Raw genomic sequence first — 70,409 nt, 5'->3', positions numbered from 1 at the left:
ATCAAACTTGGAGACGGAATTAAGTGAGAAAAAGCTCGATTTACAGAAATTAGTTGAGCAAATTCGTCCCTGGTTGCCAACTATGGAGATTTTTGCGACTATTGCCGTCGATATGCGTCATCTGAAACTAAATAGCTCCCAATTGCTATCAATGCTAGAAGATCGTTATCAAGAACAGAAATCTAAAGCCAAATTGGAAGTAAAAGAGCGTTTAGGTCAAATGCTAGAATACACTTCGCGTAACTATATGAAAATGGTTCAACAGTGGACACAAAAAGGCATCATAAATGATACGAAACAAGAGTTCTTCATTGAGGATTTGAATCCTGCAGCGGACAATTGTTGGGATTCATATTGGAAAACACGTTATTATCTACACACGAATCGTTTGCCCAATTTCTTATTACAACAGGCTGAAATCATTTTATTGGCTGGCAAATATTTCAATATACTTCGGCAATGCAATGTGATTATAACACCGATGAATGCTTTACTCACTTATTCACCCAAGGATATGACCCATCTTGAAATAATACGCAACAGCTATGAACTGCCGGCCAAGAAGCTAAAGGATTATCTCTTTAAGGATCACCAAATGGTAATGCATTTGCGTAACCTTCGTAACTTTTGTCTATTGCGAGAAAAAAAGATTTGCCAACGATTTAATGGAAAACAGTCGGCAGTATATGAAAAATAAAGTCTACCAATTGAAATCAAATAAAATGGATGGATTTCTGGAAAAAATTCTAGAATTTTTAGACGATGATTTCGGCGTACTTTTTGAAATGCAGCTAAAGGAAGTGGATGTAATGACACAGTTAAAGGGAATAGAGCCTTTAAATAGTGGCAATGAAAATTTCGCCAGTGATACTTTAGATATTCACAATTCAAATGGCTATGAAACATTGGCCCTGCACTATGAAGTCAATTGGCCAGTTAGCCTGGTCATAAATTCACAGCGTTTGGAGCAGGTGCAAATATTGCATAGAGTAATATTCTTTTTGCTTCATGTGAAAAGCGAATTGGAAGCGAAGAAGCCCATTGCAAATAGTCGCTCACATCGTTTGCGTGAACGTATGGTGAAGATCATTCTCAGTGTCGAACAATATATGACCATGGATATTATTGAGCCTCAATGGACAGAACTTATTACGACTGTGACTCGAGCATCAAATATTGACGAAGTGCTCTCAGCATTTAAGCATACCTTGGATCAGTGTGTCCAATTGTGTCTTTTTGCCGGAATTGTTTATGTGCGGTCCATTTTCACTTTAGGTAGCATTTGTCTCAACTACTGTGACTCGTTATCAATCGAAACGGACTCCCTAGAATTCAATCGCTGTGTGGCCGAATATGAGGAAAATTTTGAAAGTATGTTATCCAGCATTTTGGGTTTAGTTCGTGAATTCTCCAAGACAGTCGTCAAAAGTGGTAGGGCTAATGAAAAAGTTCCAGAGTCAAGCAGACAGCTGTTGCTTCGTCTTGAGAGCATTGACAAGGATTTGGAAGCAAAGAGTTTTTGTTGACTTGTAATGTTATGTATAATTTAAATTATTTTTTGTGTAATCGAGTAAAAACGGTTCAATAAATGCATTTACCAACAATAAGCCCGTTTCGGCCAATAATTCGCCGTTTTGCACATTTCAACACTTATGACAGGACTATCTAATGTCCTTGTTCAATTTTATTGAATGCAATGAATTGTTACGTACACCGTTTGTTTTAATCAAGGAATATTTCACAGAACAATAATTAATTTTATAAAAGTGAATAAAATGATGACTAATGCTTTTCTCTATAATGGACACTGAGAACGACTGAAAAAGCCAGCGTATGCCAATGCTAAATTTGCGCAAAATATAGTCTACAGCTTGTTAAAATGCCATTTATCTATAATATTTCTAGATTTCGTAAGACCAAATATGGTTCAGTCTTCAATGCTAGAGCAGCCAAATATTTCTCGATTTCATGAAACAAAGTTGTGCAACACCATAAACTGGTTTACGGATGCTTATCTAGATTAAAGCTTACAGGATTGAATATTACCAGCAAATAGTAGGATCATATGAAGGCCTAGAGCTCATCTATGTACATATCTTGATCAGACAAAGATGTACTCGGCGTTGATTAATGAAATAATTAAGAAACTTCCTTGCTAGAGTTCAATCTATTTTGCAAAGAAATCAACATTAATTAAATTCTTCTTAATTTCTCTAAGGTTTTGTCTCTCTGAAAAATTCAAAAGATTATATCCGATATGTCCTGCTTTGTATGAACTCTGCTATTATAAAAGAAAGGTAATTGTTTTAAATGTTATTCTATTTTTAAAATAAAATCTCCCTCAATCTTCTAAGCTTTTCTTGCCGAAAATTAAGATTTCTGGTTTTTTGAATCCATTTACATCCACATTTTCAGTTTTTATGGATTCGAAAATGTTTCATTTCACACGAACCAACTATTCAAAAGGATATGTTGTGCAATTTTTCACTCATTTCTAGAAAGAACTTCGTAAAAAATTAATTTCCATTTCGTCAGCTTAACGATTATAAGCATTTTTGATGCATGCCCAACATTCAATATCTTATTCGTCTTTTTTTTTGTCTACTTCTGTGTGTTTCTTTAGCACTTTGCTTGTCAAACTCCCGATTTGGGCCAATCAATGGCGTTACGCATAAGTCGCTGCGCCGTAACGGCAACAAGTACAAAAATATTCCACCTTGCTATTCATTGCATCTCCTCCAACCCAAACCATAAGATACATTTTTTCGAAATTGCTGCCATATCGTCTCGTCGCGTCGCGTAACATCATTTGGGGAAACATCTGCAGAAAAAGACGCCGTTGTGTCTCGCCACCTGATCTACCCCAAAGGAAAAAACACCACCCACCACCCTTTTAGAGTCTCTCTTTGAGGAGCTGATGCCGCGTCTCGCCTTTATCAAGAGTTTAACAGGCATCCACAAGCTTCGCTCCTTTTTGGCTGAAAGCTGCTTTATATGCACACGGCGTATTCATCAAAGTGGTTTTTATATTACGTGATATTTTTTTGGTGCCTTCTTGCTTCACTTTTCCGTTCATTTCGGTTTTCTTTTTTTTGGTGCCAAACAACAAAATTTTGTTGACAATATTTTTACAAACTTTCTTTTGAGTGGGTGTGGCTGAGAAATGTGTTTTTGTGTGTTTTTTGTGTACTCCTTAACAAATTCATAAATATTCAAAACACATTTAAAATTTTCTTTCCTTTTTTTTTTTTTTTTTTTTTTGCTGCATAATTAGGTTTTAATCATTATAAAACAAGCAAGAAATGAAATGGGGAAAATGCTTTCGAAAATTTTTCATAAGTCTGTCAATCAGGAAAATCAAGTTACGAAATACATTGAGACTTGGGTGATCAATTTTGACAAATGAGATGGTAAATTAATGAATCCGTATGCCAGGCAAAAAAAATGCTGTCGATCTAGCTTTAATTCAGGATTTTTCGTTCTTTATTTTCCTTTGTATTGTCTCACAATCAGCTTTGGGCAACTTTTAATTTAGTGTAGAAGTTAACTTTCGACTTAAAAAACGTTTCCATTTAAGTTTTGTTTCGACTTCGTTTCCTATCGAATCTTTTTTCAGACACACGATGAGGAATATGTCTATCTATCTATTAATCCAGCTGATTAACTTCATGCAGCTTTAGTTAATCTTTTTTGTTTCAAACATTCATATACCATCTGTATATAGAGGACAATTAGTCTAGAATACTGACATGTTTTGTAACAAAAAGTGTCAAAATCTGTATTCAACACATCTAATCACTGAATTAACAGTCTCTTTATAGCAGTTTTTTTTTGTCTACAAATTGAAGATGGTATGTATATGTTTCCTCTGTTAACTAAATTTTCCAATAGATTGGCTGCAATGGAATCGACTGAATATATGGAATGAGAATAACGAGTAAACTGACCTAGGACCTCACACACTTAGAACTTATGAACTTATTTAAACGTTTGAATAATATGAAGTTCAATAATAAAAGAATATCATGGAATTTTTCGAAGTATTAAATGTTGTACAAAAGTATTTTCAATAATGAGTACTCGTTTATTCCTTCCTGGGTACTTACTCTAAGTAGAACATTTCCATTCATTCAAATATGTTACTGACATGCGTACTCTTTTCTTTTTCATTACGGATATTTTCTATCTACAATCTGTCCTTCCATTAACAATTGGCAGATACCATAATGTCGACAATTAAAAGTGTATTATATAACAAATAGTAAAAGACTAATTATACTTAGAGGAAAGGTTGGCAGTAAGACAGTGGGGTAGGGGACTGTGTATTAGTCCATACTCGCTAACTGGTCAGGTCAGGTCAGATCTTTTGCTAAATTGCTGTTATATCTTACTGATTCTGATGCCTCTGAAGGCGTTCTAGAGGTCCTATTTAAGTCGGCAGATTTCACTGACCAAGTGATAGAAAATATAATAATATTTTTTGACCATACCTCACATAAAAACCAATAAACAGATCTGAGTAAATTTCAGATCTCAATTTTCATTTGCTATAAAAAGAAATATAGAAATATAAAAATTGCTAAAATCTGGAAAGCACAACCAAACTAAGCAAATTCACCGACGCAGCCCGACCGACTGTCAAGCGCAAGGGCTTGCAGGTTGGCTTATCATCTGCTCCACGTGTCAGCAGACCTAGCCAAAAGGTTTCGCTATGTATCAACCTTTAAATTGACTTTCATTTCAGTTGCAGCTTTGAGGTCTTCGTCGTCGTCGTCGTCGTTGCAACACAGAGCCAACAAACTGAGGTGCAGACGCGACATGTCATTCGCTTCCCGGCGATTGTTTTTTTTTTTTTTCTTCCTGGATTGAAATTGGAGATTGCGATTGGTATTGCACTAGAGCTTGTCGGCTTGGCGGAAATTTGACTACGCCACGATATGCGGCCAGACAATTTAATACCCGCCCAAAAATACCCGACCAAGCAGTCGCCCAAATGTGGTTGGCAGCCTGCGGTGCGAAAGCAAAGAAAATGTCATCGTCATCGTCATGTGTAGTGCGGTTGAAAAAAAAATGGTATCCCCATGATTTTCTGCGGGTAAAGCAACCTAAAGATCCCAAAATCGGAGTTTTTAAAGACTGGTTTCAACAACAAAACTAAGAACAAAACAAGTTTGCTCAGAGTGCTTAATTCATAGTATGAAATCTCTTATTCCAAAACAAAACAGAGTTTTGCCAATAAATTAAATTAATATTGATCTTAATTCTATAATTGGTAAAACTCATAGTGTGTCCTTTTCATTGGTGGCTATTTCCAGTTTAACTTAATACGGGTACTTTAAATTGAATTAAAACCGCATTCAATCATTATAAAAAGCTAAATAGAATCTTTAGTGACAATTTTATTCTAAATTATTAATTGATCATGACGAATAATGAATATAAATAATTAAATTTTGTCAATATATTTCTGAGCTGTTAGATGTTTTCTAACTTAAAAAGAATCTCTTTTAAGTTCTATATTCATAGGTCTTTACTTGTTTCAGAACATGAATTATTTTGTTTAAGTTTATTTGGTTTTATTCACAGGTTTGAGTTCCCTTTAATGTTAGGAAAACAACAAAAACATAAGTACATACATACATACATCGTCTATATTGGGAAAATGATTTCTCTATGAGAAGATTCGTTTCAATTCATCTATGACAGAGGCCACACATTCTCGTATGCATATTCTTCATCTTTTTTTTTCTGCTTCATTCAGTCATTCATCCATTCATATTTCATAGTGAAACAAACCGTGCATTTTGTAAATTAATAACGCACGCAACTAAATTAATTTAAAATCATATTTATAGCATTTTAGTTAATTAAATGCGCAAAAATGTGCGAGTTGTCTTCATTCCCATCGCCATGAGTTTGTCTCCCGACTCATGAGGAGAGCCTCCTAGGTGAAAGTGTCAACTGCATGAGTGTGGTTGCTTTCCTCTTTGCTGTGTGTTGTTTGTTGTTGTTGTTGCTGTGTGTCTGTCGCACACCTCTTTTTTGCCATTCGCCTGCTTGCCGCGACATTTATGAACTTTATGAAGTCTGCTCCATAAATCATCTCACACACTCGCACAACATTTGGGCAGGGATAAGGTTCTGCTTAGGCGAATTTAATGAAAAAAGGAAAATAGAAAACAAACAAAAATGCGAAAACCACGATACGGGGACACTCTTTTTTCGTAATTCAACATGAAACGGAAGAAATAATATAGAGAAAGATATTAGATTGTTCCCCGTTACAGAAAACTTCACCAATACTTTAAATCCTATTTAACTAGTCAGTCTTTTCATTTTGTTTAGATTTTCACATAAAACGTAATGTTGTACACAAAAGTTTTCAGAGCCTCGAAAACTCTGAGAAGAAACGATTATGGTTTGAAATTAGGAAGAACTATTCCCACTTCAGATGGTTGAAAAGAGATTAAAAAGTTTATTATGTTTCTTTAATAATCCAAAATTCGAATAACCCTTTCATCTGTTTTCACCAATTTGTTTCAAAAACAGTTTTTGACTCTTTGCTCAAATTTTGAATGAATTCAATTATGAGTACTAACTTTAAGACTCTATTTCTAATGTAAATAATAAATTATCCCTTATAAAGTCAATGTGTTTCGCCCATTTAATCTATCATAATGGACGATCAAAGCCAAATCATGTAAACTCACATGGTTTTAAATTTCTGGATTAATCAATACAAATGTCTCTCTGCAGTGCTGTTACCCTTTATGGGATTAGAGTACACCTACAATGTATTCCACCTTTTCCAAGATCTCGTGCGTTTTTGGCATAAGTTGTCTGCACGAAAGCGAAAGATGAAATCATGTGGTCTACAGAGGGACGAAAAGTAGAAGGAGTAAAGGTGGCATCATATACTAAGGTGAATGAATGTGAGTGAGTGGTTGGTTGCAACATGTGTGCCACTTCTGCCGCATGGCGCATTGCTACACAACCAACGACTGTTCTTTGTTTGTTTAAATATTTTCTTCCCTGCCATATTTTGTTTTCAGGTTACTTGTTTTATTTTCTCCAAGAATAAGAGGGTGAGAGAAAGTTTTGTTTATTATTTTGCGCTTATTTCTAATTTTTTGCGCATTAACTTTGCTTTTCGGTTGTTTTTTTATTATATTTATTTATTTTTTTGTGTGTTTCCCGAGATTTATACAACAATATTTTCAGAGGCAGCAAGTTAATGTGGCGCATTATAGAGTTTCGCATGGATTATGCAAAGTTATGCGGACCTACGTTCCCCGTTTTGGCCCCCTGGCATGGGCAGGGCGAAGGGGAAGCCAATAAAGTGCAGAGCCAAGCAACAGTAGCAAAAGCATCACATATAAAACAATTTGCCTACAAAGGGCCGCAATTTAAAATTGTTTATAAAACACATGAGCATAAAACTTGCATGATGGCCAAAGACGTAGATGTGGATGAGGATGCGGATGCGGATGCCAATGAGGTTGTGAGGATGCTAAAAACAGTGGCCAGGCCACAATAGCTCCCAAAGGTCGGCATTAAATTCTGTTGCTGCTGCTACTATTCGGCTGGCCTACATAAGCCAGCAGGCCCAGAGAGATGGCGTTGGGGCGATTCAATGTGAGGGATGGGGGTGGGGGTCGGTGGGATTGTCCTAACTACACCATGGGGACAGCAATTGATGATAGTCTAAGGCTAAAGCCAAAGCGAATGGCTCCAGGATATAAAAGGACTTAGTCGCATGTTAACGCAACGCCTACGCAGATCCATAACAACCTAACAGAAGATGAAGCTGGAGCAACTACCCTCAAATGCAATGCAGCCCGAAGGTGGGAGGGCAATGCGACTTATGCCTCCCCAAAGTCATCCCGTACTGTTCTCCCGGCTTTCATTATGAAGTCATAAACGCACATGCAGCAGCAGCAGCAGGACCAAAAAATTGGGTAGACCCGAAAGCCCCCCTCAATACCAGCTTCACTTCCTGCCCACTTCCATCCCTAAGGCTTGATTCTTGTTGTTTTTTTAGCACATGTAAAAATGCTTGGGAGCTGAAAGAAAAATTAAACAACGAGATGTGGACAATTTTCGGGCACAGCCTCGAGCTTAAATTGTTATTACCAAAAGCGAGGCGGGGTTGGCTTCTTCTCCCCCCCATTCCGTGCTCTGTCTGCTCTGTTTATGAGTTGTAAAGCCGTAGTCAGACAATAGCCTAGTCCTGCAGCAACAACACATGAGAATGCTAAGCCCGAGGACATATTACCAGAAAGAGAGTCTGGTCTAGTTTGCCATTTTAAACAGCAAACTGTAGCCTAGGAAAGCCAAACCGTCAATGGTCTGTGGGTAGCTTCTTATGCCTGGCTGCATTTCGTATTTATGTTCGCTTTTTTTCCTTCGTCTTTTTTTTACTGCTCCTCCTAATATGTGCGAGGATTTTCTATAGACCTGAGAAGGGGAAGGAAAATGGGATTGGGAGGTCCTAGCCGGCATTCGCCTAGGTGAATTGTAAATTGTGCAAATTTGTTTAGCTTAACAACACAATGGTTAAAATTGGGGGCGGGGCCGAGAAGAGGACAAAGGTAGCAGTATTTAATTTTAGATTTAAAGTAAAATTTGTTGGAATTTGTGAAGCAGAATTTTTGTTGATAACCTAGTTAAAATAAATCGTTGAAAAATCTGCAACGAAAAACGAGGACTTTAATTCTTTTCTAATATATACATATAACGTAATTGATCACAATATAGACAAGAAATAACCAAGTACTTGACTTTATTACGATTATTTGGTTTAAGGTACTTCGTAGTCTATCTTCTACTACTGAAAATTTCTTTAGAATACGTAAATATCAAAACAAAACTCAGAAAGAAGTTTTCCGCAAGAGGCGTATCTATACTTTAGTTAGAGGAGCGATCACTATAAATACAATCCAACGGCTCAAGTTTGGGCGCTCCTTACTATTATATTTCATTTTCCTGTTCTAGTTCTCATCATATCCGGGTAAACAGCTTTCGGGATGAATGGAAGATCTTCGTTTGGCAAGCACTATTTGCTAAGAATATTTGTTGCAGACGTTAATCCATGCATCTACTTATTTTTATGAACATTTCAAGAAAAAGTATTAAATTGAACAGTTTTACTTTAACTCAACGTCGGTTCTTAATTCGTCACTATCCCATATTTTCAATGGGGACAGTTTTGAGAGAATTTTAAAACAAAGCTTTTAAAATTGAAAATAAAAATACCATACTGTTGTGTTTTTTCTTATAATTATATTTTAAATTATGTCAAAATGGGCGGCAATTTGGTCATTTCGACCCAAAAACATTTATAACTGCACTTTTTCCCCTACTCTTTTTAATATTAATTCAATTTGTGTTAATATTTTATTGTCTATGAGAATTGATTGATTTGAAACAAAGATATTGGCAACTAAGCATTGACCGATCGACTTGCTTTAAAATTAAATTTTATTTAGTTGAGAAGTTCCTCAATTTAATAAATATATTTATGAACCAAATCGATTACGCATTAAATTTATTTGCACAGCTTTGCACAAGGCAAACGATTGATTAACGATAGGTTAAAATTTTGTTTACTATTTAATTAATCATGTCAAATTACAAATATTATTTACAAAATATTTACCTTTTCCTTTACTCGCATAATCAAAAGTCACGTTTCGAAATCACTTCACTTAGAAATCACGTTATTGTTCGAAATCACTCACCAAAAAAATACTTTGCAACACTCTGCAAATACAGCTACGATCGGTCACACACACACATACATATATATAACATAGTTGTACGCTCTGCTTGCGCGCTCTCTCATGCTCTCTCTTTTTCACCCACACACTTTTTTAACGACTGCAAAGACATTGGCCAAAGGAGTCTCAACTTTTTGTTTGCTTTGTAAGAAATAAAACAAAGCATATAAATTTTGTTTCAATTCTAATTATTGTGCCAACTTGAAGAAACTTGCGCTAATTAATTTCAAATCTTTTACACATTGAAACACAAAAATATGCGAAAACAAAAACCCCCACAAAAAGCTTAACAACCGAACGCCACGATAAAAGCAGAAAAACTATCGAATATGTTATCGATATTTCGCCTTGCTCCTTAATGAGTTGCGATCGATAGTTTAACCTACTTTTTTTTTGAATTGACGGTTACAGATTTAAACTTGAAAGAAATGTGAAATTACAATTACAAAATTACTCATAATTTTTAATCCCAAATTTTAATTGGCAATCAGTGTCTATCCCAAATGCCCCTTAACTGTATTTAACTACATTTTCTCATCTTTCTAAAGGGGGACAACTGAATGATAACAAGTTATTATCAGAGTTCAAAAAAGACATTATTTTAATTACAACTATCATATGCCATATCAAATTTTGTCCTTAATAATATAGTATTATGACTGGCAATCTAAACTCAAATGACTGCTACTGTATACCATAAATATCTTTATACTTTCAAGTGCGTCCTCGACCATTTTTGAAATACGATGAAACGCAATAGCTTTAGCCTCTCCTTTTACCATCTTTTTATTTTTTGATGTTGTTGTTGTTTAATGTCTTGGGGGTGTTAAACTAATTGAATGGCTTGTTCATTGTACACATCTCCATGTCCATGTCCATGGGGGCAAAATCTAGAGCCACTCACAGTGGATGGTTGCCCACCCCCATGATGGGTGAATTTACCATCATTCGATCTCAAATTTCACTTGCCTTCCAATATTACAAAAAACAGAAAAAAGGCCACGCGTCAATTAAATTGAAGTGCATGTAAAATGTATTTTAAAAGCTTGGCCAATATTGTATTACTATGAGCACAAAGAGAGATAGAGAGAGAGAGAGAGCGAGAGGGATAGTAAATGAAAGTGGAAGAGTGGTAAAAATCGCGCTAACGATAAGACTAAAGCTGGTTTACTGAACGCGTGTGCTTACCTCAGCACGTGCCTGGTAAATTTCTAGCAAAAACTTTAAGTTTCAAATATTCCTTTGCCCTCATTTTCGTCCAACAGAGTCCAGCATCACATTAGAAAAATAAGTAAGATACCAAAAAACTAAACTTGATACAATCAAGTCGTCAAGGGGATACACTCTCTTTTTCAATAACCTAGTTACATTTTATTGGTTTTAATTCAATAAATTAGTTAAGGGATTGATCGACTTTAAACCTTTATAAAATTCAGTACCTATCAATTGATTTTTATCCGTTTATTAATGAGATATCCTTGATTATTTTGCCAAGCTTTTTTTCAATATATGGACAAGAAAGGTTTTAAGTTAATTATTTTAAGATGTAAAGAAATTTTGCTTTTCTTTTATTATGTTAAAACTTTTTGCGGTTTTCTTTTATCAAAGGTCATTACAATTTGCAAAATTAATATACCTCTTTGTGTGAAAGAGTATAAAAAGAAAAATGTTCGACAGTTTACAACACATTTTTGGCATACTTCACACAATCTACTGATGAAGTCAACTGGAAAACTCGCATTGCCTTTGATGTTACGTTAGCAATTGCAATACACACATACACACACTGGGGCACACACACACACACACACACGCACAAAGGATGCCATTTGTTAAATGTCCTTTGGCGCATTTCAAAGCCCACAAAACTTCAAAGCCGGAAAATGACCTTTGTGTGTGGCTGCGGCTGGAAATAGAGAACAGAGACGAACAGAGGAAAGCAGAAGCTGCTGCTGCTCCATACAGAAAGAGGCCACTAAATAGTAATTTACTAAATTAGTTTGTTTTTCTAATTACACCACACCATCAACAGAAACTCAACCACTAACACATCATCATCATCGTCATCATCATTGACTGGGTGGTCAGGAAAGTGGGTTTTTTTTTTGAAGGTTCTCTGCCACTTGCGGCCGACCATTAAAATTTTCGTAATTACTCTAAAAGGATTTCAATTAGCGTTTGGAAACGCGTTAAGCTAAATGAAAATGTCCGCACGCAGCACACATAATAATACATAATAATAATAATAATAATCAAAGTCATAAAAAATATTAGCTTAACTAACTAAATGCGAAGAAAAAAAAAAAAACGAAGCCAATTAACATAATGCCATAAAAATGCAATTAAAAATTATAGAAAAAACGAGGAGAAAAAAAAAACGAAAAGGTAAAAGAAATGTATGAAAATTATGTAATAATGCAAAAATAATAGAGCAAAAACGTGCGGCGACAAACAACATGCAGAATAAATAATTGCCCCATATAAACAATTTCAATAAAACGTTTTTTAATTAAAATGTATGTATGTATATGTAGTTGGTGTGTGCGTGTGACATTGCCTTAGGTAAACCAATTTAAGGATACCCTGTAATCAGATATCGATTTGAAAGTATTTTCATTCATTTGGGAACATTTTAATAATAACTTGTAAATTGTGAAATTCTAGAAATTTAAGGAGAATTTTCTATCTGATTGTGAGAGGAAGCATCAATTGGTATAGATACATATATATGTATATTATAATTATGATCTAAAAAGTTAAATGTTAAATACCCAACAAAAAATGAATTCAAATTAAATGCTGCTTAGTTAATAAAAAGTTAAAAACATAATTAAATTTATTGACTTAAGACAGGGCGACATGATTTTTGCTGACGTTAACTTAGGAAGCGTTTTTAACTAATTTGTCCATCTCGTCCAGATTTTGTGAAATCTGAAGATCTGGGTTTGGAAAATAGGCAGCCAAAATTTAAAACGAATATTAAACTGTTTAAACTGATTTTAGAATATCCTGTGTAAGAAAATTAGTTCTTGTTAACTAATAAACAATTTGTGAGACGCAGCAGACACCCACAATTCTTTAAAATTTAAAAGGTAGACAATTCTTGGAATCTCTATAGCATACTTTTTGGTTCTAATTTCTCTCATTATAGAACCATATTCAAAGTGTAAGATATTATGCACTATAACAAGTTTGTAAATTTCTTTTAAATCAATCCTAATATATTAATAGGATAAAATAATAATGTTTTTAGTATAATATTATGCTTATATCATGGAATAATATATTGCAATTGAGATCATTTTGAATAATTTTAACACATTTTTTCGAAATTCTGACGTGATGGAGAAAAACTAAGTACAGGGCCGTGAGCAGAATCCTTCAATTACTATAGAAGACCTATTGAACTTAAAACACTTTTTCATGACCTCAAAAATGTCGGCCTGTGTAATTAAAGTATTATCTTTATTGATATTATTCAAAGATCTAACACCTTTACTACTTAAAGTAAATTTTTAATAAATTAACATATAAATATATTAAATAATAATATAATGGATTTCAGTAATTAAGTCCAATAACAATATACTGAGTAATGTAAGTAACTTTTCCTAATAGTTATTAAGAGAATTATCTATTTAGTTTCGTAACACTTTTATTAATTATAGTAGAGAAATTCATATATTTTTTGAATTTTTTAATGAATGTTAAAACTATATTTCCAATCCAACATACTTATAAGGGAAATTTTTTCCCCTAAAGCTATTTCTTTCTATAGAATTGTTCAATTTTGGATAAATTGTAAAGGTTATTAGATAGTGAACTATTTTAGTCTAAATTATTTAAAGTCAGATGGTGTTAACGGTATATGTTTATGTTCTTAAAACTCCGACTTTGAAGCAGTATATCACATTAATAAAAAATTACAGAAACTGTGTTCTGGAGCACTCGATTTATTCACAACATGCTTTTGAAGCATCAAATGAACACAACTTTAGAGATCATAGAGTTATTTCCTTATAAATGTGCACTATGTTCGATCTATGCTCTAGTTTCTATGTGAGACAGAGTTCCTAACAATTCAATGAGCTTGGGTGAATCTAGATAACATTTTCTTGTGAAACAGATTGCATTTTAATAAAGCATATTGGGAAAATCATTGAAATTCTTTTTAATATTCTTAATGTATAAATATATTTGACATATTTTAAAAGTAGTTACAATCGTGTAAACAGATATAAGATTTATGAATTAAAAGTACTTGCCAACTTACTTCAATCAACACAATAAAAAATAATAATATAATTACTTGACACGTGATTTATGTGTTCTCAAAAAGCCATTTTCAGAGGTACATATAACTCATTAAGTACTTCCCTTGTAAACTTAAAAATTTAAAAGGGAAGATATGTCTTTATATATTTTCTTAATATTTTTGCAATATTTTATTGTAGATGAAAACTAAAGCAGCTTCATTTAACCATTTTTGAAACTAACTTATTAAAAGTGGATCTAATATCAATCAGTTAAATGTTTATTTTAGACCGAATGAATAATAATTGTTGTATTTGAATAATATCCATTATACAACAGTCCTTAACTACCCTTTATTCCATTTTACTCTATTAGAGGGTATGAAAAATATTTAGATATTTTTATAACTCATTGCAGCAAAAAGCAAACTAAGCTGAAAAATATTTTGTTGCATTGCTGTTGACAGCCTCCGGCATATTCAAATACATACATAAATAAATAAATAAACTTTGATAATATTTACCTGAAAATGAACTAAATATTATGCATTATTAGACAGATAACTCAATAATTAATTATTATGTAACCAAATTGCAAATTGGATGAAACTAGAATGGAACGAAATGGTAGACAAGTCGAATACAAATTGCATCAATATGAAAACCTAAAACAAACAGTTCCAACTGATAGATAACATGGCCAACAATTTCACTATCTTTTAGTTTATCGGTGAAAATTTATTTGACTAATAGTATTTAAGTTATTTGTTCAATATACTCACCTGAACTTTTCAATGGGGAGAACCTTATGGAAGTGTGTCCCAGTTGATTGTTTAACACGAACTAAACAGAACTTTGAACTCATTGGATGCCTCGTGTTTGATTATTATTAATGCAACAAATAAATAAAATTAATTAATTGAAAACCTTGGCAATGAAATTAGCCATTTCATTTAGCGCAATCAGCGTGACAAATGCATTTTCTAATCAAGATGCAAAATACAAAACACTTTGCCCCTGGAAGCATATAAAAACCCATGAGCAGAGTGGAGTGAAGCATCACAACTAAAGCAAAATGAAAGCTACTTTGGCATTAACATTGCTCCTGAGTTACTTGACAGCATTTCTAGTGGTAAGTATTAAGGTAGCACTAGTCATAAAATCCATTTAAAATGTCGACTTTTATCCTTTTTAAGACTGGCGACGCACCTGATATCGGCAAGGTAACAACTGCCTGCATGAACGAGAATGGAGTGTCGGCTCAAGATTTTGCCGATTTGAAGTCTGGGGCAACCAAGCCGGAAGATGTCAAGGACAATGTTAAATGTGCCACACAGTGTATCCTTGTGAAACTCGGTTTTATGGATGCGCAGGGCAATGCTTTGACTGACAACATTAAATCGAAATTCGCAAGCTCTCCAATGGCAAGCGCTGTTAACACGGCTATGACTACATGTGGCGGAGTCAAAGGCGCCAATCCTTGTGACACGGCCTTCCAGATCTTGGCCTGCCTTCAACAGAATTCCCAGGCAATATCCAGCATGATGCACTAATAAATTTGGCCACCACAATGGTTTGACTATCATCACAGCTGTAGAAATGGAAAATATATCCTTAGATGTTTTAAAGCAGAGCTCAAGTTCGTTTTACTAATTTCTAGTTCAAGAGGTTGAACATTTTTCTAGATTAGGATAAGGAAATCAATTGGGATCATGGGCTTGTTGAGCCTCTTTTCCTAAGCGTTCCAACTCGAAGTCTTGATGTTTTCTTTTCAATTCTTTTTTCATGGTCCTGCATCATTTTCGTGATTGTGTGGAATTCGATATCCCTATAAGGTAAAAAATGTTATTGAATTTGGTCATTAAATAAAAGGTAAAGTCTAGTAAATCAATACAACTAAGAAAAACCAAGCTATAAAAAGTAGATAGAAGATTATTTTAAGCATTTCTCGGTAGATAAGTTGTCTAAGTGGCCAGATACATGCCATACTAAATAATAGGTAAATATAAATAATTGATTAGTTTTTAAATAAAAACTAATCTTGCTTTGTTCACAATTAAAACAAAACATCAAAAATATATCATTCTTGATTTACATTTTACAGAAACAGCTCCAGCCTTAGTTGTTTATGTTAATTTATCATTCGGTCTATTTATCGTTTGCTTTGAGGTGAATGTGGTTAATGAATTATGGTAAAAGTGAAGGACAATTTTTGGCGTATTTGTCGTCTAACTAATAAATTTAACATGGGATAAAACAAAACTAATGAATCAAGATATTTGATCATTTTGTCTATGTAATAACCAGTCCATTCATTTTATGACTCACATTTGAATATTAATGTGAAGAAATGACAATAGAACTTTATAACTATAGTTAATTAGTACCTTGGCAATGATGGCAATTGGTCTATTTTATTAAACCAGACAGCGTGACAAAAATATTTGCTAATCAAGATGTGAAAATGCGCTTTACCAATGAAACCGTATAAAAACACTTGTAATAAGTGCACTGAATATCAGAACTAAGCCCACAACAATACGAAATGAGAGCCACTCTAGCATTGACATTGCTCCTAAGCTACCTGGAAACTTTTTTAGTGGTAAGTGTGTTTGGTAGTTGTGAAAACATCTAATAATGACTCTTCTATCCTTCGAAAGGCAAGCGAAACACCAGATATTGCCAAGTTAACAACTAATTGTATGGCCGAGCATGGGGTAACTATTAAAGACTTTGCTGATCTAAAGTCTGGGGCCACCAAGCCAGAGGATGCAAGTGACAGTATTAAATGTGCCACACAGTGCGTGGTAGTGCAACTTGGTTTCATGGATGAGGAAAGTAATATATTAATAGACAATGTTAAGGCAAAATTCGATAGTACTCCCATGGAAAACACTGTTATGGAGGTTTTAAGTAAATGTGGCGGAATCAAAGGTGCCAATCCTTGTGACACGGCCTTCCAAATCATGAACTGCCTTCAACCAATCGCTAGTTAAGTATATAGAAAATAAATTTTTTTAGATGTTTAGTGGCAGAAATATGCAAAAAATTTATCTTAACAATTAGTTTTCACTTTCGAATCTGCGTGTAATAAATAAAAGATTGTGTAATTTGTGTTAAAAGATCTTCGAAATAACTATTATCTTTATCTCCTTAAAAACATCTTATAGAGCTATTTATCACATCAGATCAAGATTTTTGAATTTGTTTAACCGAAAGCGTTATGAAAAGCGTATTCTACCAAAAATTCTACGAATCTTTCAACAAGATGTCTTAACATGTGCTTTTGAGGATTAACTATATTTTTTTGTCTATTTGCTGTTGTTTAACAGACAGAAACTATTTACACAAGATAAAGCCACCAAATTGTATATGTCTTGGATTTCCGTAAAGTACATACAACCTTATTCGTTGAAATTAAAACTTCGAATGAAAAGTAAACTTAAATGGAGCTTAAACTCTATAATGCATTCAGAAAAGTCTTGAATATAAATGAAAAAAACAATTTGAAATATTTTAAAACACTTTTAACTTACTTTATAACCCGTGCTAGTTCATAAACTCTGAAAAATTACGTGAGCCGGCATAAACCTAAGCCTTAAAATTAGCGTTTTGATTTAAACAAAAAAGCAGCATCAATGGAATCATATAAAAAAAGCAAAAACACTTAAAGGGTGCGATTAGTGCAGTGGAGACCAGAGCCAGAGCAAAATGAGAGCTGAATTGACGTTGGTAATGCTCATCAGTTGCCTGATACAGCTCCTAGTGGTAAGTTTGAGTGCACGAACTGTAAAAGCCACTTAAAATAAATTGTCCTTTTTTTCTAAATAGGCTCAAGATGGTTTGAAAAATGAACAGACACCGATTCCATGCCTATCTGAGAGCGAAGAAGAAATTGCCTCTGTTGAGTCAGGACAGTCAGCAAAGTTAAAGGACATAAATAATGCATTGAAGTGTGGCATTCATATGATCCTTCAGGTGAAGAAAATAATAGATGAACATGGTAATCTCTTGGTCGAGAATATCAAAGAAAAATTCTTTGGTTCTGGCAGAGAAGAGAGTATTCAGAAGGGTTTATCAGCATGTGTGGGAATTGAAGGTACCGATCCCTGTGACAAGGCCTTCAATATCATACATTGCCTTGCATCCTATTCGAAAGAATTTGTGCCATTGACAAAATCGTTCTTACGCTAAAAATCTGAAACGAAAGTACAATAAATAAAGAGCTAAAAGCAAGTGATTAGAATTTCCTATTCTTGACTCAGTTTGCAAGTAACAATACGTCTACCGTTTAAGTACATGGGGTAAATGTTGTCTTTACTGGTAACTGCTAATTTGAGCTACATTTTTCAAAAACATTTGTGAAATGTGAACAATTTAATTATGTTGAACCGCTTTGGCAAAAAGCAAACAGAGAAACTCTCATAATATTATAACCGCGGGCAACAATTTCAATCGAATAGGCCAGGGCTCGGGACACATTTTACTGCTCAATTGTTGTTCTTATCGAAAGGCAAAACTAAGACGACGACGTCGACGACGAGAACGTCAAGAAAGGCGAGTCTTGTGGCCTGGTCCTTGGTTCTACGCAATGTTATATTATTATTTCCAGGAATTTTTAATTTCTTTATTGTAAAAATATTTATTGAAACCCGAAAAACGCCGAAGGCAAACGACAACAGTCAGAAAAGTTGACGTCAAGTTCTTTAGCAGCCAATAGAAGACAGCAAAAAAAAAAAAAAAGGCCAAAAGAAAAATAAAAAACCAAATTTTCTGATTACCCAAAGGGGAGTCATAGAGACGGAGTCGATATTATATTAAATACTGAAAAAAAGGATGAGGATTTTTCCTTTAAGAAAAGATGCAGCTTAAAGAAAGCCAAGTCGTTGCTGATGCAACAGCAGCCAGTGTCAGGACTTGAACTCCCATTGAATCCTTTAGCCTGGTAGCCGGTAATAGCCACTGAAACCTGGGCAAACAAATTGAATGAAATCAACTCGTTAAAAAGTAAATAACTCTGATGAATGGCTGAAGTACACACAAAAAGCAAACTCAACTTACAGGTGGGCAGGTATGTATGTATGTAGATGGGGTAGATAGGTAGATGGGTAGGTTCTGCGTCCTGCAATCCCAATTGAAAATGAAATACAAATAAAAATGCAAACAACGGTATGCCCAACCCACCAAACGCATTTGGCCACATACAAATGTTGGCTAAGCAGCAGACAGGCAGCAGTTTTAAGAGTAGAGATGGCAGGTGAAACGAAAGGCAGGATATGACGCTGACGGCGTCTGGACTTTTGCAGGCCTCAGAGAAGGAAATTAGTAGAGAAGGAGGACTAGCCATTCAAGTTCGGTGCTTTTTTTATCCCTACAAAAGAAAACTGAAATGTTGAAATGGCAAAAAGGAAATGGCCTGTAAGCAGCCGCAAGCCAGGACACGCTCCGAACTCGAATATAACCAGCAGAAAGTCCTGCGAGTCTCCTTTTTTGCCTTTCACATTCATCGATGAACTTTCAATAACAGAATCAAACAACAACAACAAAATTACAAAAAAAAAATGTTAAAGAAAAACTTTAGCTTGTCGATTCTGTTTTCTTTCAATGGCCAAGAGGCTCGTTTTTTGCTGTAGTGTGTGTGTGTGTGTAAGTTTTTTACTCTTTTTCAAGGATATGACATTGGATTGCATTGGTTACTAGCTGAAGTGCAGTGAAGTGGGTGCAAAAAAGTTTGCCAAACGGGACTGAGTTGTTATTGCAAAAGTTGCATTTTTTGTTATAGGAACTTAAGCGGTTGAAGCCCTTGAAGATCATTTTGTGTCGTAGGTTTAAGATTTTACCCAACCACCTTTAGAAAGCCCATACGAATAACCCTTTAACTGATAAACCATTGCATCTTATACAATAAATTTTTACTGCTAGCTTTTATATTATAGAAGGTAAATTCATTTACTTTAAAACTTTAAATATGATACTATTAACCGTTTTTATATTTATAACAAAAATCAATACAACTGATGACTGATAAGTTTTAACGACTTGAAAATCCTCTAACTCCCTAATCTAACAATAAGCCCCTTAAATTTTCGGACACAGATAATATTGCATATTTTTGGACTGTTTTACCCACTATAACTACTACTACAATTCACACCGTTCCAGGTGTTAAAAGCCTTGGCTGAAACTTGTTTTTTCGATCATTCCTTGGGAAGTACCAACCAGTTTTCCATCTTCACGATACGATTTTTCCTCAAAAACCTGGTTTTGGATGACGTTTCGTTTATTTCACGGAGCAGTGTTTTTCCCAACCCATTATATTTAAAAGTTTTGGATTTTTTTTAGTGCTGGTGCTTTTAAAATTGACTTTGAACCAGGGACTGTTGTGTGTTATGTGTTTTTTGATATGCGATTCCGCGAAATTTAATGGTATTTTGCAAAATACTGCAAGTGGTGCTACTTTTAGTTTTGGATATTTTTTGAGTATATCAAGAAGTTTTATAAAAATCTTTGAAAACGTTGGATATTGACAGAATTTTTTGTTTTGGCATCCATTAGTAGGAAATATTCTACGTTCAAAAACATATTCACATGTTCCTTGAACCTCAAAATAAGTCTAGGGATCCTTTGAACACATTACCTCAGCAAGTGGTGCTATTTTTAAGTTCGCAACTGTATTATGTGCTGGTATTCATCTTTGTAAGAAATCTACTTCTAGAGTTTTGACTTGTATATTTCTGATTTCTAGCAAAATTTATGACTTTTAGACTTTACTAAAAAGTATTAATTAAAGTTTATTATTTTCTAGTCGTTTATTACCCATTTAATGTATCGTGAAAATAATGAAAAATGAAAAGTACTAATCTAACTTTTGATTCGAGATATCGAAAATTTTTTATATCTAGACCAGGGTGCATTGGTAACCAAAACCCAAGAACCACAATTGTAAGCAAACAGAATGCAAATTCTCCCATTTCGTTTCCATTCCGAAAATCCAAATCGTAATCGTCATAGCTTTTCAATATCTCTAATTCAAGATATTGAGCTGCATACTTGTTAGGTGCATGCGCTGTCTCAAGAGAGTGGAATGATCAGTTTCTTTAGTCCACTTGAAAGAACACAAGTTTTATTATTATTCTTACTTTTAGTTTCCAACTTCTTTTTCTGATTTGATTAAAATATTCTCATAATTTTTTGGGGGGCCAAAAATTGTTTTTGGATATCGAAATTCGATTTTAGCATTTTCAAATAAAGATTTAAGATTTGTACAAAGAATTTTATGAGATTATTTTGCAATTTATTTTTAAATCAATAACTTCTTTCTGTGAGATAATAAAATCTTTTTTTTACAGTAGCTCATGAAATAGTGAGTGATTGATCTCCTTTTACTCAATTGGATAATAATTCGATTTCATCAATTGATCATTGTTTCTTCCTCATTAATGAGTGAGCAATTGATCTTGAGAAGCAACACAAGTCAACTTTTACCAAGATGAAAAGATTTGAATCATGGCTCTGTTTTAACTAGAACTTTGCATCCCACCCTCTTAGCTGAAGGTTTACATTGTTTGTGCATGCTTGCACAACACTGACATTTGCAAAAGCAGATTCTGATTTAGCTGCAGCTACTGAAGAGCCAAAACCACAGTTTATTAGGAAAGAGAGAGCTAAACACAGTTAGGTTTTGCTGCTGCCAATGGCAAAAGCAGGAAATATGCATAAAGCAAACCAAAAAAAAAAAAAAAAAAAAACAACAAAAATATACAAACCACATTCCACCCATTGGCAAACTGTACACAACTGTGGCAAAAGAAGTCAAAATGCCAGAGTCTGGGCCAACTGCCACCTCAGCCAAGTCAAAATCCATTCAACAACAGTTTCGCATAATTGTAAATTCAAGTGGAAATGAATGAATTTACGCTGAACTCGACAGAAAATACCAGTAAACGAATACGAATGTAGCTCTTCCTCTTGATGATGTTGCTCCAGCATCATCTCCTGCTCCTGCTCCTACCGTTACTCCCAGAGTACAGGTAACACTAACGGTAACAGACCCACCTGATGGCAAATGGCAATGGCAATGATGATAATGTTGATGCTTCTGTTGCTGCTAACGGTAACGTTTCCCCATGGCGTACAAACAATATGGCGTCAGAACTGTAGAACTCCATCCAGGAGTCGGAGACGGAGTCAGGGTTGTAGTTGGTGCTGGAGTCGCATCGCCATGGAATCACGTTGCCTGCATACATATTTCCATTCATTCATTTCAGCGTCAACGTCTGTCGGCGACTGCAAAGTTATGGAATTTATAACGGGTTGTTCCCTTTCATATATATGTATATCTAGTGTATATATATCCGACATTATTTGAATATATGTACATACATATGTATGTGTGCTGTTGTTGTTGTTGCCTTTTGCCCTTCAAGTATTTACGCCTTTATTTATTTAACATTTCAATTGCATATTTTCGCACAAAAGCGCGTGCCAAAGAGCAAGAGAATGCCACGGCAACGGCAATGGCAACGGCAATGGCAATGTCAATGGCCAGCAAGTCATCTCAAAAAAGGGTTCCCAGTTAATAGATTGGTGGCAAAATGGTTAGAGACTAGGCTATAAGAGACTTGACAAACGAAAAAAATTCTTGAAGTTTTTCACGATTTTTATAGGCAAAAAAAAAGAAAAATAAAATTATCATACGAATGCAAAATGCATTCGCATGGCCATAAAATAAAATTGTTAAATGATTTAATTTTAGTGCCCGTTGGTTATGAATTTTGAATATATTATTTTTATTTTACTAGGAATATGTAATATAACATTCCTAGTCTACAATTACAATTATAATATTTTATTTTATAAGATTTGTCGTTGAAATCGTTAAACGATTTTGTAAGTATTTGGAGTTCAAATTTTTCTAGGTACTTTGACATAATAAAATAAAAGATCTATCTTACTTCATTTTAAAAACCTTCACAAATTAAGCAATACTAACAATAAAAGAAACATTTTAATTCTTTTAAATTTTGGATGTCCTATTTATTTATTAAATATTTCTAAGCAATTGAGTCCAACTAGAAAGCCTAACTAACTTGAGCCATAAGCTGTACTTTTAAATTATAATAGACATTTAAATTAATTGTCTAGAGCCACACAAAGACATAGTATTGAACATGTTATAATTAAACTATTCAGCCTTTAAATTTGTCTTTTAAATTCCCTATTTTAATTCGTTTCTTAAATGATAAATGGAAACTTATTTCTCTATTGAAAATACTTCGTTTTCAAAGTATTATCATAAGAACGCAGATGAATTTACAATTGAGCTGAATTCATTAAAAATATTAATTACTTGTTTCCCCAACCAACAGTTACGAATTTTTGATAATGATTACTTAAAATCAGCACAAATTTTGGCTTAAGTATTTAATATTATTTAAGTATTAGCAACTTCCTTTTTTAAAGTGTTTTGTCCAGGTCGATGAAAACTCAATGCTTTCCTATAAGATTTTCGCAATATATTTCAATCTTCTTTGGAGATCATTTTCAAAACTGTTTTAAGCTCTAGTGTAGTTTTTAAATTCAAAGCTTTGGACGAAACAGAGATTTACCTGATAATAGTGCCCTAATGACAAGAAGATCGAAATATTTTTAATAACTTCAAAAGGAAAACCAAAAAAATTTTTTTCCAAAATTTCGCCAATGTGTAGTGTTAATTGATGTCATTTATTGTTTTACTCTAATCACGTTTTCTTAAAATTTTTTTTCTGAATATTTTTCTATAATGTCGATCATAAGTTTCTTTATTTTGTTGTAGCCTCTTGTCTTGTCTAATGATTAGACGAGTTTCTAATAAACAAAAAAAAACCCAATTAATAATTAAATTATCAAAAAAACATTGCTAATATTGATTTAATATAAAATGTATCGATATTCTGCATTGAAGCTTTAGGTCTTTAGCTTTTGTTGTGAGATTCTAAAACAAAGATAAAATTTAAATAAAAAAAACTTTTTCAAGTGCGAGTTAAACTTACATATATACAGTCTGATGCATCGTCTAAATGTAATTTCAGCTTTCATGCTTATGATTCATCATTATCATCATCATCAGCATCAGCGTCTTTGAGTCCGCCCACCCATAAAAAGATATTTTCGTGGCAGTTTCCGCAGGCGCCTGAAAGTATGCTATTGCCATGAAGTGAGATTCTTTTTCATTTTCCCCCGCTCAGCAGTGTTGTTAGTTGTTTGTTAGTTTCTTTTTGGTGCTGCTTTTACTGCTGCTGCTGCTGCTCCTGCTGGTGACATCAATTGTTATTGTTAGGCAAACATTGGCAAATACATTTGCCTATGCCAAAAGAAAATATCGACAAGTATGTATGTCTGCACGTCATTGAAGATAAAGTCGAATGGGAAGTGGAATGATGTCAGAGCAGGCGGCAAGATTGATGGTTTGCCTCCTAAATGATACCTGATTGAGTGGAGTATGTTTGCAGGAAGCATATTCAATATTGTCACCCAAAAAAAAAAAGAAGAAAAAAACTGAAACTCTGAGACCTGGCTTTTAAGTGTCATTTTGTGTTCTCGACACGCATATTATGGCAGGCTTGCAAAAGTTTTTTGATGTCCCAGACACGCACACAAATAAGTATAAGTATCTGTTCCTCACTCTCTCCCCCCCACAATTTCTCCTGCCAACATCCATGTGCTGATGCTGTTGACACTGAGTGAGATAAATGGTGACAAGTTTGTAGGCCAATTTGCTAACTGAAGCAAACTAACTAACATGCCCGGGCGCCACACGCGCCGCCATCGACTCTTCTGCCTCAAAATCTTCACTTGGATCGCATCGACTCCGCCTACTCACCCACGAGGCTCAATCATCCAATGAGCAACACGATCATCAATTGTGCGCACAATTAGCTCCTTAGGGTACGATATGAAATGCATTGCATTACAGTTTTTTCCCCAAACCAAACGATGGGTTAAAACCTAAATTCTTGTTGGTAAAAACATAAAACAGTTTGCAGTTATGCATTCAAAACTTTACTTGCACTTAGAATTATTGAATAAATCTAAATTATATAAATTAATTTAAAGAATAAATTGTCTCGCCGACTTTGGTATACCGTGCACCACCGATTACCTTTAAGTATTCAGTATAAATTAGAAGTTGAAACAAACAATGATAGTCCCAACTCTATTGTTTTTTTCGTTTGCGACCGTTATTGTGTCGTATTCCGAACCCGAAATTTTCGGGCCGGAACCTAGGGGTTTCGACTATTACAGCAAAATGTATTTGGGGTCCAATAATAGAAAGACCTTCTTTGCTGCCGATAGAGAGTGTAAGAGGCACGGTCTTTTATTAGTCACCATTCCAGAACAAAAGCATCAAATGCATCTGGTGAACCTTTGTTGTTCTAGTTCCAATATGAATTCCTTTATGTATTGGTGGTTCGTGTATGGCCACGAGAATTCCCCATTCTCCTTTTTTCTATTATTGGGTTGACGTTGGCGAAGGAATAACCTTACCAAGCTACAATGGTGTTGACGGACAGCATTATCGCCTCCGCAAACTATTATAACTGGTATGGTTCGCCATCTTCGGCTAAAACGGAATTGCATCCCGCTCGCATCGCATATAAATAGGAAGCTCCATCAATAATCAATTAGATACCTATGTATAATGTAAAAAAAAAGTGCCAATTAGTTAAAATAAAGGAATTTTCTTAGTTCTGTAAAGCTAATTTTGCTTGTCACGGATATTTTGTTTTTAAAACGTATCGAATTGAATCGATTTTGTACACAATTTGACAAAGTTTTCAGTTGTCGTTTCCATAACTTGCTTGTTTACGTAATACCTTAAATAAATCATTTATTTAAATTAGTTTCCCTGGCCATTTGTGAATGTCAAATGCCACGTACTTTTTTCCCTTTTTTTAAATTATGAAGGAGACCACATTTCTTTCAATGATTTTCAACACAAGATAATATGATTGATCCAAATTAAGATTTTTTGGATTAATTGGGTAAATTGATACAAGGTTGCTGATATTTGGTAGACCCATGAACCCATAGGGTGAAATGGTTTCACAAAGTCACTGTAACAGGTAAAAGGAAGATCAGCATCAATAGCCGAGTTAGAGAGTTAGATAGCTCATTAGAAGATAGAATATTCTTGCTATGTACTTTGTAAAATTTCAATTATTCGTTTGTTGTATGGTATACCGAAGTTGTCTCGTCAACTAACTAACTTACTTCATTTTAAATGCGTTTGAAATTATAGACTAAAAACAAGAATTCTTTGATTTAGTTATATAACAAATGCCAATGGTTAATGAAATGTCTACCGATTGCCCCATAGTGCAGTTTGTTGATGATGCAGCTGATGCAGCTCATTTCACAGTTGAGTTGAGCTTGCGTTTTACTAACGGTTTTTCCTCCCGCTTGGCTTCTTGACTTTGGCTTACAGCGATTGTCGTAATTTTCGCGCCATCAATTTGGAATTACTCGTAGCGCTTACGCTTAGCGAATTATATGCTTCATTTCATCGCTCGCCAATGCTGATGAAGATTGCTTTTGCTTTTGCCTAATGCTGAGAGCTGAATTTTCCTGCAACATTGGAATGCAGATCAGTTGATACCTGTAAACTGCTCTGCTCTAACCATTTTTGCATAAGTAGCGCAAATGTTATGCTGAAGCACTGCTCTTTCTAAATGATGAAGCTGAGAATGAGAATGGGGATGGGGATGATGATGATGGGAATTGCAAAGTGATGTAATTATCGATAAATGGATAGCTATTCGCCATGGGAGTTCAAGTTGCACAAGTGTTCATTTTTATTGGTATACTGTTCGTCATGAACAATTCTTGGTAAAGTTTGGTCAAACTGGAAACGAATTGACAACAATTTCGATAATATTTAAAAGGTATTTTATCTTTAATATAACCTAAACGGCCATTTAATCCAATTGACTGTAAACCTAAAGGAGTTGGTCCTATTTTATATCTCGTTCTCTCAGAAGAGCTAAGCTTACCCTGTATTCATCTGCTTCGACATTCTTGTAGTTACAAATAAAGACGTAATGAAATCTATATACAAAAAATGCGATCCTAAGTACTTATTTAAGTAAAATCTGAAACACATTGTTCCCTGTCCCTATTCATAAATTCATTTGTCGTATTTTCATGTTGATGACTTGGCATTCCTGGAAATGCTATATAGAGATCACTGTATTAATGTGGTTGAATAGAAAAGTAAAACTGGATACTTACTTCCAGCCAAAGCTAAGCCAGTTGGGTAGCAAATAGTATATAAATTTTTAATCTTAAGCTACTATTTTTATCAGTTCTGAATCCCTGGTCAAACAAACTCTAATTTTGGCTCAAGAAAAACGTTCAAATGCAAAAGATCCTGCACTTGCTACGTATTTTAGAGCTGCAATAACAGGGGGAAAAAATCATCATGCAACTCAAAGTCTTAACTTTGTTTCCTATCGATCTCTTGTTGTTTTATCAAGATAAATTACCAGTCATCCTAGTTAAGCAAACTTATCCTTAAGTTAAACCAGCCGCCAGGCAATACGCCCTTGTCTAATTCTCAGCTCAAGCCACAATTTATGATTTAGCATCGCCTAGAAAGGAAGAAGGCCAGCGACCCACGCACCCACGCACCCATCCATCCCATCCACTCGCACCATTCAGTTGCCGTGACCCCTTTGGCGCAGTGAAACATGAAATAAAAAGTTTCATACACGTCAAATGCATATACATATATACGAAGTGTAAATACCTGTTACCTGTGGGCTTTCCATAATTAGTGACTTAGTATTTATTCTTAGTTAATACTTATGCCTGGCAAAGTTTGCCTGAGCGTTTGAAAGGGCATTTTTATTCTGATTCGTGAATACATATTCCCCTTTTAATTTCTATATTATAATGGGTATAAAAAAGGGGGAAGAAAAAAAGGAAAAACTGCATTCATCTGCCCACACAGTACACAATACTCGGCACAAACATTGGATGCCTCTCGGGATCGGGATACTTGGCGCATACTTTGTGCTGCGACTACTTTTTACTTTTCTTTAACATTATTTTGCACTTTTCAATTAAAAAAGTGTGCACCCCACACACACAGGCACCAGAAGCAGGGCACAGACTCAGGCAAAGGGCAAAAGTAACCCCAAAAGCGGTTAAAACGGCACGCAGAAGATGAAGAAGAATAATAACAACAACAACAACTACAGCTGAAGCATCCCAACCGGGATGAGTTTAAAAGGGGGAGTAGAGAAAAGAATGAGTAGTAGAAGAAGAAGAAAAACACCAGCTGCCATAATTATAATTTCTTAATGCAAATAAAAACTCACAGTGCTGATTTTTCGCTTCGCAGAGAACCACAATTTAAACATTATGGCATTTTTCTTGGACTCTTTGCTCGTCCTTTCCTTTTATGGAAATAAATACACTCAAAAACGAAAGGTATATAACAAAAATTGAGTTATTATTTTCGTATTTAAGCAGAAATATAATAGGATATAGAAATGAATAGCCTTTTGCCTAGCTGGAAATGAAAGACTGTCACAATTTTTAGATCTCATAGGTCACATTATTAACTATATGACTATATTTACTTTTAAAACACTAAACTTAAGCGAAGATTAGATAACGATGTTAATTCATTAGACGAAACAGCAATTAATTGATAGAAAATATATATAAGACTATTTATTGAATAGATCTCAATGCACATAGATAAAATGCGTTACTGATCGTGTGATCTGTCAAAACCCTATATCTAATAAAAGAATTCTTCCTGCCGTTGTAATTTAAATAATTTAAGAGTATTTAATGTTCATTTTGGTGGTATTTAAAATTTGTTTCTTGTTAATTTTCTTGTTCTTGCGCAGTGTAGAATAGTTAAAATGAGAATTTTGCTGCCATTCGTGATGTTATTGATGGTACTGAAACTCTTCCTTTTCCACAGTTGCAAAAGGACCAGCATCGGCACCAGCTCCTGCACCGTCTGCTGCTGACCATTGTGGCCACTGCAGGGTTAAAAAATAAAAAGGTAAATAAAAAACCATGCATAGTTCATGAGTGAAATGAAAGGCGCCCTCTCAAACAAAGTTATGAGACTTTGGCATATAGGATGGACATATTAAAGCGCTTGTGCCTTGGCTTTCAACACTATGCGCATTAAGCTCACATGGCGTATAATTAATATTAAATGCTCTACTTAGAAATTAAATAAAAATGTGAAGCTAGTTAAACAAACTTTGTGTGGCATTTCTCTTTCTCTGGCTTTTACTTCTTTTGTGGACGATTGATGACTATGGCCGTCAAGTTTATTGCCAGCGACATACTCTCTGGTTCTCCTTTGCTCCCCCTTTATTCTTTCTCTCTCACAAATACATATGTATGTATATATTTGACTGGTCTGGTCGGGAACCATGGCCAAGTAATAAATGTGTGTTTGCCAACTTTGACTTGAGCCGAAGCTAGAGCTCAAACTGCTACTTGCGCTCCACTTCCGCTGTGCGGAAAAATGCTTTTGATTTGATTTTCACCAAATGTCAACTTGACGTCACATCGTCGACGACGTTGTCGTTGGCGTTGGCATTCTTTACAAACGGTAGTGCCGTCGGACGTCGACGTTGTCGCCGCCTTTGTTGTGCCGTTTCAACTGCATGATTTATTGTTTTGATGAAATTGCGTGTAAACAATTTAGTGGCTGGTTGGCGCCCGTCACCCAATCCACCCCGAACCAAAATCCCAAACCTAACTCTCATCTCACCGCTACACCCACCGCACGCTTTAAGTTTATGAACTTTGCAAAAAACACTTGATTTAAGGTTAAATGTAACAATATTTTATTACACCCAATGATATATAGAGACAAAGTAGATTTTAAACTAAGTTAACGGATGATGGATGAATAACTATGAACATATTCATTATACATATATGAGAACTTTCGCACAACAGTTGATTGTTTTTTTGGATAACTTTGGTTATAGAACTCCACGTCGGAGAAATCAGATGTCAAGCGAGTACAAAATTTCAATGAAGACAATCTCCAAAGAAAATTATCCACAAAAGTGTGTTTTATTCATTGACAAAAAAGGTTGGATATCAATCAAAGAACCAATCTACGACTCCTACTGATAAAATTCCTTTTGGCTGTCAAGTAGAATGTTTCTGTTGTGTTTACTTAAAATACCCTCAAATAATGGTTTAAGATTAAATATGAATAGCAAATTAAAAAAAAAATATTAATGCATATCGCATTGGCTAAATGCAATTGGGATCGTCAATAAATATGCCATAACAATAAGTAAGAGCAACTAATATCCGATTACGATGGCTAAAACCCAAAATGGAAATGTAGCGTGAAAAGCGCCAAGCCAATTCAGACAGACATACTTGAGAGGGATGGATGTTTTGTTGTATGTGTGTGTGTGTGTTTGCATGTGCTTTGCATCGTTTTACCAAACATGAAACAAATGCATAAGTAAATACCAGAAACGAGTGACTTTCAATATCCTTACAGGCTTATTGCTTACAGCAAATTTCACGCCAGCAGATAGACAGAGAAAGCGACTGACTAATAGGAAGTGAATGTTATCAGAGACAGCAAACTGTGAATAGGGTGAAAGGGGGGATCCAAGAGGAGCAAGCGAATGCATTTACACATTTGCAAACACAAACACAACAGACAGTTGCAAACATGCAACATACAAATATGCGTACAGCAAAACATACCCCAAAGCAGTTTGAGTTGCACAGCTCCAAAGCATTTCAATGCTGGTTCTGGTGCTGGTGCTGCTGCCATCCAGCTATCCACTCGACTATGGATTCACGTTCTTTGGTAAATGGGTATGGGTATATAGGATATCTTCCTTGCCATGTCTGAGTGCGTTTCCTCCAACGCATTTACGTTTATTGCATTTGTAAATTATTCACACAAGGATATTAAATGCAAATTGTGAAATAGACGACACACAGACACACAAGCAGTACGAGACGAGACGACGAGGCAACAAGAATCGAGAAAGAGTTTCACAGATTTCACAATATCCGTTGAATGCCCCCTTTGGCGAATTACTCAACTCCTCTATATGATTGTCACACATGGCAGATTCGACAATTCAGTTGCTTTTCCGATATTCGTATCAAGAATTTCATTTTATTGAATGCCATTAACCGAATAACCGACCTTTTCAACCATTGGAAACTCCATCCATATCGGACTTCGGTTGTTATCGTTTTTTTGTTTTTTGTCTTTGGTATTATGATTAACATAAACAATTATTTAGGATAAAATTCCCTCGTTTACTGTATCGCTGGTTCATCTAATCTTATGCTTAACCTATTACACTTTCTATTTAATTTATATTCAACTATTATCGTTATTGAAGTAACCCCGATCCTAAACTAAGGTCAACTGTTTACTAACAAATAAAACTACAACTACTTTCATATGCAGCAGAAAGTTACGAAAAAGTTTAATTCTTCTAACGAATTTCTACTCACACTCAGACTAAGAGAAAATCATTTGACATTGCACTTTTGTTTAGATACAACAACTACTTTTTGTATGTGACTCTGTGTGAGGATAAAGTTTGGTCAAAAGGTGCAGCGAGCGTAACATGCAAATCTAATTTGAAGTTAAAAATAACATTTTCCCTTTAGGAAAGAAACTATACAAATGGGATTTCAATTTAGACTCTGGTAGAGGGTTATTTTATGGTTTTTTTTACAAAGTAAAAGCTACGAATAAAACTATTATTTAATATTAATGTTATCTTTTACTTACGACTTATGAGAGATTATTTCAACTTACTTTGGCGACAAAAAACATACTGAAAAACTACTTACATATTGACATTTTGAGTATTAGGGCAACATGAACACGACCTTGGTGTGACCTTATAGGATATACAAAAACAAAAATCATAGTAAGATATGCAAGATAATTCAGAAGAATTGTAGTATTTAAAGACGTTGGTGTTTAAAATTATTTCAATGAAAAGACCATTGGTTTCTCAAGATTCCTATTTTAGTCCTTGACCAGAAAATATTTCCGATTCCGATAACAGTGGAGATTACGTTCGAGCCTCCATGTATATTTCTCTTCTGGAAAATATTATTGAAGATTTAAAGAAGTTATAGATGTCTTGCAATTATGTTCATTGCTTTCAAAAAATGTTAAGGATATGACATCAAACCAGAGAAACTTTTGCACCTGAGAGTCAAAGGAGAAATGAGCCACTGGCAGTACTGTTGAGAAACATAAGACAATCCAGATTTCTCTTTTTCAACCTTGCGGCGTCTGAAAACATGGCTAAGAACAACCATGCTACAGAATAGATTGGTCGACCTAGCACTGCTGAGTATTCATTATGAAGATATCATTGAACGGTTGGCAAATCTAGGAGCACACCGAATAGTTTTGTAATTTCTCTGTGAGACAGCAACTTATTTGTGTTATTTATCTCATTAATTATTCTTGGATGAATCGTAGAAATTTATCATCTACGCGTAATATAATATAGCAGAAATCAAGTTTGAAAACACTTCTATGTATACATAGATTATTTATGACATACAAAAAAAATATTAATATATATTTACACTTGGTCTAAAAAGATGTTTGTTTTCGATTTCGACACATACAAAACTGGGACTGAATGTGTATTTTACGTACTACAATTATTTACAACATTTGCAACATTTGCCTTAATTACATATATAAGAACAACTTCTATGGTTTTAAATTGCGGTCAAATAAATTATTTATTTATTCATATACAATGCAATACCAATTAATCCATCCAAAATAGACAATCAGACAGATAAACAATCAGCACCCTTTTCGATATATTTTGGACGGCCAGATTTATAATTTGAGTAATTAAATTTTTCACCATTAACGAACCAAAAAAAATAATTTTCTTGATTTACACGAATCGCATTCAGATACACACATTCTTTTCCTTTAGTTGTAAGTTGGAGAAAAATCCATAGGAGATTATGTCATCGGCGTGGCTAGGATTAAGTCTCTTGCATATAAAATCGGCATAATAGAAATCTCCTTTAACTTGGGAGAGAAGATAATATCGGCTGTAGTGGCTAAATAATCTCGGCTGTGCTCCATATATTTCCAATCCTAGCCCGTTGCATATTTAGCTTAACATGATACAGAATAACTAGCAAATGTGGTGCATTGTCGCTGACGTGAACTTGTTAACTAAAATTCGACTTGGTATACCATTTATACAAAAATCAGCATTATGAGGAAATGAAATTCTGTAGCTTTGAAAATTCTTTTTATTCGGATATACTGGCAAGCGACGAGGACAAATGTCGTAGCTTTCAGGGCAAGAAAGACAACCTAACGCTTTTTTTTGCTTTTGTCCCTCTGTTCCCCTTGTTTTTTTTTTTTTTGTTTGATTTATTTCACAATTAAAATTTAATGTAGGTACCAAAAATTAAAATTTTACCAAGTGGCACCCATTTTTAGTTTCCTTTTAATTAAAAAAAAATTACAAAAAAATTTTGGGCCGATCGGATAATGTTTAATGGGCGTGCAACTCATCTAAAGTTTTCAGTGTGATGCTGCCATATAAGCATATGTACATAGCACCATACAGATATCATGACAGAAAAATGAGCATTACACAACTAAGAAAATTCCTTTATTTTCTTTACATTTTAAGGCAACTAGGTTAATTGACACTCGCTTTAAATTATATTTAATTAATTCTACTTCCTAGTTATTGGCGTAAAAGTGATGAAGAGTAGTATATGGTAAAGAACGCCACAAAAACAAATTTAATACGAAAACTATGCCTCGATCTGAATAACGACCAGGTTCATTAGGTGCCCAATACGAATAGGTTAATCTTTCACCATTGTGAGCCCAGTAATAGAAAAACGGGGAATGGAACTTCATGGCCATACTTAAACCTCCCGTCCATAAATGCCAACTTTTTGGATCTAGAACAACAACATAATTTTCTGTACATGCAGCAAAGTTAATAAATCATACGTACATTTGTTATTTAAAAGCTTCTCAAGATGCATTTGATCCTTTTGTTCTGGAATGGTGACTAATAAAAGACCGTGCCTCTTACACTCTCTATCGGCAGCAAAGAAGGTCTTTCTATTATTGGACCCCAAATACATTTTGCTGTAATAGTCGAAACCCCTAGGTTCCGGCCCGAAATTTTCGGGTTCGGAATACGACACAATAACGGTCGTAAACGAAACAAACAATAGAGTTGGGACTATCATTGTTTGTATCAACTTCTAATTTTTACTGATTTCTTTAACCTGATCGTTGCATTTTATATTCATTTCTCTGGATAGTGGTTTAAGGAACGAATTGTATGAATAATTCGATTTTCTGGTATAGGCAATTGAAAATTTTGTCTGTAAATAATTAATTATTGAACCGTTGATAATTCTATCCTTGGAAATAATACGATTTTCGAATATAGTTGTTGTCTGCAAAAATTTATTGTTCCGTTGATAATTCTTTTAGCCCTGGAATCTTTGTGGGCGTTTTGTAAAGACGTAACTTGTACTCAACTTTGTAATTTTGCACCCATAGGGTGAGATGGTATATTAAAGTTGCCAAAATGAACATACATACATATGTAACAGGCATCTTGATCTTGAGTTTAAATAATAAAACTGATTTTCTCATAGACTAACAAAACTAAAGCCCACAAATTAGGTAAATAAAATCTCTGATTTATTTCATGAAAATTTAAAAGTACACTTGGAGAGCTTGCAGGAATCTCTGGGGCATCTTATATTAGAAGGTAAGGTTTACAAGAAAAATCGGCTGTTTAGCATAGTAGAAGAACTGAAAAGAACGCGGTGATTAAAAGTGGCGTCATGATTTTGGAACAAGCTTATAAAAGAGGGCCGTTTTTCTTACTAATCCGATATTTCGTAGACGTTGTTGTTGTACCCAAACAAGTATTTAAGTAGAACATTGCAAAGTTGACTGTATTCATATCAAGCATACAGAACTCTTACACCTGTCCAACAAATTAAATAAAGAAACGTTTAATGACAATTAAAAGGTCAATTTTAGCAATTTAACAACAGACCATTTAACTGGTCAACTAATTGGCCAATCCCGGGCAATCGTCACCATATAAAAACCTAGTAAAATAAGACCCAAACTACCAGTTGAGATGTATAAAGTCAACGAGTTGTTACTATCCCCGGATACTTTTGATAATCCAATCTTTTGTATACATTTACGTTGTTTTCGATGGTATGGGTATGTGGCATCAAGAAGGGAAATTAAACCGTGGAAATCTCTGGCACGTTGCACCATATTAACCGCTTCTATTTGGTTGAGTTGCATGCTGATGTTGGCTCGAGTATTCCGCGGGTATGAAAAACTTAACGATGGAGCCACAAGTTGTGCCACAGCTGTGCAATATTTCGCCGTTTCGATAGCCACTCTAAATGCTTACTTGCAACGGGAAAGGGTAGTGAACATTCTGAGATTGGCCCATAAAGATATCCAGAGATTGATGATCGATTGCGATGAAAAGGAATTGCAACTACTGGAGCACACACAAAAATATGTGAGAAGGATTACATTTATATTGTGGGTTCCGTCGGTGGTGGCTGGTTTAATGGCATGGTCCGATTGCCTCTACCGCACTGTTTACCTTCCACAAACAGTATTTAATATGCCCGCTGTACGACGCGGAGAGGCTCAGCCTATTTTACTCTTTAAACTCTTTCCATTTGGTGAGTTGTGTGATAACTTTGTGATCGGATATCTGGGTCCTTGGTATGCCTTGGGATTGGGCATCACAACCATTCCATTGTGGCACACTTTCATCACTTGCCTAATGAAATATGTACATCTAAAGCTCCAAATACTAAACAAACAAGCACAGGAAATGGATGTGAGTAACATTTTAAACTACAAAATCGTACCGAATAGATAATTCTTCCATTCATGTTAGATCAAGCGCCTAAATCGAAATTTAATTATCGATCGGATGACTATTGCCGAGCTCGATTATTGGCGTCTGCAGTTGTGCAAAAGTTTTATTCAGGAACAGTTGAGAATACGTAATTTTGTTGAGCAAATACAATATCTCATATGTATTCCAGTTATGGCCGATTTTATCATATTCTCGGTTCTTATGTGTTTTCTTTTCTTTGCCCTTATGGTTGGCGTAAGTTGTTAAAAAAAAATGTATTCTCTAATGCAGTTAAAATTATAGGCAATTGCCTTAAATTTACAGGCTCCTAGCAAAATGGATTACTTTTTCATTTTCATCTATTTATTTGTTATGGCTTCAATATTATGGTTATATCATTGGCATGCCACCTTAATTGTTGAATGTGTAAGTGTCAATTTAGTTATTTATTACCAAGTAGACAAAAATGTGTGGAAATGACCTGGCCAAAAACTGTAAGAATAGTTTTAAAAACCTTTGTAATGATCTCCACAAAAGAAGCAATTGATGGATATGCCTATAGTGGGAAATTATTGCGAACTTCAGTGACATTCCCTACTTTACCTTTAATAAATAAGAAGAAATCTGGTTTCTATCACAACAGGCGTTAAGGCTAATCCTAGTCCCTTAAGTCATTTGTCTAGCAGTTGGAAAAAAAACGAAATTTCATTTTATCTTCTTCCAGAAATTAACTATCGGAATGCCATTCCTTCTGATAACATAGAAAGTACATACATACATACATACATACATACATATCAATTCGTTTGACATTTTTTTTTTTCTTTCTTTCTCTTGTTTCTACAGCACGATGAATTGTCCTTTGGTTTTTATTCATGCGAATGGTTCGATTTCAGTCTGACCGTACAGAAGACCCTGCTCTTTGTAATGATGCATGCCCAGAGGCCCTTGAAAATGCGAGCTCTGCTGGTCGATTTGAATCTGAGAACGTTCATTGATGTAAAGAGTCAACCAATTGGCCCATATCCCTCTCTATCTCTCTCTCTCTCTCTCTCTCTCTCTCTCTCTCTCTCTCTCTCTCTCTCTCTCTCTCTCTCTTTCTCAAATCATTTGTTTTTGCTTCTTTCTTTCAGATTATGCGTGGCGCTTACAGCTATTTCAATCTCTTGCGTAGCTCCCATTTGTATTAGAGATACCCCTTGCATAAAACTTGTAGATGTTCATGATGATGATGATAGCAAGCCTTCTTCCTGGGGCTAATCAAATGCGCCGAGGCGCTTGTCAACTCGTTCGGCTAACATGACAGTAAACATGCCATGCAATTCATTTTCAAGCTCACTAAAAAAAAAAAAGTGGAAACAATACCAAACAGAAACAGGACAGACAACCGACTGGTATATGGACAAGGACAAGGATGTGAATGAGGATAAGAGGACAAGTCAAGAAAATGCTAAACCATTTTACAGCGCAAATAAACGTGCCTGTGCCTCACTCTCTCTACATCTCCGTTTCCGTGGCCGTCTCCGTCTCCGTCTCAGTCTTTCGACGTATTCAAAAAGCCAATGCAAGTAACAAGCAAACATCATTTATCACTTCGCCCTGTCACTGGCAATGCACGAGAATGACAACACCAACCAGGAGAATGAATGAACGAATGTGTGTGTCCTGTAGTTTCTTTCAATGGATATAAAACGATTTTTGCACTTTTTACCCAAGCCCAACACCCTCGTGTGCTTTACTTTTTTATCTAATTGTCTGGGATGATGACGGGGGGAGTGGAGTGCTTTAAGCAAAGACAACTGAAAAGCCATCATTCGAGATGGGGGTAGAATAGAAATTAATGCGTCTGCCACCACCAGAACGACACAACTAGCCAAAACAAACCGAATTGTTGTTGTTGCTAGTCTCTATACCCCAGGGTGTATTTTTTTTAATAATATTAAGAGTATAGAGAACCCTAACTCAAGCGCAACTTCTGGAAAAAAAAAGGAAAAACCAAAAAGGTACAACAATAATAAACACGCATATTGTTGCGGTTCCGTTTTCCGTCCTGGGGATTAAGCACAAAGTGGCTAAATGGCGGATAAAATGGGCAACCGAAATGTCCTTATAGCCCATGCATGTGTATATCCCACAAAGAGACGACGACAACAGACAAACAAAAAAAAAAAAGACAAAAACCAAATGCGTATACTAATGAGTATTAATGGGTGGGTTAGTATTCATTCGAATCATCGCGAGATTGAGGGTTAAGCGAATGTTGAGCAAAGAGGATATGCAGGTGAGGGCGGATCAGGGTGCCGAACGGTTCGTTCGGGAACAGCGTGAAAAGGGTTGTCTTTCAGCCGATAAGTATCACTCATTCACTTAGCAAGTAAGTTGTTCTTGTTCAGGTATTAAAATATATGTATTAGTTGACCCTTTCAGCGATACGGAAAATAAATGTTTTGTCCCTTTGTCTCGAGCAAATCATTTCTTATTACACTTTTTGGCGACCATATGGTTATATAGCTTTTAGATGAGAGAAAGTTGCATTTTTAATTTCAAAAACTGTTTCAAAATTATATTTATACACTTAATTTAAAATCAAATAACTTAAAATATTGGCCTCAACTTAACTTTCGACAATTTACTTGCTCTCTGAAGTGATTCTTGGTGACTCTAATTTGAGAATATGAATATGAACACCGATTTTGTAAAATCAGGTGGTCTACGGTTGGAAAATGTGCACCCAAAAGTATACTATGGATAATCAAAGATTTTTTTTTGTTTACAAACAATAATTAAAAACTATTTGTTAGATGCAAGACATTCCAATAATTCTTTAAAATTAAAAACAGAAAATTCTTTCACTTCCCATAGCATACTTTTGTGCTGAAATTGTTCTTATTTTAGATGCAAATTCAAAATCTAAGATATTATGCATTTTAACAAAAATGTACTCATTGATATTTTGTAAATTCCTTTTAAATTATGCCTAGAATAATAATGAAGTTAATAAAATATGGCAAATGCTTTATTCGTAAATATGATGGACAAAATATAAGTGCATGGTCAAGTTCGTTAATATTTGAATTGTAATATAGAGCAATTTTTTTGAAAAATTATTCTTTCAGGCAGTTTTGTTTTTACAAAAACTCCAATAAAAGATGCTCAAAAAAAAAAAACTTATCTTATCATCTCATTTAGTAAATGTAATCTGTAAAACAAAATGCACTCTTAATATAATTCTATTAAAAGTTTCTAAGAGTTTCACTTAGAACATAAAAAAATGTACTTGACACTAAACAACTTTGGAAATTTGAAAATAAATATACACATATACATACTTACATACATATTTTTTTAACTGTTAAGGTTAAATTTTCAAAATATTTACCTATTCTTTGATATTATTTAATAAAAATAAAGTTACAAATTATAGAGATTGTTTTCTTTTAATGGTAACCAAAATATTTTATAAAATCCTTAATTTTTTATTAAAATTTTGAGGATCTATGTACAACTGTCTGATTGTGAGTATAGTAGACTTTCAGTAGACTTTAAACTATTTTCTTAAATAGTCTATCATAGTTTTTAAGATCAAATTTTTTAGAATGGAAAATTTAGTGGAGAACTACTCAGATAATTAAAGAATTTCGATCTACTATTGTAAAATGCAAAATATAATAACAATAACAAGTTAGAGTGAAACAATTTGAAGTTAAAAGAATATGAACTAAAATACTCTACTCCATATATACAGCTTGTCTAGTAAAAAAAAAAAAGAACCACTGTTCTTTCAACAAGTTATATTTAAAAGTGACATGGTTCATCAGGGTAATACGAAAATAGAAATAGACAAAAAAAAATACAACCGCATGCCAAATTGGTCGACATCTGTTGCCGGTATTTTTAGCAATATTGGCAAATTTTTTATGGTTTTCACTCGGAGTGTTTTTTTTTTTTTTTTTTTTTGTGTGTGCTGTGTTGTGTGGCGTTCGTGCGATTATTTATGACATTACATAATGCACGAGTAATGGGCTATGATATGTGAGAGTGTTCATTAAACACAATGAATGGTTATGCTCTCGACCTCCCTCCAACCCCTCAAACTCTCCTCTTGGGGGGTGTGTATTGTGGCCCTTCAGTTGGGTGAATATGCAAGTATGCATGCGTTTCGGTCGATGGGTGGATGGTCGGTGGGGGTTGGGTAGAGTCACCCCTCTTTGTCTTCTGCAGTTTTTGCAAAAATTAAAATTTCCTGCACACATGTAATGAATATTTTACAATACAATTTCCTCACGATAACAATACTTGGCAATATTTTTTTTTTGTCATCTTGATTACAACAAACGGGAGGTAAATGAAGTTCAAAGAAAAAGAAAATGATTAAAAAAAACACATCCACGTATTACGTATGAAGCAATTGTTTATCACTCTCATGGAAGGACCGTACTTTAAAAGTTATGATATTCGAACTTTAGAGTATCTTCGGCGCAAACTTTATTCTACGCTTTTTTCATATACATACATATTTGTATTTAAATATTTCAAAAAGTCTACATTTATCATGGTTAAATGCAAAATATAAAGGAATCTTAAGATATACCTGTATGATATAATAATTTAGGTAGCAACTTGAAGATCAAATTTTTCTTTAGATATCGACTGTAAAAAACAATCATTCCAAAATACAGTATTGGACGAAAAATATTTTATTTCCCAGCGATTTCGGTTTTATTTGCTATATTTACGACAGTTTCCTTAATTTTTTTGTGGAAGATTTTAAACAACTTTTATGTACATTTCAATTGTTAAATATTCATTCTAAGATACCGAATCATGGAGCACTAAGTATACAAATTTCCGAACCTATATCTTTATTTACTTTTACTAAACTGCTAAACTAATGTTAGTTTATAACAGAAAATGACCTCGAGTGAACTTTTGACTTAAAGACTTATCGAGAAACTAGATAGGCACTTGATTTAAATATTCCCACACCTTAAGTCGAAAAAACATTGTTTGAATTCTGCATTTCTCCTACATTGAGACATTTTGTCTAATTGTAAGAATAACTTTCACATTTTTCTAAAAAAAATAACAAAAATAAACTGTTTCACATTCAATACCATTAGATAGGCATATGTGGGATAGTCATTGGGTTAATCGACTTCAGATGATCTAAATAGATATTATAAGATCCCGCTTTTTTTTAAAAGCTTTCTCAGACTATTTTGAACAATATCCCCAGGTATTTGCAAGAAAATCCAGTTAGAAAAAGGCTTAGGTTTTATATTTAGGTACATTATATATTTGCCAGAATCAGGAGTCTGGGAAATAATGTTGTTTCCAACTTTGTTGGTATTAATAGCAACTGTAACAGCTTGCTAAATGCACATTTAGAAACAATTTAAAATACGTAAATAGCCAATAGCTTGGATTTTGCCTGCAGCTCTAGCTTTTTTTACACAGTTGGCCAAGTTAAGCGTTTTGGCCATTAAATATTTATGCCCATAGTTAAAACGACAAACGCGTGACTTGGCCCAGCTGTTATGTGGATGGTTATTAAAAATAATTAACGCACGGCGATTTGTTCTTCAGCGCCATAAAGCGTCGCAATATAAAAATGAAGTTGTAGTTAAATTTTGAATACCATATTGTTACAAATTAATCATAAAGCACATGGAGAAGGACGAAGGACGGACACACACACATCTAATGATGGTCAGAAAAATGCACTCAACCTTAGCCAGCTAGAAACTATAGCTCTCCATGTCTTGTTTTCTCCTTCTCTCTCTGTCTCTCTTTCTGGAGGAGTAACAGAGCCCCGCCCAGGCTATAATACATATTTAAATGCAACTGATTAATCATGAATAAAGTTGTTGTGTGTTCACAGTTGGCTACGATAGTGGGTGGTGCTGGTAGTGAAGGTGGCGGTGGTGGTGGCTCCTAGAGCTGCTCGTGGTAGGGTCACGTGACTGGAAACAATTTGACTTCAAACACATTAACAGTTACGGTCGGTCAAAGGGAGTAAAATGAAGTTGAATTGGAGTGGGTCCCGAATGCGGACCATACACGCAGGGCTCTCTCTGTCTCTCTTCGTGTGTATATGTCAACTTTACCGAGTTGGGTTAGCTTTGAAAAACTTTTCCATGCATTTGTCGTTGACAGTGCAATAAACATGCCAAAACAAATGCAACAAACGGCAGCAGCAACTTATGAAAACAACAGCGTCAACTGACTGACCCCCTCATCCCCCCCATCCCATTCCATACCACGCCCTCGCATGCTATCTTCAGGGGTGGTGGCGGTTGTGGAACCAAAAACTCTTTGAAAGTACACACGTAGCCAGTTAAATATTTAGCCAAATGGGAAACGGGAGCAGAAGGGTCTCAATATTAGAGTTCCATTTAGTTTTTTGCCCTCTAAGAATTTCTATATAAAACAACATTCAAAGAAATAAAAGAGTTCTATGTCGGGAATTGGAATGCCTGATTTATGCACTTTACATTGACATTGGTATGTCTAATGCAGAAATAGTTGCATTGCCTTTTCTCTTTAACAATAAATAATCTTGATGTATGTACTTCAAAAAATGTTTCAATTGTAGGCAAGTATTCGACATGTTATATGGTTTGAAACTACATTGGGTTAGAAAAAGTTGGTAGTTAGGCACTCCAGGACAATTATTGGGGAACAATGTTAAATTTCTCGTTCTTTTTTAATCACTCCGGTGAAACATAAGACGTAACTTTCTCATATTGTTAGTATATTGATTCCAAGATGTGGTAGCCAAATGTAAATATATTTTATATTCCATATGTTTCACTACGATCCTCCAAAAGGCGTTTATGAACATATTTCATAGCCGTATTAAAGGAACAAAATTTTTGCACTTTCCTAAAGGAAAACTGTAAACTATGTAAACCTAGGACCTGAAGCAATTTTATAATAATATTTGTGTCAGAAAATTGAGTTTTTTACTAGCAGAAATAAAAGCAAACAAAATTTAATGGAGGTAAGGCCAATACCAAAGGACATATGGGAGTCTAATCCAATAGACTTTGGTATGATGATGCTCTCAAATTGAATTGCATATAACGCTGAAAACCGTTTGAAAATAACAACAATATTTCTCTATCTATTCTCTTTTGGGTAAAAAAATGACTTGAAACTATTCGACAAAACGGTAAAATTCAAATGGTTGGAAAACAGTTATGCACTCTCCAGTTATGCACTTTTATGCTATGGCCAGTCCCCAGATCTTAATTTGATCGAGGACTCATAGGGAGATGTTAAACGAGTTGTGGCAACATCAAACCCATCAAAAATGAAGCAAGTAAGTCGACTCGTCGACTCGGGTATACCATACACCAGGTGAAACAAATTTTTTTAAATTTCGAAAACCAAATGTACATATGTATGTCTATTAAATTGTTTTTACATGTTTCATAGTATGTGCTATCTCGCTCACTCTACGAACACACGAGCACTCTAGCGCCGCTACTAGCCAACGGCCAATTCTGGCCTTGTGGACCGCGTAGTAAAATACGTTCATACTCATATTTTGCATGTTTCTTGTCCGATTTCAATAAAATTTGGTAGTTTTGTAGAAATAGATAAGATTAATTAGTCTGCCGAATTTGAATGCAATAGTCAAAAAACTACAGGAGAAAATCGGTTTTTTCTTAATTATGGAGGCGGAAGTGGGCGTGGCAAAATATGAAAATATATATACTCTGCGCGAATACTAAGCCAGTATACATACTAAATTTGGTGACTTTAGCTTTGTTTGTTTTTGATAAAATCAGTTTTGTTTGATTTGCGGGGGCGGAAGTGGGCGTGGCAAAATTTTTAAATAGCCAGTTTCTGCGCGTCTATTAAACTAGTCTGCATACCAAATTTGATGTCGGTAGCTGTCATAGTTTTTAAGAAAATCAGTTTTATGTAAATTCCGGGGGCAGAAGGGGGCGTGGCAAAAAGTTTAAACAATTAGTTTCTGCGCGCCAACTAAACGAGTATATAAACCAAATTTGATGTCTCTAGCTGTTATACTTTTTAAGAAAAACAGTTTTATGTGATTCCTGGGGGCGTAAGGGGGCGTGGCCGAAATTCCAATTAACTCTGAATATGTGCATACTACACGAGTATACATACCAAATTTGGTGGCTCTAGCTCTTATAGTCTCCGAGATCTGCGTGTTCATACGGACGGACGGACGGACGGACGGACGGACAGACGGACATGGCTAGATCGACTCGGCTATTCATCCTGATCAAGAATATATATACTTTATAGGGTCGGAGAAGCTTCCTTCTGCCTGTTACATACATTTTGGCGACTTTAATATACCATTTCACCCTATGGGTGTATGGTATAAAAAGCTCAGCTTTGGCTGAGCAATTAGTTCAGGAAGCATGGTCGCAAATCCCCTTGAAGCGTTGTCAGGACCCATCAGGACCTCATCGATTCCATGATACGGAGATGCGATGCCGGAATTTAAAAAAAAGGCTATACAACAAAGTATTAGACATTATTAAGTAAGAAGAACTCAAAAAATCACTTTTAAATTAAATTAAATTGACTTCTTTGTAACCAACCAATGTAAAACAAACGGAATATAATCACTATTCTTATCTTTATATCCTTTTCTTTAAAAAATATGAAATAAATATTTAATTTTTAATGTTTGTCATGTTGAAAAATTAATATGAATGTTGTACTATACTTTTGAACACAACTGTATGTACAAATCTATTCAAAGATACAAAAGAGTCATCGAGAATCTTTAATCAACCACAATGAATTACTAGTATTACTGGATAAATAATATGTATTTCGTACTTGTTGTTTGTACTTAAATATTTCATTTTGTGTTTATATTTCACCCTATGGGTGCATGGTATAAAAAAGGTGGATAAGTAATTTCCCATTAAGTCATGCGTTGGAATCTATCTAAGTTGTATCTCATTTAAATAACACAACAGAAAATTTATTAACTTTTGTACCTACTTCAAGAAAAAAAGTTCATACATAGCTCATCTATTGCTGATCCAAAATTAGGGGCTTCTTGTTAAAATGGGTCACTATTGAAATACAATTACTAGTTTGTTAGAGGGAAAATTTCTTTATTAAATTACTTGAAAGGCGAGAAAATGAGTATTAAAATTCAAAAACCAAAATCGTACCTAAGTAATATCTACATATGTATGTATGTATGTATAGCTCTTACTCATCCGTTTAATTTCGAATGGATTTTTAAAATTTGGCACATTTCTTTTTATATTTTTATCTATCGCCTAAACAAAGACAATATATCTTATGAGAAGAACAAATCCTAGAAATGTATAGGATACTTATGTGTACATAAAAATGTAAAAAAAAGTGTATCTTGACCTCCAAATAGTGACTATAACGAACTTCACATTGTATTTGTGTTTCTAAATTTAAATCTAATGCAAAGTATACTCATTTCTAGTCACTAGATATTTTGAGTTATGTACGTATGTATGTCCAATTTCACTGAAAGAATATTCCGGTCTCTAGATGTCAGTGCATTTCTGTGCTATCTTTTAACAAAAAATGGCCAGAAAAAAAGGACTAATTGGATTTGTTTGCTCAAAAGCATAGATGGATCTTGAAATGGAAGGCTCGAGTGAGTTAAAGTATCAACAATTTTTTTTGAAACATTGCATTTTTTGCCAATTTTTTTATTTGGAAAAGCGTTTTAATTTAATTTTGTTGGTTTTTTCGTAGGCTGCACTTCAAACTGAACTGCTTGCAACGAGGCGCCCCAAAGTTCACAAGCACATACACACATCATAACTAAAAGTATACATACATCACCCAAAAAACCATACAACCAATCTCCCCCATTGCCACCCAACCACTCGATATGCACACACACTCACACATGGGAGACCACGGCTTACAAAAGCACAGTCGAAGAGTCGAAAAGGACTCAAACCACGGGGTTGGCGCCCGCTTTCATGCGCTTCGTTTAGCAAAGTGGATGTTAAGTGTAATGCGATTTTTATGTAAATTTTTGCCAAAAAAAAAAAAAAGAAAGAAAAAAAAATAAGAGAGGCAAACGAAAACCGAAACTTTACTCTCAACACAGACAGTTTGATGATTTCGTTGCCACGGTCACGGACAGGACATCCATTCAGCCATCCCCGCCACTCCAAAGGAACAAACAAAAAAAAAAAAAGCCGGCCGGCTCACATCAATACAAATGAAGACCAGACCGTGTGGTTCGTATGTAGAGACAGAAGCGAGGCCTCTTGCATGGGTTTTTATCAATAAAATGAAAAGATAGATAACGGGAGAAAATTTTCGCTGCACTGGCAATATACGTCACATTCTGAAGGAGAAAGGAAAAAGTGCAAGCTACAACTCGGCATCGAAGTGTCTTGTTTTTCCAAATATTATTTCATATTGATTAGTTTAAAAAGTTTCCGACATTAGTTGGGAAAGACCATCAGTTAAACCGACAATTCTAGGCAGGAGCAACCCCGTCAGAACCGTGGTAATAAAATTATAATCACACAAGAGTCATAATTTTTTAACATCAATTGGCCTTTTTAGTATTTGGGTAGAACGTCAGTCTACCACTACTAATGACAATCGTTTCAGAGCAAGCGATCTCGTCTACAGCAGTCCATAGCCAGAACTGTTTGGGAATTACAATGACAAAAATAGTAGAAAAAAAACATACAAATTCCATGTGATAATGACAATGGGAGAAACACACATCATACACATTCCATACGCCGCCCACATTTGTAACAGTTTATATTAGATATACATACATTTGTCTGTAGTCTATATTTAAGCTAATGCTAATGATCTTTACATATTTCCGATTTATGTCAATCTTGTTAAATATATTTTCTATGAAAAAAAAGAAGCTAACACACAGACTTTCTTATTACTTTATAATAGCAGAGCAAGGTTTCGATCCTCGGACCTCTGGGTTATGGGCCCAGCACGCTTCCACTGCGCCACTCTGCTTGTTGTGCACATCGTGTCAGAAACTCTAGATGTCAAAAGCATGTCAGAGTAGCGACTTTGGTGAATCATAGAAAACTTAACCTTAACTATTGTATATATTTGCAGCTAAATAAAACAAAGCATCTGATTTTAACAACAAAAAATAACAGACAAATATTCTCAAACCTTTTACTGAATATAAGATAACAAAAAATAATAAGGGCAAAAAAATTACTTCCCATACCGGGAATCGAACCCGGGCCTTCTGGGTGAAAGCCAGATATCCTAGCCACTAGACCATATGGGATATGTTTGTATCTTTACCAAAAATCAATTTTATTATCAGGACCCATAATGAATAAGAAAATGTTTAAATTTTTTACTTCATTCAATAAGCCTTAAAAAGAATCACGCACAATTAAAACGATAAATCTGGTAGTCGATAATCGTTAATGATCAAAAACATTAAAGTACTAACTAATTGTAAGATCGAGCAGCGCTTGAGTCATTTATAATCAGTACGCGGAGCTCAATTATAAATGCCCATTTAATCATAATCGATATGTGAACAGAAATTTTTTAAATCCTGAAAAGAAATGCCCACTACTCTCGTAAAATTTTTAAGTGAATAAATTAAAAAATGTTGTTATATAACGAAATGGATTAAATCTTTAAGACGCATTCTTTTGCCAACTGCTAATAATGTCACGCCAATTTTAATATATTATGATTTTCACGAATCCCTTCGTGGAACTCACAAAACCTTTGGTTTTACGTTAGTTATCAAATAATATCGAAAAGGAATAAAGTACATACATACATATGTAGTATATATGAAGAAATCATGAGAAAATCCATCAATTCGCTAGTGTATGTTGGTTAACTTTTAGAAAACAAAAAAACTTTTTTGATGCTGAAGAAATTTGCAAAAAAAAAAAATAAACAAAAAAATTTTCCCATACCGGGAATCGAACCCGGGCCTTCCGGGTGAGAGCCGGATATCCTAACCACTAGACAATATGGGACTTAGCGTCGTGGTGGCCAAAATGCGTATTTCAGATTCAGCATTCCAAATTAAGCCATCATCATGAAAACGAAGAATAAATTTATTCTTTTTTATTGGATGATACAAAAATAGATGTTTAACAATTTTAAATTTGATTCTTGGATCAAAACCGAAAACTAGAATTAAAGCGATCGTGGGAATTTAAATTTGGCCGTCGTAGAAGCATCTCCCATATTGTCTAGTGGTTAGGATATCCGGCTCTCACCCGGAAGGCCCGGGTTCAATTCCCGGTATGGGAAGCTTGAGAACTAAAACGTTTTTTTTTAAGTATTTTAAGCCATTATATCTTATAGTTAAACACAACCAAAAGTATGCAGGTAGATTAAACACTTTAAGCCTTATGCTAAAATACAAAATTTCGTATATTTTTTTTCTGCGGTTTTTAATTTTTCCAAGAAATTACTATACAGCGGGATCCCAGTAACTGATCCCAGTATCCGTGATTTCAAACGAAATTTCTTTTTCCAAAATAATAAAACGAATTCGGCGCTGCCCAGTTTTAGTTAGCAATAAATGAGACACATCATCATAGAATCGGATAATCGAGGTCCAACTGTATTATCACCGAACCCATTAATGGCAGAAGGTGAACGCAAATCTCTTTGACAATATAAAAATTTGAAAAAAGATTTTTTGATAAAAAAAATTATTAGGATCGCACTTCACGTTTTTGAGAAAGCTAATAGGAGTTTTATATTACGATCTGAATTTTAAAATACAACAAGCGAATCCGAAACAATTTTTAATAAAAAATTATTTCAAGACCAATTAAAATCATGTGCCAAATTAGAAAACATTTCAATGAGTAAACTTTCTTTTTTGTAAAGCAAAAAACAAAACATTGAAATCTTTTTTAGGCAGATCAAAAGGTTGACGAAGAGAACTTTCGGTCGGTTGTTCGCCTATGAGAGTCTTGACTGTATAATGATCAATTCTAATTTTAACCCGCATATGCCTTGCTATCAAACTGGCAATTTGTCTACAAAATGAACATATCCCATATGGTCTAGTGGCTAGGATATCTGGCTTTCACCCAGAAGGCCCGGGTTCGATTCCCGGTATGGGAAGTATCTTTTTTTTAGTTTATTAAAATAAATATTGTCATCTAACACCTTAATGCAGGTAATTCTATTGCATTCCTTGAAATGTGCAGCATCTAAACATTTTTAACAATTGAAAATAAATTTTTGAAGAAAAGAGACAAAAAAATTATCCGTAATGCCGAAACCCGGGATTGAACCGGGGACCTTTAGATCTTCAGTCTAACGCTCTCCCAACTGAGCTATTTCGGCACATGCTAAGTTAGTGACAAATAGTCATCCTGTCTGCCTCCAAGCTTTTTGAGCTAAATAAACTTACTGACTGACTAACATATAGAGGCAGCAAAAATTGTGAGAAATAATTTTGTTATTTGTAAATTCTGATTTATGTGAAGTTTTGGTAATGTTTTGTAATATTAGGCGAAGAAAAATAAAGGAAATACGTAGTTATGCTGGTTTGATAAAAAGTATCGTTTTCTTGTGAGGCAATGAAGTGTCTCCAATTTAAGAAAAAATTTCAATTTACAGTCAAGGGACTGTACAGTGGAAACAAATTAAAAATGTTTAAAAAAGTTGAAACTACAACATTTTTCTTTTAATTTTATACAACAATTATATATAGTTATGAATACACACTTTATTTGGTCCTTTTTTGGGTTATAAAAAATCCTAATTACAAGTGTCATTCTGAAATATCCTAGTTTAGCTCTTAGCCATTCATTTCCTGTAAGTTTCAAGTCTATAGGATATGTAGTTTTCGAGATATAATGAAAAAAGGAAAGAAAGAGAAAAAAGAGGATTTTAGAAAAATACAAGTTTCGAAGATTCGATGGCAGGTCAGATCTTATCAACGCTATAACATTTTAGCGCTTTAACTTGTCGAAAAATCTTCTTAACCTTTATTTATGTTCTGCATAACATTTCTAACACGCGTCAAAAACGGCTTACATAAAATCCAACCCAAAGCTATAAATTAACATATTAAAACTGTCTCAAAACATAAAAAATATGTTAAGAATCCATCATTTTTCTGTTTGTCTACGAACAAGTTGTTCTTACTGAAATTTTAAAGACTGTCGGACTCTTTTAATCGCTTCGATCAATAACTTCTATCTATATTTAGCTTCTATGCAGAATTGGCATTCAGAAATGGCGTTCAGTACCTTTCAAGTAGACAAACCTATTATACAGCATGCAGATTAGACCTCTGAAAAGAAGTCACCCACTTGACCTGCCATTTAGACCTTTGATAATTTTAGCTTATTGTCCGTTTAGAATAGATTGCAAATAAAAATAAATATACAAAAAGTTTGCAATAAATAATACAAAAATAGGCAAAAGAGTGGAAAAAAGTTTCCCATACCGGGAATCGAACCCGGGCCTTCCGGGTGAGAGCCGGATATCCTAACCACTAGACAATATGGGACTTGCGGAGGATTGGGTCTAATAACAAATTCAACGTAAAACCTGAATGTTCATCCTCTATTTGTTATTTATACTGTTAATTTATAGTCATTTAAAGCACTGCTGGATGGATGGATCCAAAGATTTTATATAAATAATTAATTGATGACAGTTAAAGGGTCCTTGACGTTAAAATCTTAAAATAAAATTTAATATTTCTGCAAATTTAATTTAATATTCTATATTAGAATTAAGAGTCTTATATATTAATTTCATTATACTCTGATATACTCAATTTTGAAAAATTTGAAAAAGTCGTCATTATTTGTAAACAAATTACTTTGCTTATAAACATATATTCATTTGACTTTACTTATGAATCATTTTAGTTTTTTATGCAGCTATCAAATTATACATAGGGCGCCGAGTCAAACATATCCCATATGGTCTAGTGGCTAGGATATCTGGCTTTCACCCAGAAGGCCCGGGTTCGATTCCCGGTATGGGAAGTAACTTTTTTTTTCTGTGCAGTCTTTTCTCCTATTTCGCTCACCTGTTTGCTTTAGTTTATTTTTTTTTTTGGTTGAAAACAATTGAAAGAATAAAATAAACTGCAGCAGTAGTAAGATATCATAGTGATGTTCAGGCAAAATGCTTTTATTCATTTCAATGTTGTTTATTTGTCAGTTATCAAATTTTATCCTATAAAGAAAGACTTTTTAAACGTAACGTAACGTTAAGCGTATTTCTTTTATGTTGAACACAAGGATAAGGTAAAGGGTTTTTCAGCGACTTGAGTAATTCCAATCAAGGTAACAGAAATTTTATTTTGGAAAATAAAGCACAAAAGTACTTTTTCAAAGAGTTTTTAAAAGATAATATTAGAGCCCACATTGCTTCCTTACAAAAAGAAAAAGATATTCTATTCCTTAAATTTTCACTGACATAAAAAAAAGTATTTCTGATGCCGAAACCCGGGATTGAACCGGGGACCTTTAGATCTTCAGTCTAACGCTCTCCCAACTGAGCTATTTCGGCACATGCTGTTTGCTCGTCATATGACTTATTTCTATTTTTCCCAAGTACACATTCCCCAACAATAAATTCTGATAAGAATTAATGTATACCTACAGTTGGTCGGATAACTCTAGCGCCACCCAAGCAAAGTGTCTATGTGCATTTGCAGTCATTCTCGTTATGCGCAGTTCTTGATTAATTTTAAAATATAATAATACCTAGCAATAAATTTCTTATGTTATTTATTAACAAAAAACTAACAATAATCCAAAAAATTAGCTCTCAAACTCTTGAGTACTACTGGTCTGCTTAAATATATTCATTTCGAACTCCGTAGTACCGTACCCGTAGTTTGGAGTTCCTATTTTTTAGTGTATAAAATCAGAAAGTTTAATATTACCTCTCACTCAAATTTTAAAGTTGTTGTATCTCTTGGTTTTATCCTAATTTCTTTTTTTTTTTTTAATTTTATTCATAATCATGTAGATCTCTACACAGTATAGCCCACAGCACAATACAAACATAATAATTATACAAAATTAATACTAAAACTTTTGTAATAAAATTAATTTATATGCGAGACAAAGTCCCTGGCAGCTAGTGCCTTATTTCTTCTTAATAGAAATAATTACAAAAATAACAATATAATTGATTTTAGTTTTGCATCTTTTGTAATATATTATTTTGAAAATCAAATATATCAATCTAAGCCTACTATGGTGCTTTAAGAATTGTCAGGTGTCAGCGCATTGTGAAGTTTACAACACTGCCGTGCAGCGTTTGCAGACTGACACCTGACTAATAAGTCAAAGCCTACTAGTTAGTTCCAATGTATTGACAGGTGCGTCAGTTGTAGCCCTGGTTGAGCATCTAAGCAACCTTAGCAACTAATGTTGAGAGCTGTCTTCAGGTCAGGTCCTATATAAAGGGCGGCCTCGGGCTAGAGAGCTCAGTGTACAACCTCCCCGGGAACTAGCCGTACAGTTCAAAATACAAGTAAAGAAGTGAAAGTAGTGCAAAGTATAAAAAAACAATAAAAAGACAATGAGTGATTTAAATAAAACAGGCTACGCCCCCACATATATATTCTTTTAGTTAATATAATAATGTCTTATTGCAAAAAGTTAGAGTACTTCAGTAGAAAGCTTAAATTTCCCATACCGGGAATTGAACCCGGGCCTTCCGGGTGAGAGCCGGATATCCTAACCACTAGACAATATGGGAGGTTATCAGACAATGACAATATAATTCCGATTCTGATAGCAAATTAATATCAACACAAATATAAATGCGGCAAAAAGATATAATTTTAGGTTGATCCATGCAGAATCTGTTATAGAAAAAATAATTTAAAAATTTCACAGAGTATACCCTGACGAGTTGTCGGTATATGTATGTATGTATTCGAATTTGAAATGCGTTTTTCTGAAAAATCTTTTTTTTAATCGAACATATTTTTTGAAAATTTGTATACTCTGGTATGGTAATTTTTAAGGTTAAACATATATACAAGGTGTGTTAAATTTGCTTACTTTAACAATAAGATTTAGAACAGTTCAAATTGGTTTTATTTACTTCTTCAAAATATATTTTGAAACATTCTATTTTATAATTGAAGTGACAGCTGAAATAGAATTGGCTATTCAGATTTATTCCAATGATTTTTTTGTAAGCGAAAATATAAAACATTTGTTTGTCACCAACTTAGCATGTGCCGAAATAGCTCAGTTGGGAGAGCGTTAGACTGAAGATCTAAAGGTCCCCGGTTCAATCCCGGGTTTCGGCATTACAAATTAATTTTTTGTCTCTTTTTTCCAAAAGTTTATTTTCAATTGTTAAAAATGTTTAGGTGCTGCAAATTTCAAGGAATGCAATAGAATTACCTGCATTAAGGTGTTAGATGACAATATTTATTTTAATAAACTAAAAAAAAGATACTTCCCATACCGGGAATCGAACCCGGGCCTTCTGGGTGAAAGCCAGATATCCTAGCCACTAGACCATATGGGATATGTTCATTTTTTAGACAAAATGCCAGTTTGATAGCAAGGCAGATGCGGGTTAAAATTAGAATTGATCATAATACAGTCAAGACTCTTATAGGCGAACAACCGACCGAAAGTTCTTTTCGTCAACCTTTTGATCTCCTGCCTAAAAAAAATTTCAATGTTTTGTTTTTTGCTTTACAAAAAAGAATGTTTACTCATGGAAATGTATTTGGCACATAATTTTAATTCGTATTTTTTATTAAAAATTGTTTCGGATTCGCTTGTTGTATTTTAAAATTCAGATCGTAATATAAAACTCCTACTAGCTTTCTCAAAAACGTGAAGTGCGATCCTAATAATTTTTTTATCAAAAAAACTTTTTTTCAAATTTTTATATTGTCAAAGAGATTTGCGTTCACCTTCTGCCATTAATGGGTTCGGTGATAATACAGTTGGACCTCGATTATCCGATTCTATGATGATGTGTCTCATTGATTGCTAACTAAAACTGGGCAGCGCCGAATTCGTTTTATTATTTTGGAAAAAGAAATTTCGTTTGAAATCACGGATAATGGAGGTTATTACGGTTAACAATGACAACGGAACAAACTCATGTTTATCCCGTATAATATTGGTGTCCAGTTACTGGGATCCCGCTGTATAGTAATTTCTTGGAAAAATTAAAAACCGCAAAAAAAAAATATACGAAATTTTGTATTTTAGCATAAGGCTTAAAGTGTTTAATCTACCTGCATACTTTTGGTTGTGTTTAACTATAAGATATAATGGCTTAAAATACTTTAAAAAAAAACGTTCTAGTTCTCATGTTTCCCATACCGGGAATTGAACCCGGGCCTTCCGGGTGAGAGCCGGATATCCTAACCACTAGACAATATGGGAGATGCTTCTACGACGGCCAAATTTAAATTCCGACGATCGCTTTAATTCTACTTTTCGGTTTTGATCCAAGAATCAAATTTAAAATTGTTAAACATCTATTTTTGTATCATTCAATAAAAAAGAATAAATTTATTCTTCGTTTTCATGATGATGGCTTAATTTGGAATGCTGAATCTGAAATACGCATTTTGGCCACGTTTACCCTAAGTCCCATATTGTCTAGTGGTTAGGATATCCGGCTCTCACCCGGAAGGCCCGGGTTCGATTCCCGGTATGGGAAACTTTTTTTGTTTATTTTCTATTTTTATTTTAGCTCACTCTAGAAATATTGTATAAAATAAGACGTAAGTTGCCTTTTGAGAACATTCATCATTGCGAATTATTATTGAGGATCTTGACTTTCAATTAAACGATTTGTATATATTTCTAATCTGTTAGGTAAAAGACGTAGATTAGAAATCAAACAGCATAGAAATAATATATTTTTCCTAGATTACATCCATGAGGAAGACTGAAAGCGAAATAACATCTAACCAACTGCGTATAAAAATAAGTTCTCTACTCCACAAATCCGCTAAATACCTTTAAGAGATTGCTTAAGTGTTGAAAGAGTTGTTTGTTAGCTGCTACCCTGATAACAAAATTGATTTTTGGTTTTGGATTAGACGTATCCCATATGGTCTAGTGGCTAGGATATCTGGCTTTCACCCAGAAGGCCCGGGTTCGATTCCCGGTATGGGAAGTAACTTTTTTTGACTTTTTTTGTTGCCCTTTTAACATTCATTCTTACCTTGTCGTTATGAAGGTTTGATTTACTTCTTATTTAAAGAAAACATTTTTATATTATTAATTTGGCATTAATATTTGCAAAGAATATGTGAATAGTTAAATAAAGGTGACTCTGAACGTTGCTTCTGACATGTAAAATTTCTGACACCGTTGACTCAACAAGCAGAGTGGCGCAGTGGAAGCGTGCTGGGCCCATAACCCAGAGGTCCGAGGATCGAAACCTTGCTCTGCTATGATGAAGTATGGAAACTTCTGAGTTTCATTTTTTTCTTACGAATTTTTCACGTAAGTCAAATAAAAAGCTTTTTTTTGAATTTAAACTAAATATTTCATCAGCATTTGTTTTAGGTAAATAATGATAAAGTACTGGAGCACGACCAAGCACCTACACCCTGCTGCAAGAACCCTCTGACCCAGACTGCTCTACCGCATCACAATCGGAAACTGTGTTGGCCGCACTTTTGGCCAACTCACGTGGATTATGTATTTACTCTTTGCTGTGGCTGCCAACAACTCTTATCGCTGTGTTGCATGCCGCTGTCGCCGCCGCCGCCGTCGTTGACGCTGTTCACGGACTTTCAGTTCAGCACTTTCTCGCACTGTTTTTTTTTTTTTTTTTTTTTTTCGCCCATTTGCCCAATGGCACAAATATGGCTTTAATAACCCACGCCAAGTGCTTTTTCATGTTGGTTTCTGGTCGTTCGTTTTTCTGTTTGCATTGCAGCGAATTGCATGCTAGGGGAGCTCTCTGGCCCAGGTCTTAAAGTTGGCCCAACAATTGACTTTAATTCACATTTAAAGAAAACTGGCAAACAACTGTTTTTTGCCATAAATTTAATGAAAACATTTATCATTCATATTCTTTTATTTGTTTTGTACACAGCATTCATAACAGGAATCAAGGTATTTCTGTTAATCTGTGTAAGCATGGGCCTGGCAAAGAGAAAAACGGAGTAAAAGTCTTGTATAATAACACATTTTGAGGGTATTGTAAAACTAAGAAATTCTGTAAACAAGATCATTTCAAAATAAGCCCATTAAGACACTTTTCTAAATGTTTTTTGTCGACTTTCGAATCAGGCTAATTGGATTTCTGGCTTCTAATTGTTAGGTAGGCATAGGAAGTCTTCATGCCCGATGTTGCAACATCCTGTAGCTCTTGAACCAGGACACCTAGGACATTGAAATTTTTGTCAGTTGATATTGAGGTCAAGTCTACTTTGTATGTCAAATCATTTTTCATGAAAGGGTTAATAAATGATGTTAATTTTTTCCACCATTTATTTTTAAATATATAAAGTGATTTGCAAGATTTGCAAAGTTTGATAAACAAAAGTTCAAATAACAAAAATAAAATGAAATTCATTTAAGCCAGTAAATTCACTTTGTTTTTATTATAGTGAGGTCTTGGGTTGCTAAATGCACCTAAAAGTATGCCACATAGAGTTGAAAATAAATATTTTTCTGTTACCTTTGGAGTTTTATTTTTTATTTCGGGCAATAAGGAATATTTTTGATAAACTAGATATTTTTAAAACTGTTGAAGTGAACGCAGACAAAAAATTCAGGATCAATAGTTAGGATCATCCATCACATTTAAGTTACCTAGATGTAAGCTATTACGTCTGATAAGGGTTAAAATTATGATATTTGAGATACTTTTCTAATATGTTACTTTTTTATTCACTTTTATCTGTGAAAGTTTAGTTAAAAGTCCATAGATGGGTTGAGTTTATGACAAAATACATGGAATCAAGGTAATTTCTAATACACATTACAAAAAGGTGTTCTAAAACAAAATGAATAACTGTTTGGTATTGCTTACTTTAGAGTCCAATAATTAATCAAATTACAATTTACTACAATTATATGATGATGGATGAATAATTCAAAAACATAGCTGAAATATTGTTTTCATCATATGTTTATTTTGAAATAACGTAAATGTAACTGGCACACCCTGCGTATACGTTATTTTCCTTCCCAAAAAATATTTACTTAAATTAGTTTTCTCTGCCATTTTAACAATAAAAATTTAATGGAAAATGCTATCCATTCTCTATTCATAGAGCATTTTCAATCGTAGTAATGCATTTTCAACATTTATTCAGATAGAAATTGTTTCAACTGTAGCGTAAATTTTCGTTGCAACAAACCTGAAATAGACGAGTGAAACCAAAAATGAAATAAAATTGACATATTTGTCAATAAATTTCAAAATTTTAATTAATTTTCGCGCCACTTAAAATTGCACTACAAAATTGGACACAAAAACCAAGAGCCAAACCCCATATAAAAAGGGGGTCGAAACGTGAGGGATGGGTAAGGGCTAAAGAGGGATGTGTGAGTGAGTGAAAACGTGAACAAACCACAAACACTAAATTGCAAATAAATTTGTTTAAATATGCAAAGGCAGAGAGACAGAGAGAGATATAGAGAGAGAGAAATATAGAGAGAGAGAGAGACAGGGAGTGCATCAAGTGTGGAGGCTAGCAATTGAATGAATCGATTCGATGGATATGGATGGAAAACTGCGCCAGGTTGCGGTAAACGAAAAGGGTCAAGAGTGGCGAATGGGATTTCGGGGGTCACCAGCGACCTGGTGTGCCATGGCAACAACTTTACTCTCTACATGGCATTCGCATCAAATTTTAATGGCATACCCCAAAAAAAAAAAAAAAAAAAGTTTCAAGCCACAAAGTCCTTTTTCCATGGTGGTTCCTTCTAAAGCAAGGACCAAATACTTCTCTATGTCCTTCTTGTTGTCCTTGTTGCCGTTGTGACATGCTTGATGTACGCTTTTGGGCTATGCCCCCGAAGATGTTGCAATGACATTGAATATTGATGAAAATAAATCGAATTTCCGTTCAGCCGACATGCCACAGATGAAAAAAAAAGATAGAAAGAAAAACCGAGGAGACCAACAAAAGCTGGACATATCTCTCTATCTCTCCTATCCAGGAATCTGCTCTCATATGTGTGTGTGTGTGTGTGTGTGTGTGTGTTTATATTGATTGCCACATGGTTGAGACACCAAAGGGTTCCGCCTGAATTCAGTTTGACGCAGTCAGCTGGCGAGTGTTAAAATCCCACTGTGTGTCGGTGTTTCCAGGATATTTGCGGCTTACTTATTTTTTATTTTGGTCTCCCGTTTTGGTTTTTCGATTTGTCAAGAAAGCAAATCGAATAAAAGACATCACTAAATATTGCCCAGTAGTTAGGGAATCTTGCCATTAGTTAATAACTTTTTGAAGAATTTTTCATAAGGAATTTTTCGTTAAGAAAAACTGAAATAAGACGGGCTCTAAAGGACCTTGAGCCTTTCAAAATGTATGATTTTACTACATATTTGCTTGTGAGGAACGTTTCAATACTTTGACAAGTTTCTAATCTAGTTACTGAGCATAGTAATTGGATTTTCTGTACAGATAAGATATAGGCTATGAGCTACATAATATACTATTTACGCCTCTAACAATAAGAATGATCAAACTTCGATATCCCATATGGGAGTCAGCACTTTATATGAGTGTTTCTCTCTATCTGAATGATGAGCTAGATTTGCTAAGTTTAAGTCACGATCCGTCAACAGAGATTTTACTTTGAACTCTGTCCAAATCCAAGCTTTCGAATATGTGAAAACCTTGAAAACTGGAAAAATGAAAACGATTCTTGAACGGAAGTAGTCGTTTTAGTGTTAGAGGGATATCTCGTGATCAGGACTTTGGTATTGATATGAAGATTCGGAGTCGAAAATCAAATCCAAAAAGAATTGTGTTTTCTTAATCCATGCCAAATGATTTAAATAAATTTATAACAAAATTACTGATGAAGTATATTTTTCTGTATTTTTAACCCTTTTTTTGAGGTTTCTAATTGTAAATAGCCACTGAAGACTTTACGAAATTTCACTTAGCAAAGTCAACAAAGTCTGCAGTTAACTTGGTTCATTGGTTTTACCTATGGGCTACCAATTTGTTGTGTTTGTAAAAAACAAATGAATTCGTTATGTTCGAAATAATTTTTCCCCTTTTCTGCCCTGCAGTTAACACTTGATTTGTATTTAAAAATTATTGACCAATCTCTGGCTACTGATTAAGTTTGTGTTTGTCCTTGTTAAACGATTGCAGTAGCCGAGGATTGGGAGGAGGAGGAGGAGAAGGAGGCATCCACCACCAACGAATGATTTTTATCGCCACAAGGCATGGCGAAAGGCGGGTGGTAGACGGGTCGTAACGGAAATTGCATAAGCGCCATACCGAACAACACGATGCCCATATGAAAATCCAATTTTCCGGTGATTGATCAGACGCATTGAGAGAACCAGACAAGGATGAGAAGTAAATGGGGGGCGTGATGGGTGGACAGAGTGCTTGCCATACACATCAAGTTTGTTTGTTGGCTGTACGCAAAAATAATGTAATTAAAGCTATGTTTGCATTATAAAAATTAATATTTGTTGCAGTTTTTGTGGCAGCTCTAAAGGTGGATGAGATTGAGATGAAGAGAGCGGTAAGTGGAAGCGCCATGCATTTTAGCCAGCCCTTTCTCTCAGTGTTTACCTAGGCAGCAACATCAAACTCTTCATCATCGTTGTCCTTGCCATCCTTTTGGTCGCCGCTTTATGCGGGCTGTCAAAATCAGACAGTTTGCACACACACATGGGAGACGGTCCAGAGATTTGGACTCTATGTGTGTGTGTGTGTGTGTATGGACTCTCAGTGTGATTGCTCAGTACTCCACTATGGACATTGCACTCCTATTCCCAGTCTTGCTCCAACTTCAGCTCTACAACTCAGTCTTGTCTGTCCATTTGTTTGTTCAAGTTACGTTTCACCAAATTATGCTCGAGCATATGGAAGGATTTATGTACGATTTGGGTCCAAAAACTGGACTGGACTGGACTGGATTCACCCACTCTCTCAGCATGCAGTACTACAGTGTTTTATGCAAATATTGAAATAAGTCTTAATTGAATACAAATACTCAATTACATTGCGGCAAATCTATTTTGTGGGCCCAGCGCAAACAAACTCTCAGTTTGAAGTTACATACAGTTGCAATTGTTTCAATGGCCATGGTGGACACATTGTCGTCCACACTTTTACTTTATAATTTCAATTTTGTTTATGGCAAGCCATGTCACATTGGGTGAGAAAGCAATAGGATTAGTCCCTCTCCACCCTCACCCCATACGAGAAAACGACTAAAATTTAACTATAGTCGTAATACAAATATATTTCTAGGAATGGAATGCAATAGGGGATTTCCCCCACGAAAAGCTAAATCGGTTTCTTTTTGCTACCAGAATGGCATAGACTTGATGATTCTATGTAATAAACAATAAGCGAAGACCCAATCGAAAAAAAGTTCAATTTAATCATAGTAAAAAATGATATTTGAATAAGTAAAAGTAAAAAATATTACCCATAATCATACAAATTAAGTTTTATTAATAGATTTGGGTAAAAATTAATCCTAAGTGCCAAACAGTTTAGATAGCCGCAAATCTTTTTATGTCTGTCAGTGCTCGGCCAATTGTTACCCTATCCTCTCACGAAGAATATATGACGCAATTGTAGGCAAAATGTAAACATCTGTGAGAAGGGTATAAAAATAGTTAATATTAGGGGTAGTTTTCATTGACTTTTCGTTTATTTACCTCTTGACAACAGGCCGACAACAAGCAGAGTGGCGCAGTGGAAGCGTGCTGGGCCCATAACCCAGAGGTCCGAGGATCGAAACCTTGCTCTGCTATGAAGAAATCTGAACACAGAACAGAATTGAGTTGTGTGTTTTTTTTTTTTTTTCGTTTTATTATTTATTTAGTTTATTTACAATTTACTTTCAATGACTAAAATTTGCAGTGGTAAATGTAATACATTTAAATATTAGAAAAATTGTTATTCAACTGTCCAACAAAAATAGTGCAAAATTTCATAATAAAATGTATTAAAATCGAGAATAAAGTAAACGAATTTGTACAATTTAATAACTGTAAGAACTAAGAATCAACCCGCTCGAATATTCAGTGGACAACAACAAAAGTCCACATCTAAAATTAAGAAATTGCTTGATAGTTTTACCATAACTTCACTTTTGGAGCTTACATTTATTTCTCACAGTTCAATAAGCTATTCATTTCTATTAGTTATTCTTAGCACTAAGGTTAAACATTTAATTAACAAACAATTTGAAGTAGGTACATTAAAAATATATGAGAAACCAATAATCATTCGAAGAGGAGATGCAGAAGAAATCCATTACATATTTAGAGAGAATTGTGTACATAAACCTATTGTAGCAAGAAATTAAACAGAAGTCCTTCAGCCCTTCTGGGAATGCATTCATATGTTTCATGTCTTCTCTTATTTCATTTTGGCTGGCTCCTGTCTTGTGTCTTCTAATGTCTTCTGTCTGCCGTGTCTCGTGTCTTTTCTAGCTCTGGTACATTAAATCCTTGACTCAATCCCTTAGCCAACCACCAAGTCACACATTTGACACTTCATTAAAAAGCAACATTACCAAAAATCAATTAGAGTTTTCCCCAAACGTTGCTCTAGACTAGACAACACACACACGAAAAGTCTCGAACACAGGGTATATAATAATCAGAGAAATAAGGGGAATTGGAGTAGTAGCCGGAGTGGCAGAGAGAGGGTAGTTTGGTAACTTTGTTGTTTTCGGCAAACAAATAAACAAATGCAAACAATTGAGATACATCATATTGTATTTGTTGTTGCTATACTCCACAACGCTGATTCACAAATTGTTTGAGCTCGAGACGAGACTTTGTTTGCATTTTGAATTGCCGCAACTGGGCAGAGACAAACAGAGGAGCCAGTGAATCCAGTGATTCAGAGAGTCAGGGAAATCGAGAGGTTTCTGCTGTTGTTGCTGTTGCTGCTGTTGCTGCTACATATTTGCACAAAGGTAATGGCAAACGCACTGCAAATCGCCAGACGACAACTTGTTAAATGGAAAATTAATTAAAAACGTGTTGCCATTTGATGATGGATGAACAAAATGTTCTTTTTTTTTTTTAATCAAACTTTAATCCCATGAATCTTTTACTCTCTTCTCTCTCTCTCTTTCTCACTACTTTTCAGATGAATCTGAAGCGGATGTCATAACATTTTTAAGCCAATCCCGTATGTATTCGGTGGTCTGTAGACCAACCATACGATTAATAACCTTTCCATTGTGCATCACCAGAAGAGAGGGAACCGATCCGACATTATAGTTCAACGCCAATTCGCAGTGTTCGTCCACATCGACCCGTGCCAAACGCACTTGACCTTGCTGCTCTGACACAATGTTCTCCAATCGAGGAGCCAAAGCCTTGCAGGGAGTGCACCAGCTGTAAATCGTATCGTTTAGAAAAGGTTACATGAGATGGGTTTTAGCAAGTACTACCAACCTAGCATGAAAATCAACTACCACTGGCTTATCACTTTGCACGACTTTCTTCTCAAAGTCCTTTGTGGTCTCCACATCGAAAATTGCACGCGATGGACGTGGCGTGGCAAAACTGCGTCTCATCAAAACCTTGGCCAAACATCTTGAGGCATTACCTACTTTAGCAATAGTTGCCATTGCTACTTATAGAATAAGGAAAATATTAATTTTAGGTAAGCCTTGTCCGAAATCTAAAAAGAAACTGAGAGTTTTAAATTTGACTCTATTGTGAAGGCATTTCAAAGGCTTCTATGTTATCATAGAAGATGTTTCATTACCAGATTGTAAGTCGAGGACAAGATTTCCAAGATTTTTAAGCTGTTCGATTCTTAGAAACTATGCGAATGAAAAGTGGACAAAAAAGAAGAAGTCAAAGACAAAACATTTTTTGATACATTTCGATTTGTAAAACCCGAATCAAATCATAAATGGCCAAAACCTAATTGAACTTCCTTCTAAGCCAACCACTAGAAAACATAATTGATAGCTTAAGCAATCTCAATCCTTAGCCTGAAGCCTTACTTTTTGGGTCATTTCATTCTCTTCTCAAAATTGGAACTCAACAACAAGACGTTCTTTATATTAATGCACGTATCCAACAATAAGATAACAACTAAGTATTGACCTAATAAATGAGTTTCAGCAATAACTTCTTTGGGTAATCTAGGTTCTTGGCATGTGTCAACTCTCACTTTGAAAGGCCAGTGATTGGTGTTTGGACTTTGGATTGTCAGCCAGTCAAATTAATACAAATTAGACTCATGCATATGTAATTCTGCACAAAAATTTGCAAATAAGATAGTGGGAAATAAATTGATTAAGGTAAGCACTAAAATGAACTGGCTAAATAGTCTGGTTTGGTGACGTCGAATTTTGTTTGAATTGCTTTGTTTGGCTGAATTGTGAAAACCAGTTTCAATTTTTATTAGATAAATGCTAGCATCCAAATAAATTTAAATATTCTAATGATAGATGGTGATAATTCCTATCTAATGATCATCGTGACTTGACAAATTTTACTTGCTGACTTGCAATAATTTTTTTCATTAGGCACAATTCCCATTAAATTTCTATTGCAAGTGTTTAGTGGTGAAAATTATTTGCTTAGTTACTTATCAGTTAGTTAATATCAGGCCACAGTTCCTTCGCCCCCTTCTCTGTCACTCGCCTGTCAATTCATCCATCACTGAAATGGAGGGCAAACTCTTTGCCTACTAATCTAAAAGTGATGGAGAAAAAGAAAAAACTAATTGATAAAATGCTTTGCCTGGTCAGAGCCTTATGTAAGCATAGAAGATTATGTAAAACCAAAAACTGAATCCTGAATCCTATCTATCTCTCTCTGCCTCTGTATAACCCTGACTCGTAAAAATTGTTTAGACAGGCAAAGGAGAAAAAAAAAAAAAAAAAATAGAAAACAGAAAAGAGAAAACTAAAACACAAGGCTCATCATTCATCCCAAGTAAACAAACGAGTGAAAGGCAACCAAAATGTTATCACTTATCAAAGATCTAATGTGACCCAAATGAGGGTAGTTGAATGCTAAGATGGTCCTTCAATTTTAAAGCCAAACTGATGCGCCATTAACTATAAGGTCCATATAGTTACAAAAAACAACATTAACTACTATTTGTAGTATAGAAAAGACTTAAGACTTGAGTGAGAAAAGAAACTGACAAGTCATCATTACTCAAGCCGTTTTGTTTTCTACCCATATGTAAAATACCTGTACGAAGTTCAATTTTAGAATTCATATAAAAGTTCACCGCCGGCCAGAAATATCAAGCAGTTTTAGTTCCAAACAAGACTTGACAGCATCTCCCAACTAAAAATATTGTACAAAAATGAAGTATCTCATTGCTGTCGTTGCCTTTGTTGCTTTGGCTTCTGCCAATGTAAGTATCCTGACTATAACTTGAGTTGTAGGTTATCTATATGACGTTCATTTAGGTTCTCCAATTGACCGATGAGCAAAAGCTTGCAGCCATCCAGCGTGCCAAGGAGTGTGGCCAACAGGAGGGCGTTACCCGTGAGCAGGCTCTGGCTCTGCGTGCTGGTAATTTCGAGGATACCGATCCCAAGGTAAAATGCTTTGCCAACTGTTTCCTAGAGAAGAGCGGTTTCGTTGTCGATGGCAACATTAAACCCGATGTGGTTTTGGCCAAATTGGGCCCCATTGCTGGCCAGGATAAGATTAAGGAAATTCAGGGCAAATGCGATTCCATCAAGGGTACCGATAAATGTGATACTAGCTATCAGCTATACAAGTGCTATTCCAACAACCGTGCACAGCTCTAAAATCGACAAGGTCTACAAAATTTCCAATCCTTTTTAATTAAAAAGTACATAAAAATCATACACATACATACATACAGGTGGAAACAGTAAATTTAAAATAAAAAAGTTGTTATAACATCAATAAATCTAGATCGAATGAAATTTTGCTTAAGGATACCATTATCTTTTATATATATGTATGTACTTACATATATATAGATATCGGCGAGTTGAGTATTTCAGGGATTCCTGAATCGTTGATTCCATTATTGGCTTTCATTTTTGTCACTAGGTTTGTGCAACGAGTCTAGACGTGCGTTTAGGTTGAATTCCAGAAGGAAAAGAGACTGAATTCTCTTAACCGCACACTGAGCAACACTCGATGACAGCCTATACTGTCATCGCACATATCTAGTGTTAAACAGTATTACATCAGCCATGTTATTCATTTCTCAACACTGATCAATTCGCTTTAAAAGTAGGCACACAATTCAAATTATTAGAAATGCCTTATTCAATCTCCGACAAATATATACATATATATTTTTTATCTGATTTCGATATATAACATGTCATAAGATGGGTAATTTATTTCTTTCGTAGTTGAACAAAAATAACACTTTGGAACAAATTATTACAGTAAAACTCCGACAAGTGGAAAGATCCCTAAGATTCATACAATATTAAAATTTTTGAAGTGGCCCACAAAATAAAGAGACGATGAACAGTATGTTCCGCTGTATGGAATACATTTTTAGCTGGAGATTTATTTCAACATCCTTTTTACTAAATTTGCCCAATTTATTTAATTCGTTTATATATCCTGACTTGGAACTCATCTAGTTTCATATGACCCCTCAAATGAATTTATTGTTTCACTACTGATCAATATTCAGGGCATTAAGATGTGACTTACCGTTAAAAGGTATAGCGAGTTTTTCAAACATACCCACAAACATTTATGTTTTTCTCTTATTTTAAAATGGTTATAATTTTGATAAACCATATTACGCCATCTCCAGTTGCGACGTTTTGACCCATCCAAACTTTTAAGTATTTCAAATCTCTTTATGTGTAGCAAAAAAATTGATTGTCGAGTTTAGAAATTACAGATCCCAGATATTTTTGACACTATTATTCAAATATAGCCTAAGATAATGAGATCTTAGGGCAGCTTCTTTCTACGGATACTTATCTCGACTACACTGGGTTGTACCACCATTCCCTATAAAGTTTCTTTTTATTTTTTTCTCCTTTGAAATTACCTTGGTTTTGAATTTTGCCACACTGTGGTATCGACTGCATAAATCTTAACAATAAGTTAGAAATTCATGTAAACTTTTCTTTTAGTAAAGCCTAAAAGTATGCAAATGGATGAACATTTTAAAACTATGTGAATTTCAAATTGGTCGGCTAACACAAAGTCAAAATTGCTTGCTTAATTTTAATACACAAGCCTTTAAATTAATATTTATGGCAAACATTTGTGACTTTTGGACCACTGTGAATAGGGTTATTATTTTTTATTTTTTGCACTTAAGTATAGATTATGTTTTTTTCACATTTTTGAATGTGAAGAGTAAAAAAATCTTATTAACAATCAGTTCGAAGGAGGAAGTTATTAAAAACTACATAGTTACAGACAATTAGGAAGAACTTAATTTTCATTAGCTGTTCACTTAAATTTCAATACATTTATTGAAACACATCTAAACATTTTAGATTTCCTAATTTAAATAAAATATAATGGTTATATATGTATGTATGTATTTATGTCATTAAACAGTTTTAGTTAAAATCTCATGTATGGGGCGAGGAGTCCAAAAATGTCTCATCATAAGAGAAGTACCCTGTTAGATACATATGTACATAATTATTTTAAAAACAAAAAAATGTACTAACCGGCAAAGTTTGCTCATTTTAAAATATATGTGGGATTTGTGCCCACAAGAATTAGAATTGTTATATTATTTATTTATTTGATAAGTTATTATATTTAAGATATATTAATTAATTGGTTTTTAACAAATTTAAAGGGTTAGATGAAATACTCTTGCTTTGTTTACACACACACGTGGTTCATTGTTAGTCGTTCTCTACTCTCTCCTCGTGTTCGACTCGTCGTTGCCACATCGTCTTCTCTGCTCTTCTTGCCACCTCGTCGATCAGCTGCTCGAGAATAGGTCTGGCCTTACAGCGCTACCATATCATCCCCACGTGTATGTATGTATAAGGATTTATTAAACCATCCCAACATACATATTTTTAGTCTTAAATGTTTTTTGTAATTCCTTAAATTTCCAATTGCGTTACAAATTGCTATTCAAATTCTCTGCAAATTATACGCGACTCGATGTAAATTTCTCATTACTTTCATCATTTACCATAAATGTTTCTTTCCATTTATTTATTTTAGCGACCATAACATTCCATTTGTCAGTTTCTCTTTGGGTATATCAAGTTGAAATTCAGTTTTCTCTGTTATTATATCTAATTTGTTTCAAATTAAATGAGTTCTAAAACTGTTCAGTGCCATAGACAATCATAAAGCGTAAAATATTTTGAATATCAGACTCATGTGGGTGAGTCAGTCAGTCAGTCAGCCAGTCTGTTGATGGGATGTGATGTGGTGTGAATAAATGAGGAACCCTGAATCCTAGGCAAAAGGATGCTGTGTGGAGTCCAGGGGGCCGAGGCGTTGGCCTCCTGCAAATGTAATTAAAAAACTTTTTAAACCACATCAACATACATAAATGTATGGCGCATAAAATTCTGTGCATTTGACAATTTTTGGTTGGCAAAAAGTTGACATTTTGTTTCAGGTTTTTGTTTTTTTCCTGTTTTGTTGTTGTTTGTGATGCGGAAAACCGCTAAAATCATGTGGATGGATGTACAATATGGCATTGTGTTTTCTTGTTGGTCCTAAAGTTAAATTATATGCACTAAAAACGATTATAGTTGCTAAATAAACCGTCCAGTGCCGGTCATTAATTAATAAAAACAAAAAAAACCGCAGTCGAGTGTTGAAAGAGGTAAACATATGTATTTACGTTTAAGATTTCAGACTCTCTATATGTACATATACATATTCACGTATTGTGTACTGTTAAAAACCAGAAATTGTTGATAAATATAGTAACATCGTCCATTTCTTTCACTACTTAGCTTATACCGTTAGTTCCTTGGATGTAAAATTAACGGAAATGTATGGGCCATGTATGAGATTGGTCAGACACATGTGTTAAATGCCGTATATGATATCTGGCTTACTGTTGCAATCACACGAGCTCTATAGCGCCACCCAACAAGTAACTTTGATTTCTGGCCAACCTAGTAAAAATAACCTTATTATGATCAAGATGGCCTCTCAGGCTTATTTATGACATTTTCCCATAACCCAAACTGGTGAAAAATCAAGGAAGCATTTATTTATAGCCAAACACCAATGGATAGAGGCTCAAGGCCAAGTGCGTTTTTAGATGTACGCTGGCCCTCAAATGTATGTAATATTTAGTAAACACGTGAAACATGGATTGTTCCTTTAGATATCTAATGAACTTATTTATATAATTTACAGATTCACCACTGGAGTCTCTTAATGGCTATAGAAACTTATCTCGTCGCCCTTATCAGGAATATATGTAGATACTTTATAATAAATGTACTAACAATAAGACACTTGAAATAATTTGAATTGACCATTGGCTATTAAAATTTGATTTTTAAATACATCAAATATTTTGATGATCAGTTTCGGAGAATACAATTTTAAAAGGGAGAATTTAAATATAGAAAGATTAGAGTTTGAGAAGGTCACATATGTTAAACAGTATTGATTTAGTGACTGCTAAGTCGTTGGCCACCTGAAACCATGGTATTTTCCTATGCTGCGGTTACAGAATGATAATTAAAATGTTAAATTTTTAGATTTTGAGTTTGCATCTTTGCCTTAGCATCACGTGTCTAAATAAATGTTAGCAGAAATGCGACCTGTCTTCAGGTAAGATCCTGTATAAGGAGGGGCATTCACAGTAAAAAGATCACAAAATTAATCCAAGTGGAACTAGCAACACAGCATATCGAATATTATGCGGATCTTTCAGTCTCTGCTAGGATACAAAAAGGAAAACTAGAAACATTTCGAGGAAAATCGTCACTTTCTCTCAGAAGTTTCCGTAGTTAATTGGATTAATAAATAAAAAAAATGGAAGAAAAACACATGTCGGAGAATGAATCAAAGCCTGTGAGCATCATTGGATTGACAGGTGTGTCAGTTGTAGCTGTGGTTGAGCATCTAAGCAACCTTACCAACAAATGTTGAGAGCTGCATTCAGGTCAGGTCCTATATAAAGGGGGGCGTCGGGCTAGAGAGCCCCTAAGAACTAGCCAATCAGTTACAAATAAAACGTGTTGCAGTGAAAGTAAAAAGTCTAAAGTAAAAAACTATAAAAAACATGATTGAAGTGAACAACAGTCTTGGCGCCCCGACATATATGTACAAAATAACAGTCGCGACATCAGAAGCGTCTAAGGCGATTTCGAAAATACAGGGATTTAAAATATTAATAAGAATAAATAATGAAAAAGGGCGAATCGATGAGATATCACTAACAATTCGTAAACTATTTGATAAATTTTGAAGAGACCATAGACCAGGAAAATCGGTATAGATAAACCAAAAGTTGCTGATGGCTCAACTAGAATTTCCTACCAAGGAATAATTCGGCAAATTTAAACTTTAATGCGGTTGAATAAGGAAAAAACGAATCAATTTTATAATTAGGAATTTAAGAATAAGCAAAAGAGAAAATCAAACAAATAAATATGCATTTTCCAACTCTACGCGATTTGCCCAAATAATGCAACTAGATTTCAAGTTGGAAATCGCATAAATTAGGGAAAATGAAACCAAAAATAAAGGGATTTAAAATATTAATGAGAATGTTTATTCCTTATTTAAGGAAAAAGGGCGAATCGATGAAATATCACTAACAATTCGTCATCAACTATTTGATAAATTTTGAAGAGACCAGAGACCAGGAAAATCGGTATAAAAAAACCAAAAGTTGCTGATGGCTCAACTAGAATTTCACGTGTCTAAATAAATGTTAGCAGAAATGCGACCTGTCTTCAGGTAAGATCCTGTATAAGGAGGGGCATTCACAGTAAAAAGATCACAAAATTAATCCAAGTGGAACTAGCAACACAGCATATCGAATATTATGCGGATCTTTCAGTCTCTGCTAGGATACAAAAAGGAAAACTAGAAACATTTCGAGGAAAATCGTCACTTTCTCTCAGAAGTTTGGAGTTTCCGTAGTTAATTGGATTAATAAATAAAAAAAATGGAAGAAAAACACATGTCGGAGAATGAATCAAAGCCTGTGAGCATCATTGGATTGACAGGTGTGTCAGTTGTAGCTGTGGTTGAGCATCTAAGCAACCTTACCAACAAATGTTGAGAGCTGCATTCAGGTCAGGTCCTATATAAAGGGGGGGCGTCGG

General features: G+C 34.5%; 5 protein-coding genes, 1 long non-coding RNA gene and 17 other non-coding genes across 23 annotated transcripts in view; 12 read left to right on the top strand and 11 right to left on the bottom strand.

The window, feature by feature from the left end:
• t-Grip84 (testis-specific gamma-tubulin ring protein 84) overlaps positions 1-1,607 on the top strand; it is a 2,229-nt gene extending 622 nt beyond the window's left edge. Inside the window, 2 exon segments of the mRNA XM_068290564.1 lie at positions 1-643; positions 645-1,607. The exon segment at positions 1-643 is cut by the window's left edge and continues 622 nt beyond it. Of these exon segments, the coding sequence (XP_068146665.1) occupies positions 1-643; positions 645-1,526 (1,525 nt within the window). The 3' untranslated portion in view covers positions 1,527-1,607.
• A 13,484-nt stretch (positions 1,608-15,091) lies between these two features.
• On the top strand, positions 15,092-15,665 carry Obp56g (Odorant-binding protein 56g). Its single transcript, XM_068290570.1, has 2 exons — positions 15,092-15,164; positions 15,229-15,665. The coding sequence occupies exons 1-2, from the start codon at positions 15,108-15,110 to the stop codon at positions 15,583-15,585; spliced, it is 414 nt and encodes a 137-aa protein (XP_068146671.1). The 5' UTR covers positions 15,092-15,107; the 3' UTR covers positions 15,586-15,665.
• An 18,036-nt stretch (positions 15,666-33,701) lies between these two features.
• On the bottom strand, positions 33,702-34,328 carry LOC137577902 (uncharacterized). Its single transcript, XR_011032501.1, has 2 exons — positions 34,081-34,328; positions 33,702-34,024 (listed from the first exon to the last, which is right to left on the bottom strand). It is a non-coding gene; the product is annotated as an uncharacterized lncRNA (long non-coding RNA).
• A 907-nt stretch (positions 34,329-35,235) lies between these two features.
• Or56a (Odorant receptor 56a) lies at positions 35,236-37,277 on the top strand. Its single transcript, XM_068291370.1, has 5 exons — positions 35,236-35,967; positions 36,028-36,243; positions 36,313-36,414; positions 36,835-36,987; positions 37,122-37,277. The coding sequence occupies exons 1-5, from the start codon at positions 35,236-35,238 to the stop codon at positions 37,176-37,178; spliced, it is 1,260 nt and encodes a 419-aa protein (XP_068147471.1). The 3' UTR covers positions 37,179-37,277.
• A 9,637-nt stretch (positions 37,278-46,914) lies between these two features.
• TRNAM-CAU (transfer RNA methionine (anticodon CAU)) lies at positions 46,915-46,986 on the bottom strand. Its single transcript has one exon. It is a non-coding gene; the product is annotated as a tRNA-Met (tRNA).
• Positions 46,987-47,200: 214 nt separating this feature from the next.
• Positions 47,201-47,272, bottom strand: TRNAE-UUC (transfer RNA glutamic acid (anticodon UUC)). Its single transcript has one exon. It is a non-coding gene; the product is annotated as a tRNA-Glu (tRNA).
• Positions 47,273-47,918: 646 nt separating this feature from the next.
• TRNAE-CUC (transfer RNA glutamic acid (anticodon CUC)) lies at positions 47,919-47,990 on the bottom strand. Its single transcript has one exon. It is a non-coding gene; the product is annotated as a tRNA-Glu (tRNA).
• A 208-nt stretch (positions 47,991-48,198) lies between these two features.
• TRNAE-CUC (transfer RNA glutamic acid (anticodon CUC)) lies at positions 48,199-48,270 on the top strand. Its single transcript has one exon. It is a non-coding gene; the product is annotated as a tRNA-Glu (tRNA).
• A 756-nt stretch (positions 48,271-49,026) lies between these two features.
• Positions 49,027-49,098, top strand: TRNAE-UUC (transfer RNA glutamic acid (anticodon UUC)). The gene has a single exon. It is a non-coding gene; the product is annotated as a tRNA-Glu (tRNA).
• Positions 49,099-49,250: 152 nt separating this feature from the next.
• TRNAF-GAA (transfer RNA phenylalanine (anticodon GAA)) lies at positions 49,251-49,323 on the bottom strand. Its single transcript has one exon. It is a non-coding gene; the product is annotated as a tRNA-Phe (tRNA).
• A 1,102-nt stretch (positions 49,324-50,425) lies between these two features.
• TRNAE-CUC (transfer RNA glutamic acid (anticodon CUC)) lies at positions 50,426-50,497 on the bottom strand. The gene has a single exon. It is a non-coding gene; the product is annotated as a tRNA-Glu (tRNA).
• Positions 50,498-50,912: 415 nt separating this feature from the next.
• Positions 50,913-50,984, top strand: TRNAE-UUC (transfer RNA glutamic acid (anticodon UUC)). Its single transcript has one exon. It is a non-coding gene; the product is annotated as a tRNA-Glu (tRNA).
• A 456-nt stretch (positions 50,985-51,440) lies between these two features.
• Positions 51,441-51,513, bottom strand: TRNAF-GAA (transfer RNA phenylalanine (anticodon GAA)). Its single transcript has one exon. It is a non-coding gene; the product is annotated as a tRNA-Phe (tRNA).
• Positions 51,514-52,644: 1,131 nt separating this feature from the next.
• On the bottom strand, positions 52,645-52,716 carry TRNAE-CUC (transfer RNA glutamic acid (anticodon CUC)). Its single transcript has one exon. It is a non-coding gene; the product is annotated as a tRNA-Glu (tRNA).
• A 489-nt stretch (positions 52,717-53,205) lies between these two features.
• Positions 53,206-53,278, top strand: TRNAF-GAA (transfer RNA phenylalanine (anticodon GAA)). The gene has a single exon. It is a non-coding gene; the product is annotated as a tRNA-Phe (tRNA).
• A 152-nt stretch (positions 53,279-53,430) lies between these two features.
• On the bottom strand, positions 53,431-53,502 carry TRNAE-UUC (transfer RNA glutamic acid (anticodon UUC)). The gene has a single exon. It is a non-coding gene; the product is annotated as a tRNA-Glu (tRNA).
• Positions 53,503-54,308: 806 nt separating this feature from the next.
• Positions 54,309-54,380, bottom strand: TRNAE-CUC (transfer RNA glutamic acid (anticodon CUC)). The gene has a single exon. It is a non-coding gene; the product is annotated as a tRNA-Glu (tRNA).
• A 208-nt stretch (positions 54,381-54,588) lies between these two features.
• TRNAE-CUC (transfer RNA glutamic acid (anticodon CUC)) lies at positions 54,589-54,660 on the top strand. The gene has a single exon. It is a non-coding gene; the product is annotated as a tRNA-Glu (tRNA).
• Positions 54,661-55,050: 390 nt separating this feature from the next.
• TRNAE-UUC (transfer RNA glutamic acid (anticodon UUC)) lies at positions 55,051-55,122 on the top strand. Its single transcript has one exon. It is a non-coding gene; the product is annotated as a tRNA-Glu (tRNA).
• Positions 55,123-55,330: 208 nt separating this feature from the next.
• TRNAM-CAU (transfer RNA methionine (anticodon CAU)) lies at positions 55,331-55,402 on the top strand. Its single transcript has one exon. It is a non-coding gene; the product is annotated as a tRNA-Met (tRNA).
• A 5,452-nt stretch (positions 55,403-60,854) lies between these two features.
• TRNAM-CAU (transfer RNA methionine (anticodon CAU)) lies at positions 60,855-60,926 on the top strand. Its single transcript has one exon. It is a non-coding gene; the product is annotated as a tRNA-Met (tRNA).
• Positions 60,927-62,175: 1,249 nt separating this feature from the next.
• LOC137577355 (thioredoxin C-1) lies at positions 62,176-62,843 on the bottom strand. Its single transcript, XM_068290794.1, has 2 exons — positions 62,590-62,843; positions 62,176-62,529 (listed from the first exon to the last, which is right to left on the bottom strand). The coding sequence occupies exons 1-2, from the start codon at positions 62,763-62,765 to the stop codon at positions 62,268-62,270; spliced, it is 438 nt and encodes a 145-aa protein (XP_068146895.1). The 5' UTR covers positions 62,766-62,843; the 3' UTR covers positions 62,176-62,267.
• A 1,558-nt stretch (positions 62,844-64,401) lies between these two features.
• Positions 64,402-65,066, top strand: LOC137576027 (general odorant-binding protein 56d-like). The gene is made up of 2 exons (XM_068288850.1): positions 64,402-64,522; positions 64,578-65,066. The coding sequence occupies exons 1-2, from the start codon at positions 64,472-64,474 to the stop codon at positions 64,923-64,925; spliced, it is 399 nt and encodes a 132-aa protein (XP_068144951.1). The 5' UTR covers positions 64,402-64,471; the 3' UTR covers positions 64,926-65,066.
• Positions 65,067-70,409: the final 5,343 nt, after the last annotated feature.

The sequence above is a fragment of the Drosophila tropicalis genome, unplaced genomic scaffold, assembly GCF_018151085.1.
Source record: "Drosophila tropicalis isolate 14030-0801.00 unplaced genomic scaffold, ASM1815108v1 contig_593, whole genome shotgun sequence".
Taxonomy (NCBI): Eukaryota; Metazoa; Arthropoda; class Insecta; order Diptera; family Drosophilidae; genus Drosophila; species Drosophila tropicalis.
The sequence above is the reverse complement of the archived record's forward strand: the minus strand, read 5'-3'. Positions and strand labels throughout refer to the sequence as shown.

Excerpts from the sequence above, each read along its gene's own strand:
- Obp56g (XM_068290570.1), top strand. The coding sequence starts at position 15,108 with ATGAAAGCTACTTTGGCATTAACATTGCTCCTGAGTTACTTGACAGCA. Across the intron at positions 15,165-15,228 it reads ACTTGACAGCATTTCTAGTG|ACTGGCGACGCACCTGATAT; the intron begins GTAAGTATTAAG and ends ATCCTTTTTAAG.
- Or56a (XM_068291370.1), top strand. The coding sequence starts at position 35,236 with ATGTATAAAGTCAACGAGTTGTTACTATCCCCGGATACTTTTGATAAT. Across the intron at positions 36,244-36,312 it reads TCTTTGCCCTTATGGTTGGC|GCTCCTAGCAAAATGGATTA; the intron begins GTAAGTTGTTAA and ends TTAAATTTACAG. Across the intron at positions 36,415-36,834 it reads CCACCTTAATTGTTGAATGT|CACGATGAATTGTCCTTTGG; the intron begins GTAAGTGTCAAT and ends TTGTTTCTACAG.
- LOC137577355 (XM_068290794.1), bottom strand. The coding sequence starts at position 62,765 with ATGGCAACTATTGCTAAAGTAGGTAATGCCTCAAGATGTTTGGCCAAG. Across the intron at positions 62,530-62,589 it reads GTAGTTGATTTTCATGCTAG|CTGGTGCACTCCCTGCAAGG; the intron begins GTTGGTAGTACT and ends TACGATTTACAG.
- LOC137576027 (XM_068288850.1), top strand. The coding sequence starts at position 64,472 with ATGAAGTATCTCATTGCTGTCGTTGCCTTTGTTGCTTTGGCTTCTGCC. Across the intron at positions 64,523-64,577 it reads TTGCTTTGGCTTCTGCCAAT|GTTCTCCAATTGACCGATGA; the intron begins GTAAGTATCCTG and ends ACGTTCATTTAG.